This window comes from Toxotes jaculatrix, chromosome 10 (genome assembly GCF_017976425.1).
Source record: "Toxotes jaculatrix isolate fToxJac2 chromosome 10, fToxJac2.pri, whole genome shotgun sequence".
NCBI lineage: Eukaryota > Metazoa > Chordata > Actinopteri > Toxotidae > Toxotes > Toxotes jaculatrix.
The window spans coordinates 1,925,621-1,997,709 of record NC_054403.1 but is presented as its reverse complement, the minus strand read 5'-3'; the positions used below and the strand labels follow the sequence as shown (position 1 = coordinate 1,997,709).

The window sequence follows — 72,089 nt, the reverse complement described above, 5'->3', positions numbered from 1 at the left end:
TGAGTGTGAATAATGATGGTGCAGTGATGTGAGTGCTGAGCTCTGACATGGAGAAGAGTCATGAACAGTTAGAGATCCTCATCTCACCTCTGAGCTTTGGTCTGGATCTCATGGTCCCCACACAGACTGCTTTTAGGGGGAGGGGCTCCCTCCTCTCTGTCCTCACACTGATTCATGATGCTGAATTCACATCCACATCAGCTCACACACACTTTCTACCTTCATCTGGAGAGAAAACACAAATCATTCATCTGCACATCAACTGAAATCATCCTCTCCATCATTTGTCCTGTAGAAATATCAGCTGCTCCTTCACTGATTGGCTCTTCTTTCCTCTTTCATATCTTTCACACACGATTCAGAGACGACCATTTCCATTCACTGACACACAGATGGACTGAGATCCACTGATTTTATCTGACAATCTGTTTGTCTGCAGTGTTTCTGTAGAAAATGACTTGATGAAACAAGCTGCAGGTGATTATTCCACACAAAACAACTGAGACTCAGTTCATTTCTCCTCAATATTATTCCAGGGGCCCTTTTAGTTGGGGCCCCTGGCACTTTCCTGCCTTTTCTAATAGCAAAGTCTGAACTATGTGAAGCAGCAACAACAAACCAAAACCAAACCAAACAGCAGAGACACAGATAGACATCAATAAAAACAGCAAATATGTCCTGACAGACAGTTTTTCTGTTTGTACTGTGACCAGCCACAGAGATATAATCACCTATCAGAGCTGCTGAGATGCTTTATTGTGAGAGTATTTATGGTTTGGGTCTTTATCATCTAATTCATCAGGTAGAGTTTGTCCTGATAGGACCAGGAGGCCTCTGACTCTGTGGATGGAGTGTTAACTGTCTCTGTGAAAATCACATAGAGCCTGAAAAACCCTGTCAGTCCCTCTGAGCTCAGTCCCATAGAGTTCATCTAATGACAGAGAAAGTCAGAGCTGTTCTCCAGCCGCTGCCCGGCCGAGCTCAGACCGCATTTAGCGGCTCAGACTGCGGGAGAGCAGCGGCTCAGGTCCGCCTCCTCCACAGGCTGATTCAGGCAGGAAAAGCTGCCTTCAGTCAGCAGTAAGTGGAGCCACAGACTAACAAAGGCTCCGTGTTCAGCTACTGACCATCAGCTCACTCTGCTTCTACTCTGACTCCACCGCTTCTACTGCAAATATCCACACAACATGGCGGATAATGAATAAACGAAGAGACACAAACCGCTGCGTCTCTTCGCGCCGCCATGTCTGAATGACGGTCCTCCTCCTGCCTCATCCCGAGTTTACAGTGACAACTCAGAGTCTACTAAACTAAACACCATAACGCAATATATATTTAAAAAAAAGTACAACATCCAAAAAAACTCGACCATCAGATAATTCAGGTAACAACAGTAAGTGTTGACAAGTAAAACGTCGGACATTTACCTTCAGACAGAGAAAATCATCTGCGCCACAAACGTCGGTCAAAGTGAAAGTAAAATTTCAGCAACCGTGGGATGGTGTGATGGGGATTCCAACTCTTTTATGAGAGCCGGTTCTCATGGCTCGGCTCACTAAAAAGAGCTCTTTCGGCTCCCAAATGGCGCCTCAGATTTTTTTTTTTTTTTTTTTTTTTTTTGCTGCTTAAATTAATTTATTACCAAAATAATGTAAAATTATGTGTAAAATGAATTACTAATGTACAAAACATATATTTATATGGCTTATTATGCTCAACATGGAACAGGGCTCAAAGTACAAAAACAAATATCGGTCAATTTGACAAAAAGATCCCATTTCTGATTTTATGTACAATATTTGTAAATTTTCAACTATTTACAGTGAAACAGTTCAGCATCCAGGTAACAGTTTTAGCTAGCACATGAAGAAAAACCGAATGCCTCAGATTTGGGGGACTGAACCTGTTTCTCTTTTTGTGTGCTTTTCTGTAACTTTTCTGTTACTTTTCACATGTGACTTGAACAGAAAACCGGCTCCCTGGCAGGAGTCGGCTCCGATCGTTCACTTTAAATAGCTGGCTCTAAGAGCCGTTTCATTCGAGACCGACACATCACTAGTACCAGTACTGGTAACTCTCTACGGAAAGTCCCTGGGTGTGTTTTTGAGAAAGAGTCACTGACTGGTCTGAAAGGTCCCTGAGCTGGCGGCAGTGGGCAAAGCGCTTGTCTGAGGCGCTTTGGCTTTGTTAGGCACCACCTCTTCATTCACTATTTCTGTGTTTTCTTTGTTTTTTTCTGTTAGTTTTTGTGTGACCTAGCTCTGTCGTGTTTTTCCATTTTTTTGTGACCGAAGTGAAATTGGTTTTATATTCGACATTCGCGTCTTTATTGCCGTTTCTAACCTTAATAGCGTCATGAAAACTGCACCATTTTCTTCCAGCTTGGCATTATTTTGTAGAAATAAGTAAGCCAGACATTTCACAGCTCACATCAAGTCAGTATCCTCAGTGGTTGGGGCGAAAACTCAAAGAGACAACGTTGAATGTCCTTCCGAGTGCCGTATCGCATACGGAGCGTTTAGGGACCATCGCCAAATTTCAACTTCGGATTTTTCACTTCGAAAAATAATAATAATAATAATAAATAGATAAATTAATAATGGCAACAACACACAAATAGTCAAAACTCACTCAGAATGTTTTTATTCATATAATAAAAAATAATTTGAACATATTACAGACATAATGAGTGTTCATTGGGAATGTTTTATGCATATTACTTACTGGAATTCCAACCTATCGACACCAATCTACTTCCTATCTGTCCTTAGAGTCAGTTTTGATATTTCACAACCATTAACTCCCAGAAAAATGCAGTTTAAAACATCCCAGAAACAATGACGTGCATTGGGCATGTTTTATGCATATTACTTGATTTTATTTTGAAATAGCTCACTGGAATTTAAACCTACCAACACCAATCCACTTCCTATCTGTTCTTAGGGTCAGTTTTGATATTTCACAACCATTAACTCCCAGAAAAATGCAGTCTAATTCATCCCAGAAACAATGACTGTTCATTGGGCATGTGTATGCATATTACTTGATTTTATTTTGAAATAGCTCACTGGAATTTCAACGTATCCACACCAATCTACTTCCTATCTGTTCTTAAGGTCAGTTTTGATCTTTCACAACCATTATCTTCCAGAAAAATACACTTTAATACATCCCAGAAACAATGACTGTTCATTGGACATGCTGTATGCATATCTCTTGATATTATTTTGAAATACCTCACTGGAATTGAAACTTATCAACAACAATCTACTTCTTATCTGTTCTTAAGCTCATTATAGATATTCCACAACCATTATCTCCTAGAAAAATACACTTTAATACATCCCAGAAACAATTGACTTGCATTGGGCATGCTTTATGCATATTTCTTCATTTTATTTTGAAATAGCTCACTGGAATTTCAACCTACCAACACCAATCCACTTCCTATCTGTTCTTGGGGTCAGTTTTGATATTTCACAACCATTAACTCCCAGAAAAATGCAGTCTAATTCATCCCAGAAACAATGAGTGATCATTGGGCATGTTTTATGAATATTACTTGATTTTATTTTGAAATAGCTCACTGGAATTTCAACCTATCCACACCAATCTACTTCCTATCTGTTCTTAAGGTCAGTTTTGATCTTTCACAACCATTATCTCCTAGAAAAATACAGTTTAATACATCCCAGAAACAATTGACTTGCATTGGACATGCTTTATGCTTATTTCTTCATTTTATTTTGAAATAGCTCACTGGAATTTCAACCTACCAACACCAATCCACTTCCTATCTGTTCTTAGGGTCAGTTTTGATATTTCACAACCATTAACTCCCAGAAAAATGCAGTCTAATTCATCCCAGAAACAATGACTGTTCATTGGGCATGTGTATGCATATTACTTGATTTTATTTTGAAATAGCTCACTGGAATTTCAACCTATCCACACCAATCTACTTCCTATCTGTTCTTAAGGTCAGTTTTGATCTTTCACAACCATTATCTCCTAGAAAAATACAGTTTAATACATCCCAGATGTACTTGTAATGTATGTTGTAATATCTATGTTGCAAGAGTTGCTGACAGTGTACTTTAGTCACATATAAAACAAAATTTATTCTACCAAAAAATTTTGCGTGTGTGAAAATGTTTGATGTTTATTTCTTGAATGATGTTTTGCTGTTTGCACTTAAAAAATAAATGACAAGATCATACACATATTGTACTGTTTTTCAACAAAGAAATATGCTTAAAACATGCACAACTGTATTTTTCTGGGAGATAATGGTTGTGAAATATCTGTAAAGAGCTTAAGAACAGATATGAGGTAGATTGGTGTTGATAAATTTAAATTCCAGTGAGCTATTTCAAAATAAAATCAAAAAATATGCATAAAACATGTCCAATGCAAGTCAATTGTTTCTGGGATGTTTTAAACTGCATTTTTCTGGAAGATAATGGTTGTGAAACATCTGTAAAGAGCTTAAGAACAGATAAGAAGTAGATTGGTGTTGATAAGTTTAAATTCCAGTGAGCTATTTCAAAATAATATCAAAAAATATGCATAACGCATGTCCAATGCAAGTCAGTTGTTTCTGGGATGTATTAAACTGCATTTTTCTGGGAGATAATGATTGTGAAATATCAAAACTGACCTTAAGAACAGATAAGAAGCAGATTGGTGTTGATAAGTTTAAATTCCAGTGAGCTATTTCAAAATAAAATCAAGAAACATGCCCAACAAACAGTTAATATGTCTGGGATGTATTAAAGTGTATTTTTTCTAGGAGATAATGGTTGTGAAATATCTATAATGAGCTTAAAGACAGATAAGAAGTAGATTGGTGTGGATAGGTTGAAATTCCAGTGAGCTATTTCAAAATAAAATCAAGTAATATGCATAAAACATGTCCAATGCACGTTATTATTTCTGGGATGAATTAGACAGCATTTTTCTGGGAGTTAATGGTTGTGAAATATCTATAATGAGCTCAAGAACAGATAAGAAGTAGATTGGTGTTGATAAGTTTAAATTCCAGTGAGCTATTTCAAAATAATATCAAAAAATATGCATAACGCATGTCCAATGCAAGTCAGTTGTTTCTGGGATGTATTAAACTGCATTTTTCTGGGAGATAATGATTGTGAAATATCAAAACTGACCTTAAGAACAGATAAGAAGCAGATTGGTGTTGATAAGTTTAAATTCCAGTGAGCTATTTCAAAATAAAATCAAGAAACATGCCCAACGAACAGTTAATATGTCTGGGATGTATTAAAGTGTATTTTTCTAGGAGATAATGGTTGTGAAATATCTATAATGAGCTTAAAGACAGATAAGAAGTAGATTGGTGTGGATAAGTTTCAATTCCAGTGAGCTATTTCAAAATAAAATGAAGAAATATGCATACAGCATGTCCAATGATCAGTCATTGTTTCTGGGATGTATTAAACTCTATTTTTCTAGGAGATAATGGTTGTGAAAGATCAAAACTGACCTTAAGAACAGATAGGAAGTAGATTGATGTGGATAGGTTGAAATTCCAGTGAGCTATTTCAAAATAAAATCATGTAATATGCATAAAACATGCCCAATGCAAGTCAATTGTTTCTGGGATGAATTAGACTGCATTTTTCTAGGAGATAATGGTTGTGAAAGATCAAAACTGACCCTAAGAACAGATAGGAAGTGGATTGGTGTTGATAGGTTGAAATTCCAGTGAGCTATTTCAAAATAAAATCAAGTAATATGCATAAACATGCCCAATGCAAGTCAATTGTTTCTGGGATGTATTAAAGTGTATTTTTCTAGGAGATAATGGTTGTGAAAGATCAAAACTGACCCTAAGAACAGATAGGAAGTGGATTGGTGTTGATAGGTTGAAATTCCAGTGAGCTATTTCAAAATAAAATCATGTAATATGCATAAAACATGCCCAATGCAAGTCAGTTGTTTCTGGGATGAATTAGACTGCATTTTTCTAGGAGATAATGGTTGTGAAAGAACAAAACTGACCCTAAGAACAGATAGGAAGTGGATTGGTGTTGGTAGGTTGAAATTCCAGTGAGCTATTTCAAAATAAAATCATGTAATATGCATAAAACATGCCCAATGCAAGTCAATTGTTTCTGGGATGAATTAGACTGCATTTTTCTAGGAGATAATGGTTGTGAAAGATCAAAACTGACCCTAAGAACAGATAGGAAGTGGATTGGTGTTGATAGGTTGAAATTCCAGTGAGCTATTTCAAAATAAAATCAAGTAATATGCATAAACATGCCCAATGCAAGTCAATTGTTTCTGGGATGTATTAAAGTGTATTTTTCTAGGAGATAATGGTTGTGAAAGATCAAAACTGACCCTAAGAACAGATAGGAAGTGGATTGGTGTTGATAGGTTGAAATTCCAGTGAGCTATTTCAAAATAAAATCATGTAATATGCATAAAACATGCCCAATGCAAGTCAATTGTTTCTGGGATGAATTAGACTGCATTTTTCTAGGAGATAATGGTTGTGAAAGATCAAAACTGACCCTAAGAACAGATAGGAAGTGGATTGGTGTTGGTAGGTTGAAATTCCAGTGAGCTATTTCAAAATAAAATGAAGAAATATGCATAAAGCATGCCCAATGCAAGTCAATTGTTTCTGGGATGTATTAAAGTGTATTTTTCTAGGAGATAATGGTTGTGAAAGATCAAAACTGACCCTAAGAACAGATAGGAAGTGGATTGGTGTTGGTAGGTTGAAATTCCAGTGAGCTATTTCAAAATAAAATGAAGAAATATGCATAAAGCATGCCCAATGCAAGTCAATTGTTTCTGGGATGTATTAAAGTGTATTTTTCTAGGAGATAATGGTTGTGAAATATCTGTAAAGAGCTTAAGAACAGATAGGAGGTAGATTGGTGTTGATAAATTTAAATTCCAGTGAGCTATTTCAAAATAAAATCAAAAAATATGCATAAAACATGTCCAATGCAAGTCAATTGTTTCTGGGATGTTTTAAACTGCATTTTTCTGGAAGATAATGGTTGTGAAACATCTGTAAAGAGCTTAAGAACAGATAAGAAGTAGATTGGTGTTGATAAGTTTAAATTCCAGTGAGCTATTTCAAAATAAAATGAAGAAATATGCATAAAGCATGTCCAATGCAAGTCAATTGTTTCTGGGATGTATTAAAGTGTATTTTTCTAGGAGATAATGGTTGTGGAATATCTATAATGAGCTTAAGAACAGATAAGAAGTAGATTGTTGTTGATAAGTTTCAATTCCAGTGAGCTATTTCAAAATAATATCAAGAAATATGCATACAGCATGTCCAATGAACAGTCATTGTTTCTGGGATGTATTAAAGTGTATTTTTCTAGGAGATAATGGTTGTGGAATATCTATAATGAGCTTAAGAACAGATAAGAAGTAAATTGTTGTTGATAAGTTTCAATTCCAGTGAGCTATTTCAAAATAAAATCAAAAAATATGCATAACGCATGTCCAATGCAAGTCAGTTGTTTCTGGGATGTATTAAACTGCATTTTTCTGGGAGATAATGATTGTGAAATATCAAAACTGACCTTAAGAACAGATAAGAAGCAGATTGGTGTTGATAAGTTTAAATTCCAGTGAGCTATTTCAAAATAAAATCAAGAAACATGCCCAACGAACAGTTAATATGTCTGGGATGTATTAAAGTGTATTTTTCTAGGAGATAATGGTTGTGAAATATCTATAATGAGCTTAAAGACAGATAAGAAGTAGATTGGTGTGGATAAGTTTCAATTCCAGTGAGCTATTTCAAAATAAAATGAAGAAATATGCATACAGCATGTCCAATGATCAGTCATTGTTTCTGGGATGTATTAAACTCTATTTTTCTAGGAGATAATGGTTGTGAAAGATCAAAACTGACCTTAAGAACAGATAGGAAGTAGATTGATGTGGATAGGTTGAAATTCCAGTGAGCTATTTCAAAATAAAATCATGTAATATGCATAAAACATGCCCAATGCAAGTCAATTGTTTCTGGGATGAATTAGACTGCATTTTTCTAGGAGATAATGGTTGTGAAAGATCAAAACTGACCCTAAGAACAGATAGGAAGTGGATTGGTGTTGATAGGTTGAAATTCCAGTGAGCTATTTCAAAATAAAATCAAGTAATATGCATAAACATGCCCAATGCAAGTCAATTGTTTCTGGGATGTATTAAAGTGTATTTTTCTAGGAGATAATGGTTGTGAAAGATCAAAACTGACCCTAAGAACAGATAGGAAGTGGATTGGTGTTGATAGGTTGAAATTCCAGTGAGCTATTTCAAAATAAAATCATGTAATATGCATAAAACATGCCCAATGCAAGTCAGTTGTTTCTGGGATGAATTAGACTGCATTTTTCTAGGAGATAATGGTTGTGAAAGAACAAAACTGACCCTAAGAACAGATAGGAAGTGGATTGGTGTTGGTAGGTTGAAATTCCAGTGAGCTATTTCAAAATAAAATCATGTAATATGCATAAAACATGCCCAATGCAAGTCAATTGTTTCTGGGATGAATTAGACTGCATTTTTCTAGGAGATAATGGTTGTGAAAGATCAAAACTGACCCTAAGAACAGATAGGAAGTGGATTGGTGTTGATAGGTTGAAATTCCAGTGAGCTATTTCAAAATAAAATCAAGTAATATGCATAAACATGCCCAATGCAAGTCAATTGTTTCTGGGATGTATTAAAGTGTATTTTTCTAGGAGATAATGGTTGTGAAAGATCAAAACTGACCCTAAGAACAGATAGGAAGTGGATTGGTGTTGATAGGTTGAAATTCCAGTGAGCTATTTCAAAATAAAATCATGTAATATGCATAAAACATGCCCAATGCAAGTCAATTGTTTCTGGGATGAATTAGACTGCATTTTTCTAGGAGATAATGGTTGTGAAAGATCAAAACTGACCCTAAGAACAGATAGGAAGTGGATTGGTGTTGGTAGGTTGAAATTCCAGTGAGCTATTTCAAAATAAAATGAAGAAATATGCATAAAGCATGCCCAATGCAAGTCAATTGTTTCTGGGATGTATTAAAGTGTATTTTTCTAGGAGATAATGGTTGTGAAAGATCAAAACTGACCCTAAGAACAGATAGGAAGTGGATTGGTGTTGGTAGGTTGAAATTCCAGTGAGCTATTTCAAAATAAAATGAAGAAATATGCATAAAGCATGCCCAATGCAAGTCAATTGTTTCTGGGATGTATTAAAGTGTATTTTTCTAGGAGATAATGGTTGTGAAATATCTGTAAAGAGCTTAAGAACAGATAGGAGGTAGATTGGTGTTGATAAATTTAAATTCCAGTGAGCTATTTCAAAATAAAATCAAAAAATATGCATAAAACATGTCCAATGCAAGTCAATTGTTTCTGGGATGTTTTAAACTGCATTTTTCTGGAAGATAATGGTTGTGAAACATCTGTAAAGAGCTTAAGAACAGATAAGAAGTAGATTGGTGTTGATAAGTTTAAATTCCAGTGAGCTATTTCAAAATAAAATGAAGAAATATGCATAAAGCATGTCCAATGCAAGTCAATTGTTTCTGGGATGTATTAAAGTGTATTTTTCTAGGAGATAATGGTTGTGGAATATCTATAATGAGCTTAAGAACAGATAAGAAGTAGATTGTTGTTGATAAGTTTCAATTCCAGTGAGCTATTTCAAAATAATATCAAGAAATATGCATACAGCATGTCCAATGAACAGTCATTGTTTCTGGGATGTATTAAAGTGTATTTTTCTAGGAGATAATGGTTGTGGAATATCTATAATGAGCTTAAGAACAGATAAGAAGTAAATTGTTGTTGATAAGTTTCAATTCCAGTGAGCTATTTCAAAATAAAATCAAGAAATATGCATACAGCATGTCCAATGATCAGTCATTGTTTCTGGGATGTATTAAACTCTATTTTTCTAGGAGATAATGGTTGTGAAAGATCAAAACTGACCTTAAGAACAGATAGGAAGTAGATTGATGTGGATAGGTTGAAATTCCAGTGAGCTATTTCAAAATAAAATCAAGTAATATGCATAAACATGCCCAATGCAAGTCAATTGTTTCTGGGATGTATTAAAGTGTATTTTTCTAGGAGATAATGGTTGTGAAAGATCAAAACTGACCCTAAGAACAGATAGGAAGTGGATTGGTGTTGATTGGTTGAAATTCCAGTGAACTATTTCAAAAATAAAATCATGTAATATGCATAAAACATGCCCAATGCAAGTCAATTGTTTCTGGGATGAATTAGACTGCATTTTTCTAGGAGATAATGGTTGTGAAAGATCAAAACTGACCCTAAGAACAGATAGGAAGTGGATTGGTGTTGGTAGGTTGAAATTCCAGTGAGCTATTTCAAAATAAAATGAAGAAATATGCATAAAGCATGCCCAATGCAAGTCAATTGTTTCTGGGATGTATTAAAGTGTATTTTTCTAGGAGATAATGGTTGTGAAATATCTATAATGAGCTTAAAGACAGATAAGAAGTAGATTGGTGTCGATAGGTTTAAATTACAGTGAGCTATTTCAAAATAATATCAAGTAATATGCATAAACATGCCCAATGCAAGTCAATTGTTTCTGGGATGCATTAGACAGCATTTTTCTGGAAGATAATGGTTGTGAAATATCAAAACTGACTCTAAGAACAGATATGAAGTAGATTGGTGTCGATAGGTTGGAATTCCAGTAAGTAATGTGCATAAAACATGCCCAATGAACACTCATTATAAGATAAGATAAAAATACTTTATTGATCCCAAACTGGGAAATTCAACTGTTATTATGTCTGTAATATGTTCAAATTATTTTAATTATATGAATAAAAACCTTCTGAGTGAGTCTTGACTATATGTGTGTTGTTGCCATTATTAATTATTTTTTTTATTATTCTTATTATTATTTGTCCGAAGTGAAAAATCCGAAGTTGAAATTTGGCGATGGTCCCTAAACGCTCCGTATGCGATACGGCACTCGGAAGGACTTTCAACGTTGTTTCTTTGAGTTTTCGCCCCAACCACTGAGGATAGTGACTTGATGTGAGCTGTGAAATGTCTGGCTTACTTATTTCTACAAAATAATGCCAAGCTTGAAGAAAATGGTGCAGTTTTCATGACGCTATTAAGGTTAGAAAAGACAATAAACGCGCGAATATCGAATATAAAACCAATTTTACCGCGCCTTTTTTGTGTATGTGTTCCTTCATATGAACGTTCTTAGGCAGATGGATTAGACCGATTATCGGCGCCCATATTCGGCACTTTGACGCATATCGGCATCTGCTTTTTTTTTAATCCGACGGCCGATGAAAGATCAATTTAAAACTGGTGTTATTCTGGCTCTGATGCAGTTGCACCTCTGCACTCACTACTCTGTCTCCAGCATTGTCCCACCCACAGCACCATCTGATTGGGTACAAGCAGAGCTGATTGGCACGGGTAACAGCCAATCAATAGTGAACACTGCCTGCACAGTGCTCTCACACACACGGCGGAGAGGAGAAAAAAGTATTACCGAGAAGCTCCGGAGCGCAGGTTTAGAAGGTAAGTTAAGGCAGCAGACTCTCCCGAAATTGTAATAAACGCCCCAGTTCTCTGCAACTCACAACTAATATTAACGTTACTGTGAGGCCCAATAACGTTATATAAACAGAGCAGCAGCTCTGCTCGCTCGCAGTCAGTCCAGACGTGTCTTTTAATCACTGGAAACAAGGTTGATGATAATATCGATATGGAAATAGTCCGTGATAGTAGAAGTATGTGTCTGTGTGTGTATGAGTGAGAGAGAGAGAGTAAAATTTCGTTAGTTTTATTGCAGGGAAGCATGTTGAGGGGATGGCTGGAGAATAGTGTGTGTGTGTGTGTGTGCCACTGCAGAAACTGACAGCAAAGCACCGTCTGTCTGAGAGAAAACTGTAGGACAATAATGTCTGTTTAACTACCAAGATATTTTACTTGACCTCTTTCTGTGCTGATTGATCCCAAGCAGCAGAACATGACATATTGTTAGATGAAGTGTGTCCTGTCTGTGATAGTTTCTGTGATAGATTCTGTGATAGTTTCTGTGATAGACTCTGTGATAGTGTCTGTGATAGATTCTGTGATAGTTTCTGTGATAGTTTCTTTGATAGTGTCTTTGATAGTTTCTGTGATAGTTTCTGTGATAGTTTCTTTGATAGTGTCTTTGATAGTTTCTGTGATAGTTTCTTTGATAGTGCCTTTGATAGTTTCTGTGATAGATTCTGTGATAGTTTCTTTGATAGTGTCTTTGATAGTTTCTGTGATAGTTTCTTTTATAGTTTCTTGTAGAGAGGAGCAGGATGTTGCTGTTCAAGATTTAAGACATAATGTAACTGCATCATAAAGCCTACATGAACTGCATGGTGTTCAGGGATGAATGGTCTCTCCTATTGCTATTGTACTATGTTTTCAGATATAGTAACATTAATCATTAGTAATGTAGCAGCCTAGTTCTGAATGACAGGGTCCCTGCTATCACATGTTGTTACAATATAACATTTACATAATAAAATCAACTACAGGCTTCACACATGCTGTAATAAATGAAGCATGATGAGTTGAGCATATGTCAGCATGTGGCCCCACTTTCTCTCTCTTTTTTTCAAACCTTTATTGCAGATGGACAGACTTGAAAAACAAGCAAGAAAGTTTCTATGTGCACCACCTTCATCAGTCCCAAGTGAGCACGTCTTCAGTGAAGTCTCTGCAATTTATGAGAGCAAGAGAAGCCATCTCACTGGAGAGCACGCTGAACAACTCTTTTAACTCTGCTTTTAACACCACAGTCTGGTGCTGCTCAGTTAGGACTACTAATTGATTTGAGAGTCACATTTCCATGCAAATTTTATTTAACTTTGTTTTATTTACTTTAAAAAATTTCAGGAAGCTATTTATTTATTTATTTAGTTTATTTAAATCTTTTTAATCTTTTATAAAGTTAATATTCAGTTAACTTTATAAGAGATGCTGCTGACCCTGGGAACTCCCTGCACTTTTTGTTAGAATTTTAAAACAAAGATGTCTGTTGTCTGAGAAAAAAAAAAAAAAAAACCTTTAATGTGTTGCAAATCTGAAAAGCTGTTTAATAAACATATGCTTAAAGCCATTTAAACAAAGTTAAGTGTTGGAGTTATTCAAAATATTATATTTTCACTTTTACTGCAAATGAATACCGGCTCCAAATATTGGTTATCAGCCTCCTTGACTACTAATGATCTGAAAAATCGGTCTATCTCTAGTACTGAGTAAAGCTGATCATTTTGAATGTGATTTCCAGAAATGTCATCTCTATATTGTTTCCAAACCTCTTTGCACTCACCCCACCAGGGATGGCAGCTGAGATGTTCAGATAAACAGAAGTGAACCATGAAGCACGTGCTGGGTTAAACATCATCACTGGCTGACAGATGAAGTCCAGGGTAAGAAAGCTGAGAGCAGAAGAGGAACACATTCACAAAGTGTGATATTAAAGAGAGTCAACAATGAAATCTGCTCTTCACCTGAGCTTCTTTCCACTAACTGCCTCTAGAAGGTGCCAAAGCTCCTGAAGTGCTGATTTGGAAATGTTTCATATTATCTCAGGAATAATATGATGGAAACTTGAAATGATTGTGATGATTGTTTACTGTATACACTGCAAAAATGATCTAACTAAGAGTTACAATCTTATATCTAGCCAAAAAGTGTTTTTGATCTTGTTTTGTGAATTATATACTATGCAAGAGTAAAATGTGTAAGATAATATTGTTTTGAGAGTATTCTTCTTCTTTTTCCTTACAAAGTAAACAAAGCCTAAAATGAGTTAACATGTAAATTAAGTGGTGGTGTTGTTCCACATAAACACATTTATTTACAAAGCTGTACTTGTGTAACATTACATGTAGTATCAATACATTATTACAACAAAGACAATAACAAATCACAGCCATCACAGCTATCTCATCACATCTTCCCCTTTTAAAGTATGGTTATTCATTTCAATTTTTAAATGCAATGACATCATTGTTGTATTTTGTTAAAACATACACAGCTTTTTAAACTGGGTAATATGTATGATCAAGTCGCTTTTCAGCATCTATCAACTCAGTTGCCTGGGCAAGATTAGGTACAGCAACTTCATATGCTAAAAGATCTCTGTTCCAACCCACAGCCACATAAAGCTGGTATTCAAAATATAAGGAACTGTCCACCGCATAAATGTTTTTTTATAAGTTCAAAGACAGGCACTGTCTCATTTGCATTGGTGATAATTAGAGACCTGTCACTGATGTACTTGTTCCCATTGAGAATAAGCCACTTTACTTTGACAGCATGTTGTTTGCCATAAATTCCCAATCACCGGTTTTATTTTGACAACATTCAAAAAGCTGATTATGGTTCACAAGTGACTTACAAACATTTTTGAAAATCAATTTAGGTGACCACTGAAAAAAGAGTGCTTTGATTCAAATCTCATGCACATATGCCTTATCAAAGGGCCCAGAGAAAGAATTTGTGCAGGGAGATGCAGCATGCTGCAAAAAAGGGGTGTCTGAAAACAAGGTAAAAGCACTAAATCTGAGGGAAAAGGTACTCAAAACAAGTGAAATTATCTTTCCATGCAGGAAGATCATTTCACTTGACAGCATTTCTTGAATTAAGATTGTTAAATCTAGAAATAAGCATGTCTAAAGATGGATTCAGGCTTCAAGGCTTCAAATAAGCAGAAAATGCTGGTTTTAAGATGAGATTACTTAAAATGTAACCCAAAATATGTGAAATATACTAAATATAAGCAAATTCAATCAATCTTTACAATAAAGACATTTGAATATCATTTTTCCATAATCCACAAAAAAAGAAAAACTAATTCTCAGCCCTCTCAGTTATGTATCAGCCTTTTTCAATGAAAGTATACTTTGAAATACAGATCTCGGTGATTGTGTAATTTAAGCAAATAACCAAGTGACACTGTAATAAGCAGAATACACAAAACTATTGTAAGGCAGCGCGAACAGTAACAAGAACAACTGACCTGACAAAATACTGCTTGACAGCTACTTCTCAATGAAGATTGCTTTCTTGTGTGCACTAGTGGCATCTTGATTGTGGATGGTGTCGCCAATTACCTCTGAATAACAGAGAGGAGCTCTGTAACTCATTTTGGGTATGTTAAGTGCAAAGTGTAGTAGTATGCCATTAACAGCAGCATCCCTTCTGAGAAATGTTCCTGCAGGAGGATGGTCGCAGATACGTTACCCACAGCCACGATGGTGGTTGATCCATCATAAAGCAGCACTGGGGAGGAGAGAGGACGCTTCTCCAGGTACAGGACAGGGTCTTCACCTGACTGGAACAGAATAAAAAGAACAATGTAAAGAATGTGAAGACATAAAAATGTATTAAAAGTGTATGATCATTATAAAAATCATTTTTAGATTAAATGATCAGGTTGCAACCAATGACTCAGGCACTCTTAAATTCAGGTTTAAAAACTCATACTGATTTATTATCAGATTGGAAGAAACGAGATGGCGGCACGGACACGCAGCGGCTGCCCTCCGTCCCAACGAGACAGTGTTTTCATGTTTTTTGTCGTGTCGAAGATCGTGCTTTTGTTCGTCTGCGTCTTCGTTATGTCCACCTCCACCAAGGCGCACATTCAGCCGGGAGTTACTGCTCAGCATCAGCAGAAATAATCCTACAACCAACTCACACCTGAATGAGCTACGGGACATACTGCGGGACTGCGGCCTGCTCCGGAGGCATTCACCGTCACCGACCCCAACTCCCAGATCTCGCCCACAGTGGAGGCGTCACAGGCGGAGCGAGAGAAAACAGAAGAGGGGCAAGCGCGGAGGAATAGGCTAGCGGCTAACCCACACAAGCCTGTCATCTCCACCATCATACGGTCCAATGTACGCTCGCTGGACAACAAGCTAGATGACATATGTTTACTCCGGTCCACTATGAAGTCTGTGAGGGAATGCTGTGTCTTTGTGTTTGTGGAAACATGGCTCAACAACAGCATTCCCGGCAGCGCCATTCATCTGGATCGGCTAACATGCTATCGGGCAGACAGAGCTCTCGTCGAAGGAGGAAAGACTCGCGGCGGGGGACTCTGTGTTTAATCAATGACGCCTGGTGTCGTGATGCCGTTGTGATCAGCAAACACTGTTCACCACTGCTGGAGATCGTCATCATCAAATGCAGACCGTTCTACCTTCCGAGGGAATTCACAGCCATATTGCTTGCTGCTGTTTACATCCCTCCCAGCTCCAACAACAACAACAGGAGTGAGGCACTGAACGAACTGTACCAGCAGGTCAGTGAGCAGCAGACAGCCCACCCGGATGCTTTTCTTGTTCTGGCGGGCGATTTCAATCATGCAGACCCAAAGTCTGTGCTTCCCAAACTTCACAGCCACATTAATTTTCCCTCTCGGGGAAGCAATACTTTGGACAATGTTTTCACCATCCAGAGAGGAGACTACAAAGCACTCCCCCTCCCCCACCTCAGTGCCTCTGACCACATCACTGTTATGCTGATGCCAGCATACAGACCGCTGGTCAAAGTCACCAAAGCAGTTCTCAGGCAGATACATGTGTGGTCAGAAGGGTCCTCAGAGGCACTGCAAGACTGCTTCTCCACCACAGACTGGGAGATTTTCAAACAGGCTGCCACCTACAACAACTCCACAGACCTACAGGAATACACAGAGACCGTCACTGCCTACATCTCTAAGTGCATTGATGATGTCACAGACACCAAGACCATCACTGTTCGGGCCAACCAGAAGCCATGGCTCACAGGGCAGGTCTACAGGCTCCTGAGGGTGAGGAATGCTGCCTTCAGAGCTGGGGACAACGTGGGCCTAAGGACAGCAAGGGCAAACCTGTCACGTGGCATCAGAGAAGCAAAGAGACAGTATTCCAGGAAGATCGCGCAGCGCTTCAGGGACAGCAGAGACACCCGGAGTCTGTGGCAGGGGACACAGTCCATCACGGACTACATATCGGTCCAACCGCTCGACCGATGATGCAATCTCAACAGCCCTCCACTCAGCCCTCACACACCTGGACACTAAAAACTCATATGTCAGAATGCTGTTTATAGACTTCAGTTCAGCATTCAACACAATCATCCCTCAGCAACTTATTCATAAACTGGACCAACTGGGGATCAACACCTCGATGTGCAACTAGCTGCTGGACTTCCTGACAGGAAGACCACAGGCAGTACGGGTCGGCAGCAACATTTCTAGCACCATCACACTGAACACGGGGGCCCCCCAAGGATGCGTGCTGAGCCCCCTCCTCTTCACCCTGCTGACCCATGACTGCACACCGTCACACAGCTCCAACCTCTTCATCAAGTTTGCAGATGACACAACTGTGGTAGGTCACATCAACAACGACGATGAGACATACTACAGGAGTGAGGTGAGCCGCCTGGCCGAGTGGTGCAGTGTCAACAACAAGACAAAGGAGATTGTCATAGACTTCAGGAGAGCGCACGCCCAGCATACCCCAATAACCATCAATGGTGCTGTTGTGGAGAGAGTGAGCAGCACCAAGTTCCTGAGTGTGCACATCTCAGAAGACCTCTCCTGGTCAAAAAACACTGCATCACTGACCAGCAAAGCCCAACAGTGACTCTACTTCCTCCGTAAACTGAGGAGAGCCAGAGCCCCAGCCCCCATCATGTGCAGTTTCTACAGGGGCACCATAGAAAGCATCCTGACCAGCTGCATCACTGTGTGGTATGGCACCTGCACCGTGTCCTGCCGGAAGAAGCTACATCGCATAGTGAGAGCAGCTGAGAAGGTCATGGGTGTCTCTCTCCCCTCCCTTCAGGACATCTACCACACTCGTCTCATCCGCAAAGCCCTCTGCATTGCAGGTGATCCCACCCACCCGTCCAACCGCTACTTCAGTCTGCTGCCATCCGGAAGGAGACTGAAGAGTCTCTCCGGGCCAGAACCAGCAGACTGAGAGACAGTTTTGTCCACCAAGCTGTCAGGATGCTGAACTCTCTCCCTGTCTTGCCGTCCTTCCCCCTGAGGACCCCCGCACACACGAACCCTAGACCCTCACCCCTCACCCCCCCCCCAAACCAAGGACTCACTCCCACACACACACACACCACTGGGCTGAAAGAGACTTGCACCAGCACTTACATTCAGCTGCTGCAATATAACCCTGTTACTGCTTAAATTACATAGTTTGAGCTAAAAATTACACACAAATTCTTTTGTGTCATTGATTTTTGTATTATATACAAGTACTTCTCTTCTCAAGTAGGTCTTTTCTCTCAACTATTGAGATATGTTTATACTGTTGTTTTTGTATTGTTGATGGAACTGTGTGTTTATACTGTTTATGTTTATACTGTCTTTAATTATCTACCTACTGAAACAATGTGGGCCAAGGGAGCACTGAAATTTCAAAACCTGTGTATGACCTGTACATATGGTTTTGACAATAAAGCTGACTTTGACTTTGATACAATTATCCCCCTGCTTTGTAGACAAGGTAAAACGCCTACTGGTCACCTTTGTGTACTGTAAGGCAACACTGAAATGCTGTGGAAGAGGACCATCTGTATGGATTTTCTGTAACACTGGTTTATCTGATGGTAATGGAACCTCCACATGTGACATTTCTGACAACCTTTTAACTAACTGCTGGAGAGGTTGGTGTGGCTTGCGTAAAACATGTTTAATTTGGCCAAGATAATTCTCAAAAGGGAATCCTGAAATATTATCTAAAGATCCGAACTGTTTGTATTCATCAGACAAATGAATAAGCTGGTGTATGCTGAACACAATCTCATCCCTGCCATACAGTTGTCCATAGTGCTCCACAAAGGATTTCATCAACTTATGTGCAAATTCAACCATTTTCCCAGAAATTCCAGGAGACAAAAACAAATACATGGCCACTGAAAACAACATAAAGTTGTCATACAACTCACTTGGAAGGCAGTCCTTCAGAACTACAGGACCCCAGTACAACATGAAGGATTGGAGCTCAGTAGCTTTCCAACGATCCAGCTCCTTCAAACCCCTTGGTTTGCGATTAAATTCACATGGGGTATGGGAAGGTAACTCCAGTAGTTTTCTTTATATACTGTTAACACTTTGTGAAGAAAGCCTAGTCGCTAGATTGCCCTTTAACCACACATTCAATAGTTTTCTTGTCACCCCAAGACAACAAAGGTGCATGTAATCGATCGGGAACATAGAAACCATCTTTACTATTCCTGTTAGAGGACTGAGTTTCTGTCTCAAGTGATGCTCCTCATCAATCATATCACAATAACTCGAGTCTGTCCTGAACCTGACATTTGTTTCAGGATATGTCAATTTGTTCCTCCACACCCCCTCTTGATCACACTTGTCACATCCTGAATACCCATTATGTGGCTTTATATTCTTAACGAAGGCTCTAGCTGGAGCATCACACACAAATGAGGAAATGCCTACATCCAAATGCTTACCATTATGAACAATACCATTAGCCAGTACATTTTTAACGTCACTAACAAATTGCTGCAGATACTCAAAAACACACTTTGGCTTGCTTAAACCACAAAAGATACCAACAATAAATGGTGACTTAGTGTAATCACATTTCAGAATTGCAAGTATAGGCCAGAACTGAAGTTTTGAACTTTTAAAAAGGGGGAGACCATCAATGTTGAATTGTAAAGTTAGACTCTTAAGGTTCACTGGTAAACTCAAACATTTCAATCTTGAAAGTATTCCTTGCATCAACCCAAAATGATAGTACTCGCCACCTTGCATTTTATTGGTTGCAACATGAGATTGTGTTCTAAGCAGAGTTCTTCCATCTTTCGGCAGCCTAGGGTGAAACAGCCTCAAGATGGACAGCAGAGCATAAAGCAACCACACTGACTGAGTAGGATGTTGCCCAATATCTTAGGCTCCTTACTAGCAAATCCAGATTAGGCCCATGCTCATCATCAATGTCAGAGTCAGAGGAAGAATCTAATCCAACTTCATCAATCCCAGCTACACTACTATCCACATAATCATTTTCCATTTGTATGTGATCTGATTCAACTTCATCTTTCCTACCTACACTACAATCCATACGATCACTTTCTATTTGTACATGGGAAGATGGTGTATCTAGTTGGCACACAGGAGAGGTTCTGACGAGTGGTTCCCTATTGACACAAGTGTGTAAATTTCCCCTTTGATTATGAAGGGTTTCCTCATATTCATTAAGGATATCTTTCTCTGTGTCCCTTACATATCTGCTGACTCTACGTCTTTTAGCCCAATAAGAGCACATCTTAAGTGAGTGAGGTGGTGCCGTTATAATTGCAATATTACTTAGCAGTGTATCCTCTTGACTCCTGTTGTAGGAAAAACTGTAAAATAGAGGAAGAGAAAGCAAAATAAAAATGCAGAAACTATTAGTGAGAAAAAGAAAAAAGAAAATGCAAATATGACTGCACTGATGAAAGTGCCCAATCTTGCCCGTAAAATATTTTACTGTCTCTAAAACATTTTCACCTTTAAATGACAACACAAATGGTCAATAATATGACATTTCAACGCCATTTCCCAGGGCTTAAGTCATGACACTAATATTATATATACATTTTCATTTCATTTACATAAGCCAACTACATACATAACATACATAACACAGGATACATAACATTACTGAACGGACTTTAGCTTTATGCTAACATATAATGGGAAACGCCACAGACACGCTAACGGAATTAGCATATATGCCGCGACCACATTATAACAAGAAATAAATAGATTTAACGTTACCCACTTCGCTTCTCATGCTGAAACATAACTCTTAATGTGTAAATACTCACAAGCATATGAGTCCCTTGCTCTGAAAAATGTGTGCCGTGCTGTGCACTGCTGTAAGTCTGAACTGACTGACTGCATATTAGGAACTTAAACTCAAAACTCCACCTAGTGGTGTGGCTGTGGCACTGCACACAAACTCAAGAAGAAGAGAATATATACGCACTTAACGTGTTTATTAAATACCTTTAACAGTTTATGTTAACAAAATACTTGTCTCTTTTCCTAAACAAACATTTATCCACATTAATTTCTACTCAACTTATTATAAACGTCTCTCTGTCTCTCTCTCTTTCTCTGGCCTTGTTAAGACCTGGTATTAACATGTGACTGTTACAGATATAAGTGCATTTACACCTGGCCCATTAACAATGTGTCTTTACTGATACATACACCTCTGAGGACGCATCTATACAGACTGTTATTAATCCATTCCAAATATCCTGCAAATAACGGGAAAATGGAATAAATGCCACAACACATCTGAATATTTTACATTTATGATAAACAGATCTGATGTTTATTCACAGTAAATAAAAACCCACTGATGCTGAAAACTCACGATGTATGAGAACCGCTGTGTAACACATGATCTAACAGCAGCTGATCTGGGTGACAGCTTAGCTGTCTGAGGTGAAGATTTGTCAAACTAGATCCTGATCGCTCCATGAGGCGATCATTTATAATTATACTGATGAGTAGGGCTGTCAAAATTAGCGCGTTATCGCGGATTCGAAAAACTAGGCTAATTATTATATTGTCAATGTTAAGTTGGATGGTCATGACAACTAATAACTGAATACTGATGACTAATGTTAGCTAGCATGCTAGGTATTAGCAAGGCACAACCTACTGACTAACTTGCCAGGCCAATAATTCCTAAAGTTAACTAATAATAATAAGTAATTTAGTGAAAGTGTGACAGCCAGACAATGGTATCTCAAGATGATCAACAAATTATATTCTTACCAGTTTGTCTTCTCTCCTCTTTCTCTCTTGTCAGCGGGACTGAGTGAAAGGATTAAGAAATGCGGGCCAATTCACCAAAAGTTAAATTGAAGTCCCGTGAGACCTCATGATCTTGCGAGATGGTGGTGCCTAGTGCAATATCAGCACCATGCACGTTGAAACAATATTGATTCACAGTTCGTATTTCAACCTTGAAAAAACAACATTTATACAACGTTGATTCAATAACATTTTTTCAGCCATTGAAGTGGTAACTGTAATTAAACGTTGAATCAACATAGACTTTTCAACCTCAACCAAAAATAACCAATCTGACCATAACTCAACGTTGAATTAACATCTTTTGCTATCTGGGACCTCATACAACTTGGTTTTCAGTCACACCACACCGTCATCACGGATAACTTCCCAGAGGAAATTCTCCGTGCAGACTCCTCCAACCAACACAACTCCACTCGCAGCAGAAAAAAGGTAACCAGAAGGGGAAGAAAGAAGGGTGGTATTAGGCTCAAACGGGAGATATGTAAACAACAAGCGCTCCCGTCCATCATCTTGTCGAACGTGCGCTCTCTGCGTAACAAAATTGATGAGCTGCAAGCCAGCATCAACCACATGCATGAATACAGAACTGCTTCCATTCTTCCACTAACTGAAATGTGGTTGAACAAGAACGACGACGATGGCATGCTGCACATAGACAGCTTCTCCCCACCACTACGACTGGATCGGGACAGTGAACTCACTGGGAAACAACATGGTGGCGGTGTTTGTCTGTATGTAAACACAAGCTGGTGCTCCACGGAGCACCAGCTTGAGGTTTCTCCACTCCACGTAGTGAGGGAGAAACCTCCCCAGATAATTTCAGCTCTTTCTCATTCTGGTTTATATCCACCACAGAGCCAGCGCAGCCATCACCAGCACTCTAAACAAATATTAGAACAGATATCACCAGACCATACTGCTTGCTCCAGATTACACACCAGTCATCAGGAGGGCTAAGAAGGTTATTAAAAACATCAAAGAGTGGACAGTGGAAAGTATCCAAACCCTACAAGGATGCTTTGAATCCACAGACTGGGACAGCCTTCTTTCCTCCTCCAATAACATCAACGAGCAGGTTGACACAGTTTCATCATACATCTCCTTCTTTGTCGACAACATCATCCCATCCAAAACAATCACCATCTACCCCAACAATAAACCCTGGATCACCAAAGAACACAAGGAGATCCTGAACAAGAAGAAGAGGATTTTCTTCACAGGTTCTGCACTGGAAAAAAAGGAAGTCAACAGGGAAGTCAAGCGAGCCATAAATCAGAATCAGAATCAGCTTTATTCGCCAAGTACGCAAACACGAATTTTTTGCTGGCAGTTGTTGTCTCTCTAGTGGTAGAAAACAAAACAAAAAAAACAAACAAATCTATATACAATATTTTCAAATATAAAAATATGTAATATACATGAAACATGAAATGGGTACCAGTCCAGTAGTGAGTGGATTGCAATAAAGGGGTTGGAAGATAAATAAAATAAATAAAAGAATAAAATAAGATAAAAGATAAGATAAAATTAAATTAAATATGCAATATGTAAGTTAGCTGTTAACTGTACTGTTCAGTATAGTGACTGCTGTGGGGAAGAAGCTGTCCAACTCTTAGTACACCATCCCCTCATTCTCTCGCTCTGTATCTTCACACACCCCCACACCCCACACACTCTCTCTTTCCCCCTCTCTCCCTGTCTATACTGTACTTTTTTTAATGTACCTGTCACAGGGTGACTAAGTGTGAGCGTGTGTGTGTGTCCCTAAGTGTGTCTATGTGTGTTTGAGAGGGTGCGTGCGCAGCCACCGGAAGTAATTGGGAACGGGATAAGAGACAGGTGTGTGTGTGGCGCGACAGGGAGTTTGTTCTCTTGTTACAGAGACGCAGACAGCAGGGAACGCGGGCAGCAGGCGGAAGAAGCAGCTGAGGACACTGCGTACAAGCGCTGGGCAGATTGTCGCCACGCCATCTTGGCCTAAGAGTCCGGCGAACAGCGCGAGAGGAGCGTCCCGGTCGAGTCGTGTGCGCCGCTGCAGAGTGGGGATCCAGGCCGCCATCACGCCACAGACGCACGTTGCGAGAGGGGGAAGCCTCCGGTGAAAGTGGAGGGGTGGGGACGCGTTCCACCCCTCCTGCGGTTAAGTACCTCGTACCGACTTAAGTAGCAGCGTGTGACGCTGTGTTGTCGACGATAATTGTTTTCTTTCGTTCTTGGGGGGGGTAACTTGGGACATTTTGAGACAGCTTCGACGTGTCAGGGTTAAGGCCTTTTTCCCTGAACTATTTTAGAAATCTTGTGGATCGGGCCTTATTGAGTTGGAGTGGGTTTATTTGCAGTGTAACAGTACTTTAAAGGCTTGAGTTGTTTTGTGTTGGTTTTTCTTGGGTTTGGTTGTTATCCTTATTCCCTATATTTTATTAGGGCCCGAGCACCGAGTGGTGCGAAGGCCCTATTGTTTTTGTAATGTTTATTATTATTATTATTAGGGCCCGAGCACCGAGTGGTGCGAAGGCCCTATTGTAATTCTAATGTTTATTAGGGCCCGAGCACCGAGTGGTGCGAAGGCCCTATTGTTTTTGTAATGTTTATTATTATTATTAGGGCCCGAGCACCGAGTGGTGCGAAGGCCCTATTGTAATTCTAATGTTTATTATTATTATTATTATTATTATTTGTCCTCCCAAACAACTGCATTTTTCAACCCCTTCCCATGCTCTAAAACGCCTGAAATTTTGCACACTCATCAGGTCTGGTGAAAAATTTGATATTTTGTGGTCGTTGTAAATGGGGGGGGCAAAATGGCTCCGCAGCGCCCCCTTGAAATTTTCAAAACCCCCCTCCCATTGGGCTTAGTTTGTCATAGGTGCATGAAAATTGGTACACATGTTGATCATACCGAGACACACCAAAAAGTCTCTTGACACCATGACCTCAACCCAACAGGAAGACCGCCATTGTGGTCGGAAGTTGGCGATTTTGGCGAATTACACCATTGGTATGCGGACGAACTCGTGCTAGGGATTTCACCTGATCCACTTCATATTTGGTGGACCTCACCTCAAGACCATGATGATCAAAAGTTATCACAGAGTTTTCTCTAAGTTAAAGGGCGTGGCCTCTGTGGCCCGCCAAAGTTTGGTGGCGTTTGGTGAATTTGCCATGACATTTTGAATGGCTCTCACGTCCACATACTTTATCCAAACATCTTCAAACTTTATGAGCATGATCAGGGCTCTGCCCTGAACGCCTCCATATGTCAAACTCCCGCCTTACTCGTGGCGTCCCCTGCTGGTAACAGGAAATGACCTATTTTTACTCTGAAGTGTACTGCTCCTTAATAGTTGACACCATCGGCTTGGTTTCTGCTCTACAACCTTCCCAACTACTTGGTGAAGCTACATTATAAAGGCCGTGAAGCTGGGTGCAATGGCATCTGTGTGGCGGCGCGGCAACTGACGATCCCTCGCCGTGAAATTACGTTTGGATTTGTAATGACCTTAACCACCTCCTATGATCATAAAAATTCATACACACGTTCTTGGGGGCTGGTCCTAGACTTTGATGGGGTTTTTGTAATTGGGCGGGGCAAAATGGCTCAACGGCGCCCCCTTGAAGATTTAAAATACCCCTCTCCATATGGGTTTTTTTGGAATACGAAGATGAAAATCGGTACACATAAAGAACACTTCCAGACGCACAAAAAAGTCTCTTGCCACCATGACCTCAACACAGCAGGAAGTCGGCCATTTTGTTTTTGGCTGCCAAATTTGAGTGCTTTCCACCATTGGTATGTGGACGAACTCGTGCTAGGGATTTCACCCGATCAACTTCATATCTGGTGGACCTCACCTCAAGACCATGATGATCAAAAGTTATAAGAGACTTTTCTCTAAGTTAAAGGGCGTGGCCTCTGTGGCTCGCCAAAGTTCGATGGCGTTTGGTGAATTTGCCATGACATTTTGAATGGCTCTCACATCCACATACTTTATCCAAACATCGTCAAACTTCATGAGCATGATGAGGGCTCTGCCCTGAACGCCTCCATATGTCAAACTCCCGCCTTACTCGTGGCGCCCCCTGCTGGTAACAGGAAATAACCTGTTTGTACTATGACGTGTACTGGGGAGAAGAGGAGAGGACATAGGAGGACTCTGGTACTCTTAGCTGCGCCGGCTGCGACTCCCGCGGGTCGCAAGGGGTGCGAGGGCCCGTCATCGCTGCTTGCAGCTTTAATTATTATTATTATTATTATTATTATTATTATTATTATTCCTCCCAAACAACTGCATTTTTCAACCCCTTCCCATGCTCTAAAACGCCTGAAATTTTGCACACTCATCAGGTCTGGTGAAAAATTTGATATTTTGTGGTCGTTGTAAATGGGGGGGGCAAAATGGCTCTGCAGCGCCCCCTTGAAATTTTCAAAACCCCCCTCCCATTGGGCTTAGTTTGTCATAGGTGCATGAAAATTGGTACACATGTTGATCATACCGAGACACACCAAAAAGTCTCTTGACACCATGACCTCAACCCAACAGGAAGTCCGCCATTGTGGTCGGAAGTTGGCCATTTTGGCGAATTACACCATTGGTATGCGGACGAACTCGTGCTAGGGATTTCACCCGATCCACTTCATATTTGGTGGACCTCACCTCAAGACCATGATGATCAAAAGTTATCACAGAGTTTTCTCTAAGTTAAAGGGCGTGGCCTCTGTGGCCCGCCAAAGTTTGGTGGCGTTTGGTGAATTTGCCATGAAATTTTGAATGGCTCTCACGTCCACATACTTTATCCAAACATCTTCAAACTTTATGAGCATGATCAGGGCTCTGCCCTGAACGCCTCCATATGTCAAACTCCCGCCTTACTCGTGGCGTCCCCTGCTGGTAACAGGAAATGACCTATTTTTACTCTGAAGTGTACTGCTCCTTAATAGTTGACACCATCGGCTTGGTTTCTGCTCTACAACCTTCCCAACTACTTGGTGAAGCTACATTATAAAGGCCGTGAAGCTGGGTGCAATGGCATCTGTATGGCGGCGCGGCAACTGACGATCCCTCGCCCTGAAATTACGTTTGGATTTGTAATGACCTTAACCACCTCCTATGATCCTAAAAATTCATACACACGTTCTTGGGGGCTGGTCCTAGACTCTGATGGGGTTTTTGTAATTGGGCGGGGCAAAATGGCTCAACGGCGCCCCCTTGAAGATTTAAAATACCCCTCTCCATATGGGTTTTTTTGGAATACAAAGATGAAAATCGGTACACATAAAGAACACTTCGGAACGCACAAAAAAGTCTCTTGACACCATGACCTCAACCCAGCAGGAAGTCAGCCATTTTGTTTTTGGCGGCCAAATTTGAGTGCTTTCCACCATTGGTATGCGGATGAACTCGTGCTAGGGATTTCACCCGATCAACTTCATATCTGGTGGACCTCACCTCAAGACCATGATGATCAAAAGTTATAAGAGACTTTTCTCTAAGTTAAAGGGCGTGGCCTCTGTGGCTCGCCAAAGTTCGGTGGCGTTTGGTGAATTTGCCATGACATTTTGAATGGCTCTCACGTCCACATACTTTATCCAAACATCTTCAAACTTTATGAGCATGATGAGGGCTCTGCCCTGAACGGCTCCATATGTCAAACTCCCGCCTTACTCGTGGCGCCCCCTGCTGGTAACAGGAAATAACCTGTTTGTACTATGACGTGTACTGGGGAGAAGAGGAGAGGACATAGGATGACTCTGGTACTTGGCTGCGCTGGCTGCGACTCCCGCGGGTCGCAAGGGGTGCGAGGGCCCGTCATCGCTGCTTGCAGCTTTAATTATTATTATTATTTGTCCTCCCAAACAACTGCATTTTTCAACCCCTTCCCATGCTCTAAAACGCCTGAAATTTTGCACACTCATCAGGTCTGGTGAAAAATTTGATATTTTGCGGTCGTTGTAAATGGGGGGGGCCAAATGGCTCCGCAGCGCCCCCTTGAAATTTTCAAAACCCCCCTCCCATTGGGCTTAGTTTGTCATAGGTGCATGAAAATTGGTACACATGTTGATCATACCGAGACACACCAAAAAGTCTCTTGACACCATGACCTCAACCCAACAGGAAGTCCGCCATTGTGGTCGGAAGTTGGCGATTTTGGCGAATTACACCATTGGTATGCGGACGAACTCGTGCTAGGGGTTTCACCCGATCCACTTCATATTTGGTGGACCTCACCTCAAGACCATGATGATCAAAAGTTATCAAAGGCTTTTCTCTAAGTTAAAGGGCGCGGCCTCTGTGGCCCGCCAAAGTTTGGTGGCGTTTGGTGAATTTTCCATGACATTTTGAATGGCTCTCACGTCCACATACTTTATCCAAACATCTTCAAACTTCATGAGCATGATCAGGGCTCTGCCCTGAACACCTCCATATGTCAAACTCCCGCCTTACTCGTGGCGTCCCCTGCTGGTAACAGGAAATGACCTATTTTTACTCTGAAGTGTACTGCTCCTTAATAGTTGACACCATCGGCTTGGTTTCTGCTCTACAACCTTCCCAACTACTTGGTGAAGCTACATTATAAAGGCCGTGAAGCTGGGTGCAATGGCTTCTGTGTGGCGGCGCGGCAACTGACGATCCCTCGCCGTGAAATTACGTTTGGATTTGTAATGACCTTAACCACCTCCTATGATCATAAAAATTCATACACACGTTCTTGGGGGCTGGTCCTAGACTCTGATGGGGTTTTTGTAATTGGGCGGGGCAAAATGGCTCAACGGCGCCCCCTTGAACATTTAAAATACCCCTCTCCATATGGGTTTTTTTGGAGTACGAAGATGAAAATTGGTACACATAAAGAACACTTCCTGACGCACAAAAAAGTCTCTTGACACCATGACCTCAACCTAGCAGGAAGTCGGCCATGTTGTTTTTGGCGGCCAAATTTCACTGCTTTCCACCATTGGTATGCGGACGAACTCGTGCTAGGGATTTCACCCGATCAACTTCATATCTGGTGGACCTCACCTCAAGACCATGATGATCAAAAGTTATCAAAGGCTTTTCTCTAAGTTAAAGGGCGTGGCCTCTGTGGCCCGCCAAAGTTCGGTGGCGTTTGGTTAATTTTCCATGACATTTTGAATGGCTCTCACGTCCACATACTTTATCCAAACATCTTCAAACTTTATGAGCATGATGACGGCTCTGCCCGGAACGCCTCCATATGTCAAACTCCCGCCTTACTCGTGGCGCCCCCTGCTGGTAACAGGAAATAACCTGTTTGTACTATGACGTGTACTGGGGAGAAGAGGAGAGGACATAGGAGGACTCTGGTACTCTTGGCTGCGCCGGCTGCGACTCCCGCGGGTCGCAAGGGGTGCGAGGGCCCGTCATCGCTGCTTGCAGCTTTAATTATTATTATTATTATTATTATTATTATTATTATTCCTCCCAAACAACTGCATTTTTCAACCCCTTCCCATGCTCTAAAACGCCTGAAATTTGGCACACTCATCAGGTCTGGTGAAAAATTTGATATTTTGTGGTCGTTGTAAATGGGTGGGGCAAAATGGCTCCACAGCGCCCCCTTGAAATTTTCAAAACCCCCCTCCCATTGGGCTTAGTTTGTCATAGGTGCATGAAAATTGGTACACATGTTGATCATACCGAGACACACCAAAAAGTCTCTTGACACCATGACCTCAACCCAACAGGAAGTCCGCCATTGTGGTCGGAAGTTGGCGATTTTGGCGAATTACACCATTGGTATGCGGACGAACTCGTGCTAGGGATTTCACCTGATCCACTTCATATTTGGTGGACCTCATCTCAAGACCATGATGATCAAAAGTTATCAAAGGCTTTTCTCTAAGTTAAAGGGCGTGGCCTCTGTGGCCCGCCAAAGTTTGGTGGCGTTTGGTGAATTTTCCATGACATTTTGAATGGCTCTCACGTCCACATACTTTATCCAAACATCTTCAAACTTCATGAGCATGATCAGGGCTCTGCTCTGAACACCTCCATATTTCAAACTCCCGCCTTACTCGTGGCGTCCCCTGCTGGTAACAGGAAATGACCTATTTTTACTCTGAAGTGTACTGCTCCTTAATAGTTGACACCATCGGCTTCGTTTCTGCTCTACAACCTTCCCAACTACTTGGTGAAGCTACATTATAAAGGCCGTGAAGCTGGGTGCAATGGCATCTGTGTGGCGGCGCGGCAACTGACGATCCCTCGCCGTGAAATTACGTTTGGGTTTGTAATGACCTTAACCACCTCCTATGATCCTAAAAATTCATACACACGTTCTTGGGGGCTGGTACTAGACTCTGATGGGGTTTTTGTAATTGGGCGGGGCAAAATGGCTCAACGGCGCCCCCTTGAAGATTTAAAATACCCCTCTCCATATGGGTTTTTTTGGAGTACGAAGATGAAAATCGGTACACATAAAGAACACTTCCTGATGCACAAAAACGTCTCTTGACACCATGACCTCAACCTAGCAGGAAGTCGGCCATTTTGTTTTTGGCGGCCAAATTTCACTGCTTTCCACCATTGGTATGCGGACGAACTCGTGCTAGGGATTTCACCCGATCAACTTCATATCTGGTGGACCTCACCTCAAGACCATGATGATCAAAAGTTATCAAAGGCTTTTCTCTAAGTTAAAGGGCGTGGCCTCTGTGGCTCGCCAAAGTTCGGTGGCGTTTGGTGAATTTGCCATGACATTTTGAATGGCTCTCACGTCCACATACTTTATCCAAACATCTTCAAACTTTATGAGCATGATCAGGGCTCTGCCCGGAACGCCTCCATATGTCAAACTCCCGCCTTACTCGTGGCGCCCCCTGCTGGTAACAGGAAATAACCTGTTTGTACTATGACGTGTACTGGGGAGAAGAGGAGAGGACATAGGAGGACTCTGGTACTCTTGGCTGCGCCGGCTGCGACTCCCGCGGGTCGCAAGGGGTGCGAGGGCCCGTCATCGCTGCTTGCAGCTTTAATTTTTATTAGTATTCGCCCTCACCCCACAGAAGATTTCGTAATTTTGTTTCTGGGACTAAGATACCTCATATAAAGATCGATGGACCGCTGACCACCCTGGTAGTTGCCCTGTTTTTTGTTTGTTTCCCCTTTCCCCCAAGCTACCACCCAACGGCCACGCAGGGACCTGTTGCTCCGGGGACTCTCTACACCCCCATCTGGTCAGGTGGACAACCTGCAATACTTTTTTACATTCAAGTATCTGGAGTACTCTGGTTTTACCCACTGTGTTTTAACTACATTTGTAATAAAAGTATTTATATATTTTTTAACTGAACCTTCCCCTGAGTGTTGTTGTTTTGATGTGCCTGCTCCCCACAGAGACAAAAAAGTGTTATATTACCACGGTCCCTCTACTCGGTGACATACCCTTTTTTTAAATGCACCCTTTTCAACTGCGCCATATTAACCATACTACCTCTGTAATAAACTAGTAAATACATAATCCCTGTAATTTCCATTTTACTTTGACACACTCTGCACTTTATTCACACTGGTATTGTACATATCTGTATATATATTGTATGTTTCTTGTTGTGTCTTGTTTGAAATGTCTTTTTCACCTCATGCTGCTCAGTGTGCCTTAAATTGCCCCCCGGGGACAAATAAAGTTCTCAGAATCTGAATCACAGTAATGTTTGAGTCTGCTGTGTGCTAATGAATGAGGAAAATCCTCTCACAATCAGCTTCAGAGTCACTTCTCTGAATGACGCCTCAATTACACTGAGGAACAATCTAGAAAGTAAATCAACTGACCTGTAGATGTTTCTTTAATTGAAGGAACTATGACAACGTGTGTCCTCTGTCCTACACTGACACTGACCGCTCTTAAGAAGGTGAGTGTTAGGAAGGTCCTCCAATTTGTAGATGGAGATTCCTCCTACTCCAGTGAGCTGCTCTCTCATGGGGTCCTGCAGAAATCCATCCTGGGTCTTTGTGGTCTATGTTTATATGCTTGTTCTCCACAGGTTGTGAAGTAGGCTGCTAAATGTTAAACGCAGCCAGTAGAGGAGATGAAAAAGGATTAACTATATCCACTGACCCTGACATGTACATTGTGGTCAGAGGGTAGTTGTGTAACTACTGCTAACTGGTAAAATGATGTATCATCTCGTGCTCGTTGTCCCCTCTGTCCAGTGGAGAGGACAGATTAAGGAGTTCTGTCCCAACACCAAAATGCTGCTGGTGGCTGCAAGTCAGACCTCTGAGCAGGAATCTTCAGCAGGTCCCAGCACAGACACACTCCAGTATCATATGATCAGATGGGTGAATACCTCTCATACTCCTGATGGAACAGAGTCATCTGTAGGTTCATGAAGTGTTTGGATAATATCAGTCCAGTTTTTCAATCTGATTCTACTTAATGGAACGTGCTTCATAACAAACTGTAGAGCTGATTATTGTTTCTGAGAAATAAACTCTTCATCAAGATCATCATCGTACACGTGTGAGGAAGCTACACACATCAGTTCGTGCAGCATATCACAACCTGATGTGTTGTGTTGGGCTACACTGTGCTATACTATACATCACAACTGTGCTGTGTTGTGCTATTATGTGTGTCGACAAGTTCTTGACACGTCACAACAAACACAAGGCAGTGCAACAATAAACAACAGCACAGCGTAGCACAACACTATACATCAGGTTGTTATGTGTTGCATGGCACAGCATAGTACGGCACAACACATCACAACATGACAAAACTCAATGCAGTGCAGCACAGAGCAGCACAACGCAACATAACACAACACAACACATTATGGCACAACATGACATGGCACATCACAACGCAATGTCAAGGAGGGTCACAACTGAGGCAACCAAGAACACAAGGGAAGACAGGACCCAAATGTAATAACCTCCAAGACAGGCTATGAGTAACTAAAAGTCTTTTAATCATCCACAAAGGAGTAAAAGACTCAGGAATAAAACTAAGCAAAAATACAAAAGTTCTTACTTGAAACAAAGGAGACCAAGGTAAGTCCATGAGGGGGGAAAACACAAAGCACAGGAACATGAACAAACAAGGGGACTTGATGAGGCAGAGGAGGCAAGGCAGAGGCACACACAGGGAACCAACACAGGTTAAGAAGTACAGACTCAGGCAAAGACAAAGGTGCAGACTCTGGTATGGACACTGATGAACTGACAAGAACACATGGAAACAATGAGACTTAAATAAGGCAATGGGCAACAGGTGAAATCAATTAGGGCGGGGAAGACAATCACATATGGCGGGAAACAAGACAAAGACTGGAAGTAGAACAAGACAAGATACACAAGGGCTATGATTTCAAAATAAAACAGGAACTATTAACAAAACTTAAACTAGAGTTCTAAAAGGTCCAAAAGTCCACAAAGGAGTTCTAAATATAACAAAAAGGGTTCAGAAAACAGTCCCCTTAGGGGCTAGTCATGACACACAACATATCAGGCCAAAAAACAACACAACACATCAAGTCCCAACATAAAACTTCACAACTGTTTTGCTCTGTTTTGTGGTTTGCTGCAAAACACATCACAACACAATACATTACAACACATAACGTTAAACAACACAGTGCAGTACAGCACAGCACAACACAACACGGCATGTAACAACACATCAACACATCACATCAGGGCAATAGGACACATTAGGCTGGAATGTGCTGCACAGCAAGTCACAACAAGACACAGCACAACACATCACAGCACACGTCCATTTCCTTGTTAGAGGAGTGCTTCCTCAGGGGTTGACCTTCAGCCTGTTCAGCAGCTCACTTCCATCGCGTAACGCCATGCTGCATATTTCTCTCTCTGATAATCTCCTTCACATTTTTCACCCACTTCTCTTGGGACAAGATTGTGCTCAGTCGGGACTTGGTGTGTGGTTGTTTTCTTGCTGGGGGACACACTGTGACAGGCTTCTTGGGTGGCTCTGCTTTCTGAGGGCAGCTTGAGGAGGAGCCAGGGGGGAATGTGGGTCGGCTGCAGGGTAAGCTGGAGGAGGAACCAGAAGAGAAGGTTAGAGATGAGTTCAGGGCTGAATTTGAGGAGGAGCTTGGGGGAGAAGCAGGAGGTGGGTCAGGTGCTGACATGGGTGTGGAGCTTTGGGAGGAGCTGCTGGAGGGGGGTGGAACCGGCACCTTCTGGAGAATTAGCCTTGGCTGGTCGGGCTGCTCGGGGTTTGGTAGGAGGAAAGCCTTGAAGTGAAAATCAGAAACTAACTCAAGCTGTAAACTTCTGCTGCATGTCACATGAACATTCACAGTCAAACATGAAGTATGACAGTAAAGTTCTGCTGTTGGAGCAGGTCTGATGTTGAAGGCAGCTGCTCAGATATCAGTATGTTAGTGCTGTAATGTCAATGGAAACTGACACTGCTTCTCTTTTTGCCACCAAATCACAGAGCACACTGATATAGGCTTAGTGTACAGAATGCAGATTTGAATTACAGACTGCCTGTCGCACTCATACTACTGGAAGTCAAAAATTTATTTATTTTTTTTAAAATATAAATTCCTTTAGACTGTAGTGGCCACAGGCTAAAGAGTGTGCAGGCTAAAGAGTGTGCTTACTGCAGCCTGATGTCACAGGTTGCAGTAAGTGGACACACAGCCAGAGACAAGTTCAGAAGTCAAACAGGAGCAGAAACAGTTGGACTGGACAGGACTTGCTCATGATTTAGGAAGAAAGAAGCACTCAGATATTTCTGCACAGTTATTGACAAGGAAGGGAGGAGCTACTGCTGTTACAAGGACAAGAGGAAACCACAGGAAAGTGCAGATCAGCTCCAAGGTTTTCAGTAAGTCAGTACATGTTAGTAGTTCATGTCAGTGTTTAGTTCATTTAGTGAAATGTTTTGTTCAGATGATTTGTTTGTTAACTTGATGTGATATTTAAGCACACAAGAACATGATGTTCAGCCAAAATGTGTTTGGGCACACACACAAAAAGTAGCTGTTTTAAATATTTCCATCTTACATCTTACATCTTACTCAATGTTGGACAGGAATGGATCTATAAGTGATCAGACTCAGTAACAGCCTTTATCAGATGATGGATAGTCAGAGAATTCTTGTCAGGTGGATAAGGTGATTTTTGATTGCTTCTTGTGCTTGGATTTGTAGAGAAATCCAGATGATTATTGTCTCTATTAAACATTGGATTTGAGACTTTTTATATGGGTTGGTGTTGCTCACGGCTATACCACCCTTGGCACGCCCGATCTTGCCTGATCTCGAAAGATAAGTAGAGTAGGGCCTGGTTAGAACTTGGATGGGACACCACCTGGGAATACTAGGTGCTATAAGCCTTTTATCTCCAGTTTTGATTCACAATAAACAAAAAAATATCATCACTAAACTAGTGTGGTTCATCTCCATCTTGTGACGTGGCTTTGTTGATTTAGAGTTATATGTCAACTTATTAAACCCATTTTTAGGAGAGGGAGCTGAAAAGGGAGCTTGCTCCGCTCACTCCACGCATCGACCTGGCATTGCAGTGCCGCCGGGAACGGTGCACCTTTCTCTTGCTTTGTAGAAAATCAAGCTCTGACACACATGTTTAGTTAGGAGTCAAACTTTTACAGTGGCTGAAGGAAAATGCGGCTAAGTTTTTATCAAGTGAATTGTGCACAACCAGTCAGTTGATTTACTGATATCACCCAGGGAACCCAGCTCAACAACACAGTGCACCTCAGCTACGATGATTGGTCGCGGACTCCCTGAAGACGCCTGATGGTTTCCCAGACTTTGTAGTCTCCATGTAAAAGCCAGGCCTGGATTTTTCAGGCTGGAGGTGGTGGGGAGGCTGGGATTTAGCACGCGGCAAGCCAAGGGAGGCGCACCGCGACGGTGGTAGCCGGGATGACTAGGGTCCTCAGCTGCTCTCTGAGACAGGCCTGTTCTGACTCTTGTTTCTCTTCATAACGCACAAGTCTTTCGCCTTTTACTAAAGACTTCCGTGGAGAGGAACACCAATGAGTTGAAGTTATTTTTGGCTGGCTTGGCCTTATGGCTGAGCCTTTTGAGTTGGTGAAAAGTCAAACATCTTTATAGAGCGCCACAAGTGTGAGCTCCCCTGTCCGACTTTGCTCTTCCTTTGCGGAAGAAATGCGTGTTAGATGTTGTCATTTCGTTGGTATACTTTATTTTTAGGATTTGGTGGGGATGCTGGCGTCTTTGAGACAAGAAAAGTGTACATGATGACAATAAAAAAAGAAATAACGCTACTGAATGAACCTATTTCTTCAATATGACAGATGATGCTTGAAAAATATACAGTTGTAAGAAGCAAAGGAAACAAGAGAAGCTTTTACAAAAACAAGGTTCATGCAGCATTTTCACTTTGCACTCATCAAACACACATTCACAGATGAATACATGACTTTATGTGTGTACAGGTCTAGTGTTTTTTTTTTTTTTTGTATTCTTTGACAGAGGCACAGGTACTGACATAGGTCTGAGATGCTAAAAGAGAGAGAGGTTAGGGCGAGGGAATGCATTATGCCAGAGAGTGTCCTCACCAAGATATAAGTACCAGTATGTGTGAGTGTGTGTGTGTGTTTGTCCTTTGATGTATCAACATTCTACAGTCTGATGTCAGAGGCTGCAGTAAGTGGACACACAGCCAGAGACAAGTTCAGAAGTCAAACAGGAGCAGAAACAGTTGGACTGGACAGGACTTGCTCATGATTTAGGAAGAAAGAAGCACTCAGATGTTTCTGCACAATTATTGACAAGGAAGGGAGGAGCTACTGCTGTTACAAGGACAAGAGGAAACCACAGGAAAGTCCAGATCACCTCCAAGGTTTTCAGTAAGTCCATACATGTTAGTAGTTCATGTCAGTGTTTAGTTCATTTAGTCAAATGTTTTGAAAAGTGTCCCACGTGGGCCTTTGCTTTCTTTCCCAAGAGACAGCTTGACTAGTGGCATTTCACACAGTGTTCCTTTGTTTTTGGCAGAGCAGTGCATGATGGGTAGATCCAACAAAGCGCGTTTGCCGCACGCCGCAGCCTATTTGCAGCAGTGTTTGTGTCTTTTCAGCCATAAACGTAACAGACAAAGGGGAGCTGATGCTCAAGGCACTGAAATGTGGGATTATGCATTGTGGGCACCGTCAGCCAGAGTGCTGTGCCTGGTGACCACCACCCGCTCTCTTCCAACTGCAGCTCATACTTACCTGGCAGGGGAGATACCATGATCAACAAGGTGGTTCACCCAGGGTGAGGCTCAGCCATTGCACTCCGGCTGTGCTGACCCCTGCGAATTCCCCAAATGTGGGAATCTAGACTGCATAATTTCTGGTAGTGGGGGACTGCGTTCGCGCTCTCCCCTGTTGCGTGCGTGTAGAAGAAAAGCAGCGCAATGTGTCAGGAATGCCCATGTGCTAACCTGTTGAAGGTGGCTTTGTTGATTAGGAGTTACATGTCAGCTTTTGCAGTCTGTCCACAAAGCGGCAGTGTTGCTCTGCAGAAGCTCTCTGGCGTACGCTACAGAGTGGCGTGTTTAGTCATGACAATTCCCCGTGTTCCCATTGGAATTGGGGAAGTGGGCGTGGCCTTTCCATGACAAAATGAAGTGTGAGCTCTCCTGTCCCACTTTGCTGCTTGTTTGTGGAAGAAATGTGTGCTAGATGTTGTTCTAATATGTTTTATTTCTAGGCTTTGGTGTGGAACAGCAATGAGTTGAAGCTATTTTTGGCCGGCTTTGCCGTATGGCTGAGCCTTTTGAGTTGGTGAAAAGTCAAACATCTCTATGGAGCACCACAAGTGTGAGCTCCCCTGTCAGACTTTGCTCTTTCTTTGCGGAAGAAATGTGTGCTAGATGTTGTCATTTCGCTGGTATACTTTATTTTTAGGCTTTGGTGGGGATGCTGGCGTCTTTGAATGTGAATGTGGCCTGTTAAAAGCTCCAGCTTCAGTAAATAGATTTTTAACTTCCAACAATTTGCTCTGAAGAGTCAGTGACAGGCAGCTGAGTGGAACCAAGCAGAGAGGAGAAGTCAGTCATTGTGACGTTCGCCTCCACACTTCACACACTCCTCACACAACCACAAAGGAGGTGGAGAATGTGTAACAGTGTGTGTATATGTGTCCTTTCACAGACACAAATATTATCACTGTTATATTTGGAGGAACAAAGTGGTGACGAGTGATCTCACAGACACAGAGAGCAGCAGTGTGGACAGTCTGTAGGAGGGTGTGCATGTGTTTGCCTGTTTGAGTGTGTTTCTGACTTTAGGAGCATGTAGAAAGTTTGTGTTTTATCTTTGATGTGTTCGTCTTTGCTAAATGACCCATTTGCTTCTATAGTCTCTGTATGTGGATGATACTGACATGAAAAGTAAAGCTGAAGGTGAAATGAAGGAGATGCAGAGAGACAGTACAGGAAGGAGTGAGTCTACATAGAGACAGATGAAAGGAGGGAGAGAAACAGGTGGAGGAAGGAGAAGCTTGAAGTGGTGAGTTTTCAATACACTGAATAAAAACACAGCTTTCCCTCATAATTAATATTTTTAAATGCACATCAAAACATTTGAGATTTTTAAATCAGCTCATGAGTCATTTTAAAATTCATTCCTGATGTCAGGAGTACTAGCTTTTTCTGGGGCTTTTATTTTCCATGGTCCAGAATAAACTTTAAAGATTAAACTAAGATGCATGAATGAAAGTTCACTCCATCTCTGTGTTTCTCTGTTAGTGTTGATGAAATCAGTACAGCAGGTGTCTCTGCCTGTTTCTAGTTCTGCTTCCTTCATTGGAGCAGAGCTGTTTTCATCCTTCATGTCTCCACCTGTCTGATCCTATTAGATCACAACACGTCTGCTGAGCTGATCAGCTCTGTAGCCCAGCAGATGGTGAGCTGATGATCCTTCATGATGGAGAAAATGAACATTTAATCAGCTGATAATAGAAATGAGATTGGTTTTTACTTCTGTCGAGGGAATTTATAGAATCTGTTTTGTTTGTGATCAAACTGAGATTTTATTTATTTTAAAATTCCAATAACTGGAAACAGCTTCTGAACAAATGAAGCTTATACTTTTCCTGTAGTCCTCAGTTTAAATGAAGGACACATCCTCACCTGATATGAAGTCATGGTTTGTTCTATGGGACAGCCAGAGGGATGGTGTGTGTCCCGTCAGTGTCCAGTAGCTGATCCACAGCTGGACAGCTGTCCTCCCTCCCAGCCTGTCTTCTGTCAGAGGGCTGGAGCTGCTCTCTTGTGTCCTGTCAGAGTTTGGACCTCAGTCTCTTCTCCACCAGTCTCCCCAGACAGAGCAGCCACACACAGACTGTCCTCCGTCTTCTGTCCTTCAAACCAGGACAAAGCTCCATGTCTCCTTCAGTCTTCTCACTGTCATTGTCCTGCTGTCTGCTGTGACAGAGTAACAGAGCTTTAAATAAGATCTGTGATATTTTACAGAAACCATTCTGAACCTTCACTGATTTATTACATTTATTTCATGCATCCAGGTAAAGAGATATGTTTTCTTCATCTTGAGTCAAATCATGAATGATTTATTTCCATCTGGTTTATTTTACTTTTCAAAAACTGTGTGAGCATCTGGAACATGAAGATGAGGCTAGTTGCTTTAATCTCTGCCTTTCTTGATAAGAATCATTTCTTTGGCACTGACAGGCGTCTGTTGATGTTGCAGCTTCAGTAATTATTCATCTTTTTCTCACCCTCCTCCGTTTCCTCCTCTCATCAGTTTTTCTTCTACCACCTGCTTCTTCTTTGCTCGTTATTCTCTCAGGTGTGAACCAGTGTGCAGCTGCTTGTGCAGTGAATAATGTAGTGATAAGTCTGATTATGCAGCAGGTAGTCGTTCATTCATCAGCCCAAAGGTTAAATTAGCTGAAACCAGACATTTACTGGTTTGATTCACATGAACAGAGTTTTGCTTTGGGAAATTTCCAAAAGTCACAAGTTTGTAGTGGATGAAGATTCTCTCCATATTCTGATACATCCACTGATTCATTTTATCTATTTTTCAAAAACCTCTGAAAAGAAGAAAACAAAGGAAAATGTTCTTCACAGCTGATTTTAGTCTTCAAATATACAAACATTGTTTCTCCTCTTTCAAACAGTAAAACAACAGAAACATTAAACTTCATAAATCATGATGAATTATCATTGATGTTTATTCCTCAGTGCTGGTGCAGATGTTTGAGAAAATGATTTACATTCTGCATCTACATGCTGCATGACAGTGTTTGAACTGGTTTGAAGTCCAGACTTAACTGGCTGTGTCATAAACCACAGTGTTTGAAGAAGGATGTGTGCAGAGCTACAAAGCTAAATGACTTTATTTTGTTGGGTATTTGGTTGATTGTCGACTGTCGGACATGACACAAACCTAACATTTCCTTCAGCATATGAAATGTATTCATTTTTTTCTGAAGCTTATGTTTTAGACTGTGTGATCAGTGCCTTCATTTCTATAAGTATAGTTGTTTTGAACACACTGCAGTGACTCAGTAACTCAAAGAACTTACTGCTTTTCTCAGATGAATAATCAAGTGATCAAAAAAAGTCCCTTAGTCATTCATGATAAATGTAAAATGAAGAATCAGCTTTGTTTTCATGGTTTCTTTCACTGACTGAACACTCAGGACAAGTATCAGGTAGTTTTCACAAACTATGATGAATCACTGTTGGACTTTAAAGTTTCTCTCCTCCATTGCTCTCTCTCAGCTCCATCCTGAACCAACTCGTTGATCTTGAATTGCAGGTAGAACATGATGCTAATGAGCTGTGACAGTGTTTAACAGTGTGTGCAGCTCGGCAGTGTGAGAGCACATATCTGTCCATGTCCATTAATGCTGTCAGGAGGTCCTCTGTCTCTTATTGCTGTTATATTATTTAATCCACTTTCACCATCAGAACAACTTGTTATCACATTAAACAGCAACAACTTGACATTATGTCCAGATCTCACTGAGGTTCATGGTGTCACACAGACTGTTTTTACAGTGAAAGCACTGAGGGACAATCATTTATGATGGTTGGATTATTGACAAGCAGAAAGTCTTACAGGATGTAGATGAGACAGACAGGATGGATCAGGGAAGATGATTCCACTGTCCTCTGCTGCTGAGTGTGTCTGAATCCGTCCTGTTACACGACTGAATAATGAGATTCTATACTGATGGAGTTCAATAACGAGCATTGTTGACACACGAACTTGATTACAATTCCATGCAACTATCAGTTTAAGATCAATGTGAAATAATTCAATTATTAGTGCAATATCAATGTGCAATATTTATATTTATTGTGTACTATAGTTACACTACTCAGCAATTTCCATCTCATATTTATGTATGTGTATACAGCAGCTATCTTTCTTAATTTAGTTTCTTAGTTATTCTACTATTGGAATAGTGTTTTAATCTTGTTCTGGCCATATTGGCCTCTTACTTATATTTACTTACTGTACTGTACACCCTGCTGTTGCTGCAATTTCACCAATGAGGGACTAATAAAGGATTTTCTTATCTTATCAATTCAGTTCAGTTCAATTCAATTCAATTTTATTTTATTCTTTACAGAGACCCAGACGTGGCTCATATGAGGGACCCTCCTGCTGATGGCCGGGCTGGGTGAAAGGAGGAAAAGGAGGAAGATAGGACAGCTAGGAATAGAGGAGAGGAGGAGAAGGACATGCAGCATATGAAACATGATACAAACAGGGTTGGCAGTGGACAATGTTAGAGGGCCAGCATTCAGATTACAGAACAGTTAGTGGATACTGTGTGCTCAGCAGATTACAGTTATGATAGGAAACAGAGCACAGAAGCAAAAAGCTGTCATGACTGGTAATTATTTACATTACAGTCTGTATAGAATATTAATCCAACATGTATCTGTAGCAGAGTGGAACCCTTATCTTCATATTTACTGCTTATTAATTGTTTAGTTTTCTCAGCTGTCCATTTATTTATAACTAAGTAGTGTGGCCCAATATAAAGAGTTGTAGTTTCACCACAAGAGGGAGTTGGTGGTTTGGAGTCGCTCCTGGTCAGTGGACGTCGACACGTGATTGTGTTGCTCCAATGACGCATAGACAGGAGCGCGTCATGACACGACGGTTGCTGAAAGTTTACTTTCACTTTTACCGAAGTTTGTGGTGCAGATGATTTTCTCTATCTGAAGGTAAATGTCACTTCTAATGTTTTTCTCGTCAACACTTCTTGTAGTTACCTGGATTATCTGATGTACGGATTTGGATGTTGTGTTTTTTTTATACTGCGTTGTGGTGTTTAGTTGTGTAGACTCTGAGTTGTCACTGTAAAGTCGGGATGAGGCAGGAAGAGGACCGTTATTATCCGCCATGTTGTGTGGATATCTGCAGTAGAAGCGGTGCAGTCAGAGTAGAAGCAGAGTGAGCTGATGGTCAGTAGCTGAACACGGAGCCTTTGTTAGTCTGTGGCTCCACTTACTGCTGACCAGGGGCGTCGCACCCGTGGGGGATGTGGGTGTTTTAACACCCACACCTTTTCCAGCAAGAGGGTTCAACACCCAGAGTTTTTTTTCTGCAGTTTTGCATAAACGCCTCATAACCTTCACTCCGTTTCTCCGGCCGCTGTGTGCTCACGCTCACTGCGGCTGCCTCCTCTCCCCTCCCTCTCCTGTACCTGCTTCAAACGGCTTCAGACACCGCCGTTGAGTGTGACCGGCTGATGATTGGTTGTTCTGCCTTAGGTCCCGCCTCTCTTGCTGTTAGATTTATCGATCGGCTCGTCCTGAGGAGGAGGCGGGAACTAGCTAAGTTCATAGTTCACGCCGGCACCGGCACCTTTTTCCTGGTACTGTGAATGGGTGTTTATGCTTTCGAGGCTTTTGAATAAGTTGTCAATATTGATAATAAAATATAAGACATTATTTAATTATCATATCAGCAAGCTGTGTTTAATATCTATTTGAAATAATTGAGAAAATTGTTCAATTAGAATCAAGAATCAAGAATCTTTATTGTCATTATGCAAGGCACAATGAAATTTTGTACAGCAGCTCTTTGGCACAAATAGTAACATAAAAGGCATATTTAAAATATATCTAAATAAGTATAAAATAGGATAAAATATAAAATAAAATAGGGATAAAGAATATGGTGAACAGTGCAACAATATATAAAGTGACTGGTATGAATATGGATATATGGGTCAGAGTACAGCTTATTTCTGACTTATTTCTGACTAAAGTGCAGTGCAGCATGAGTGTCTTTTTGCAGGCGTCTAGTGATCAGCCTTTGGATTGGTGGAGGGTGGATGTGTGAGGAGATGGGGTGATGGATTTCACAGCTCTGGGGAAAAAGCTGTGGCTTTTTTGAATTAGGCATTAATTTTCACAGATACAATTTTTATTTTATTAGTCATGTTTGTTCCAACTTTTTTAAAGTCAATTTTTTTATTTCCTTTTTGTAGATGTGTGTAGATGTGATTTTTTAATTTCATACTGAGTGTGTTTTTGTACGTTTCTAGTATCACTCTTTTAAAAGAGTATTGTATACCCTTCTGTCATTCATCGTTTTTATTGTTTGGTCAAAACATATGAAAACATATGTGAAGCAAACTTTATTGGTATCCATCCCCCACACTTCTGAAACACTTGCTACACCTCTGCTGCTGACTGAAGGCAGCTTTTCCTGCCTGAATCAGCCTGTGGAGGAGGCGGACCTGAGCCGCTGCTCTCCCGCAGTCTGAGCCGCTAAATGCGGTCTGAGCTCGGCCGGACAGCGGCTGGAGAACAGCTCTGACTTTCTCTGTCATTAGATGAACTCTACGGGACTGAGCTCAGAGGGACTGACAGGGTTTTTCAGAGAGACAGTTAACACTCCATCCACAGAGTCAGAGGCCTCCTGGTCCTATCAGGACAAACTCTACCTGATCAATTAGATGATAAAGACCCAAATCCATAAATACTCTCACAATAAAGCATCTCAGCGGCTCTGATAGGTGATTATATCTCTGTGGCTGGTCACAGTACAAACAGAAAAACTGTCTGTCAGGACATATTTGCTGTTTTTATTGATGTCTATCTGTGTCTCTGCTGTTTGGTTTGGTTTTGGTTTGTTGTTGCTGCTTCATATATTTCAGACTTTACTATTAGAAAAGGCAGGAAAGTGCCAGGAGCCCCAACTAAAAGGGCCCCTGGAATAATATTGAGGAGAAATGAACTGAGTCTCAGTTGTTTTGTGTGGAATAATCACCTGCAGCTTGTTTCATCAAGTCATTTTCTACAGAAACACTGCAGACAAACAGATTGTCAGATAAAATCAGTGGATCTCAGTCCATCTGTGTGTCAGTGAATGGAAATGGTCGTCTCTGAATCGTGTGTGAAAGATATGAAAGAGGAAAGAAGAGCCAATCAGTGGAGGAGCAGCTGATATTTCTACAGGACAAGTGATGGAGAAAAGATCAGGGACATAAAGGTCTGGACAGATGAGTCGATGCTCTGTCTCCAGGGATGTTTAACTGCACAGACTGGGATGTTTTCACACAGTCCTGTGGGGATGATTTGGACTCATTGGTGGACATAACATGCTCATACATGGTCTTTTGCAGGGACATGATCATTCCCTGTAAGTGTGTTAAAATATTTCCCAAGAGTGGAGGATGCTACAGTGACTCTGCTCAACATGCTTTTTAAACATCTGGATTTTAATGGGACACACACCAGGCTTTTATTTGTGGACTTCTCTTCTGCTTTTAATACAATCCAACCTCACATTTGAATTGAAAGGCTCCTACAACAGTTTGATTTAAATAATAATCTGGTGGGTTGGATTCTGGATGTTTTAACCAACAGGACACAGAGAGTGAGGGTCAACAGTACATTGTCTGACCAAAGGTGTTCTTCCACTGTTTCTCCTCAAGGGTGTGTGTTGTCACCACTATTGTTGATTTTATACACAAACATGTGTCAGAGCAGACATGACAGCAGAAGCATCATAAAGTGCTGATGACTCAGTTATTGTTAGTCTTACAAATATCTTGGGACAACAAATTAACTTTTGAAGAAAATTGTGAAGTGGTTTGTAAAAAGGCTCAGAAACATTTACACTGTACACTGGAAACTTGCACATTTTCACATTGACTGAACCATAATGAGCATGTTCTCTCTCTTTTATAGAATCCATTTGATCATTTTCTTTAGTGTCATGGTTCAGTCAGACAACTTTAAAACAGAGGAAGTCCTCAGACTAAATAGTTAAGTGGTCTAGTCGTCTGCTTGGTGAGTCCCAGCCAAGTCCAGTGTCCCTGTACAGCAGACAGGTACAGAGGACAGCTACCTCCATTTTAAATGATGACTCCACCCTTTGCACTGCCACTTTTAGCTTCTTCCCTCCGGGCGGAGGTTTATCGTCCCAAGATGTAAAACCCAGTGATATAAAAACAGCTTTGTTCCTGCTGCTGTCACAGAGTTGAACAAGCTGCAGTGATACTTACTTATGGATTTATCTCATATTTATTTATTATGTGGGTTTTTATTATTTTACATTGGACTGAACCACCAGGAAGTGGATGTACATCAGAGTTATTCTGTATTGACCCTTCTCTCTCTTTGATCCTGATTGGTGGAGCCTTGAGCACTTTTACTTTTATCATCATGTTTATAGTCAGCTGTGTTGGTTTTGTGTAACATTTTTTTGTGTTCTGTGTATATTTGTCAAAAGGGCGTCATCATCTGATCATCTGACTGCAAAACAAATCTACCTACAGGTACAAATAAAGTAACATGAACCTGAGGATGATTTCAGTTGATGTGCAGATGAATGATTTGTGTTTTCTCTCCAGATGAAGGTAGAAAGTGTGTGTGAGCTGATGTGGATGTGAATTCAGCATCATGAATCAGTGTGAGGACAGAGAGGAGGGAGCCCCTCCCCCTAAAAAGGTCTGTGGGGGGACCATGAGATCCAGACCAAAAGCTCAGAGGTGAGATGAGGATCTCTAACTGTCCATGACTCTTCTCCATGTCAGAGCTCAGCACTCACATCACTGCACCATCATTATTCACACTCAAAGCTCTGTGTGTGTTGTGTTGAAGGCCAGAGCAGCAGCACACACCAGACTCTGCTGGACCTGGACCTGAACATGGACCTGAGCCCAGCTGTGTGTCCATGAAGAGTGACAGGTCAATGGGTCGCCTCATTGGTTTCAAAGGACAGCCTCCCTCTGCTGCAAAGAAGTGAGCTGCAGCTGACTACATGTTTTCTCCTTTACTATGAGAACACTGTATGAATAATAGAAATGTTGTCCCTGTCCCCATGTCCCTGATGGTCTTAATCTGTGTGTCCACCAGGATCAATCAGAGACCAGACTTCCCTGTACCTGAGCCCAGCTGTGTGTCCATAAGAAGTGACAGGTCAAAGGATCACCTCATTGATTTCAAAGGACAGCCTCCCTCTGCTGCAAAGAAGTGAGCTGCAGCTGAGTTTAAAATGTATCAGGCAGCTGTCCTGTATAACTGGTCTTCTATGAAAGATGAAGTGATTGTGTTTTGTCTCCAGGCTTCATGAATGACACAGTATATGAACATGATCAGGCTGAAACACAGGCTTTAGTGGCAAAGTTGATGTTTCTCTTTTCAAGAAAAGCACTTCTTATGTTCTTATATGTGTCATTCAGATCAGAACTAAAACTCCCTGTAACTCAGCACCTATCCAGTTCCAGTGTTTGTGTTAGTGTCCTGTAGCAGAGGTGAGACTTCTGTCAAACCCAGTGTGAGTCCTTAAAACTCATCATTTAAAAGGTGGACTTGTTGTGATGACTCTAGGTCATGAGGTACAGAACTGATTGCTTGTTTCCTCTCATTGAGAATGTCACAGCACAGTAGTGTTTGCTTTAATCAGGACAGTCACCACAGAACATAAAAGCAGCTGTTGTTTGTGTACAAAGCATAAAACACTCACAGATGCTGCAAACATGATGTGAGCTAATTCTTCATGATTCCTCCACAGAGTGGACCAGGAGAGCTCAGAGGTTCCCAGTGCTCAGTCTGCCCAGCAGCATCAAACACACCTGGACTCCATATTTATGGTCTGTACATGGACAACAACTACTTTGACATCTGTTGTGTTGACAATAATCTCCATGCTGCACTTTTTAGAGCAGTGGATTGTCAGTGTGTCCAATATGGATCTGATGTTTGGCTCCATGGTTTTACTTTGATTGTGTCATTCATATAGTTTTCTGTTCCAGCTGCTGGAGGAGAACATTGTGACTTTTGTGAAGAAGGAGCTGAAGAAGATCCAGAAGGTTGTGAGTCCAGATTACCCAGAATGCTCAGAGAGTCAGAGGGAGGATGAGGAGGTGTTGGACGGTGAGGATGAAGAGCAGAGGAGGAGCAGCAGAGAGGCTTTTGTGAAGATCACAGTGAACTTCCTGAGGAGAATGAAGCAGGAGGAGCTGGCTGACTGTCTGCACAGCAGTAAGAGGATTTCTCTGAAGATTCAACATGATGGACAAATGGGACATTTACTAACGTCTCAAGACATGGAGGGAAATATGTTCATGTGTGTTCTTTAGGGGGATGAACATGTCATGTTTTCTTTATGAATCAGTCATTGATGTTGTTTCTTGTTTGTTCATTCAGGACATGTTGCCGCAGTTTGTCAACGTAAACTTAAATCTGCTCTGAAGAAGAAGTTCCGGTGTGTGTTTGAGGGGATCTCTAAAGCAGGAAACCCAACCCTTCTGAATCAGATCTACACAGAGCTCTACATCACAGAGGGAGGGACTGGAGAGGTCAATGATGAACATGAGGTCAGACAGATTGAAACAGCATCCAGGAAACCAGCCAGACCAGAAACAAGCATCAGACAAGAAGACATCTTTAAAGCCTCACCTGAAAGAGATGGACCAATCAGAACAGTGATGACAAAGGGAGTGGCTGGCATTGGGAAAACAGTCTTAACACAGAAGTTGACTCTGGACTGGGCTGAAGACAAAGCCAACCAGGACATACACTTCACATTTCCATTCACGTTCAGAGAGCTGAATGTGCTGAAAGAGAAAAAGTTCAGCTTGGTGGAACTTGTTCATCACTTCTTTACTGAAACCAAAGAAGCAGGACTCTGCAGGTTTGAAGAGGTCCAGGTTCTGTTCATCTTTGACGGTCTGGATGAGTGTCGACTTCCTCTGGACTTCCACAACACTGAGATCCTGACTGATGTTACAGAGTCCACCTCAGTGGATGTGCTGCTGACAAACCTCATCAGGGGGAAACTGCTTCCCTCTGCTCGCCTCTGGATAACCACACGACCTGCAGCAGCCAATCAGATCCCTCCTGAGTGTGTTGACATGGTGACAGAGGTCAGAGGGTTCACTGACCCACAGAAGGAGGAGTACTTCAGGAAGAGGTTCAGAGAGAAGGAGCAGGCCAGAAGGATCATCTCCCACATCAAGACTTCACGAAGCCTCCACATCATGTGCCACATCCCGGTCTTCTGCTGGATCACTGCTACAGTTCTGGAGGATGTGTTAAAAACCAGAGAGGGAGGAGGGCTGCCCAAGACCCTGACTGAGATGTACATCCACTTCCTGGTGGTTCAGTCCAAACTGAAGAATGTTAAGTATGATGGAGGAGCTGAGACAGATCCACACTGGAGTCCAGAGACCAGGAAGATGATTGAGTCTCTGGGAAAACTGGCTTTTGAGCAGCTGCAGAAAGGAAATCTGATCTTCTATGAATCAGACCTGACAGAGTGTGGCATCGATATCAGAGCAGCCTCAGTGTACTCAGGAGTGTTCACACAGGTCTTTAAAGAGGAGAGAGGACTGTACCAGGACAAGGTGTTCTGCTTCGTCCATCTGAGTCTTCAGGAGTTTCTGGCTGCTCTTCATGTCCATCTGACCTTCATCAAGTCTGGAGTCAATCTGCTGTCAGAAGAACAATCAACCTCCAACTGGTCTAAACTGTCCAGAGACAAACCTGATCCAACACAGCTCTACCAGAGGGCTGTGGACAAGGCCTTACAGAGTCCAAATGGACACCTGGACTTGTTCCTCCGCTTCCTCCTGGGTCTTTCACTGCTGACCAATCAGACTCTCCTACGAGGTCTGCTGAGACCGACAGGAAGTGGTTCACAGACCAATCAGCAAACAGTCCAGTACATCAAGAAGAAGATTGAAGAGACTCCCTCTGCAGAGCAAAGCATCAACCTGTTCCACTGTCTGAATGAACTGAATGATCGTTCTCTAGTGGAGCAGATCCAACAGTCCCTGAGTTCAGGACGTCTCTCCACAGATAAACTGTCTCCTGCTCAATGGTCAGCTCTGGTCTTCATCTTACTGTCATCAGAAAAAGATCTGGACGTGTTTGAGCTGAAGAAATACTCTGCTTCAGAGGAGGCTCTTCTGAAGCTGCTGCCAGTTGTCAAAGCCTCTAACAAAGCTCTGTAAGTGTAAAGATAGTTGGATTTATTCATCATTATATAAAGACTCTGCTATTTTATTCAGCAGGAGGGAAAATAAATTCCTCTCGTCTTTAATTCCTTATCATCATCTCTGAGCTCTGAGCTTCATCACATTGAATCTGAATTAAAATAATGGATCCTACATTAAAGAGCCAAGTCTCAGCTTTAATTTGAGCAGGTTGACATCAGTATAGAAAGAACTGTGTGGGAGATTCAGCCCTTTTAGTGGTTCAGAAGTAACAGGACAAATACACATGAAGTGAAACAAACTCATCAGATTTAATATTTAGTGCAAAATCCTTTGCAGTCATTGACTGTAGTATCCATTATTATATTGTAAAGTCAATGTGCTGAGAGCCTGAAGAACAAAACATGTCTAACTGTCCAAATACTTACGGACTTGACTGTACATGTCTGTTTATTACTGATTGTGTCATATTTAACTCTCATGTCTCCAACTTGTTGAGAATAAAACAGGAAGGATTTGAATCAGAGCCAGTGAAAGATGATCATCAATGTAGAAACTCCTCATTGGTTAGCAGGTGGATAAAGAGCTGATATTTCTGCTTCACTCAACAAATCTGTGTTTGATGTTTGGCCCAGTTTTCAAATGCAGGTCTGTTAGTTTGCTGTGAGCTGCAGAGCAAACTGAGAGTTTTGTTCCTTTGATTGTTCTTTCAACACAAATGTTATTTGACTTTTTCTTCATTGTTTCCTCTTCAGACTGAGGAGATGTAACCTCTCAGAGAGAAGCTGTGAAGCTCTGTCCTCAGTTCTCAGCTCCCAGTCCTCTAGACTGAGACACCTGGACCTGAGTAACAATGACCTGCGGGACTCAGGAGTGAAGCTGCTGTGTGGTTTTCTGGAGAGTCCACACTGTAGACTGGAGACTCTGAGGTCAGTTCACTGTCTGTTACTGTTGTAGATCTTAGATCTTTAATCCACAACTGAACCTGGTTTATCTTCATCCAGAACTTAAATCTATTCATCTTGAATAAATGAACGAATGAATGAATGAGATTGTATTGTATTGTAAAATGTAGCTGGGTGTTTGGAAAGACACCAGCAAATAAAATGTATTATTACTATTATCATTATTATTAGTTATTATTTATAGAAGTAGTATTACATTTACATGTGACTTGGCTGCTGAGCATTTTCCAAAGTTTTCCATTAAATCCATCTTTAATTTGGGATCAAATACTTGTTGTTCAGTTGAATATGTGTTTAGTTGTGGATTTCCTGAGCTGATCTGCAGGATAGAGACCAGGACCAAGCAAGACATTTTGATTAGGACATATCTGATTGGATTAGAAATGATTTTTATCCACATGATTTTTTCTTTATTCAGACTGAGTTTCTGCAGGTTGTCAAAGATCAGCTGTGCTTCTCTGGCCTCAGCTCTGAAGTCCAACCCCTCCCATTTGAGACACCTGGACCTGAGCTACAACAAGCTGCAGGATTCAGGAGTGAAGCTGCTGTGTGGTTTTCTGCAGAGTCCACACTGTAGACTGGAGACTCTGAGGTCAGTTCACTGTCTGTTACTGTTGTAGATCTTAGATCTTTAATCCACAACTGAACCTGGTTTATCTTCATCCAGAACTTGAATCCATTCATCTTGAATGAATGAATGAATGAGATTTGAAATAGTTGTTGTTCCATGTTGTGACTTTTTCTTATCTCAGACTAAGAATTATTCCTTCAGTTTCATTTCATTTCACTTTACTTTATGTGACCCAACTCTGTGTAGAGAGGTCTGAGGAGTTAAAATGATAAAGCTCAAAGTAATATAACTTACTGATACTGAGTGGTGACACAAATAACTAAAAAGTTCAAAAAGGAAGAGCAGTAGAAATTCATTCAAACAAATATTAACTTTATTTAAACCTAGATAATTAATACAGGAATTGTTGAAAACTAACAGGCCTGAAAGAACAAAAGCACTCAGGTAAGTACAAATGATAGCCTTTATTCTACAATACTGAAATAACCTAAATAGCACCAACTGAATACAACAATAAAAGTTTAAAGCAAGGGTAGAGTCCTCACTGTGGGGAGGTTCTATCACAACCTGCTTATACTCACACCATGTGCTCACCTGGTGCTGGTCCCACTAGAAGACACTTCAAACACAAGTCACAACAGCAAGTCTACAAACACTGCACTGCACATGAGAAAATTCAAGACACGACTATGTGGCCGCCACCATTTATATTACCATACAGCATGCAGAGTGTGTACCCTGCAAACTACTCCCCACAGGCTGGACCTCTACCTAAAAATAAAAACAATTACAATCAGTTGGTTCAGATAAAATGAACAAGAAAGGACATATATGGACAGATAATTAAAAACTCAATAATGAGTTCACAGGAACTTATGTCAGTGCAGCAGAATCATTACATCAGTCCCTGTAAAAACAACATGTGAAGTAAATAAAGCCAATAAAAGAACCACTCAGGCAAAGCAGCAGCTGGATCTGGGCCTGAAAGAGGTGTCAACAACTATTAAAAATGTGTATTAGTACTTTAGGGGACATAGCCCCACTATACTGCCTTTAAATAGGTTTCATACTTAAGGACATGTGGGGGCTACTACAGAATCCCCTGGCTCTGTCTGGTTCAGTAGATAAGACTCAACAAGGTGCAACCCTCAGTCTTCCTGTCAGATGGAAACACACATTGCTATAGAACACAGGGAAAGAGCTGAGTTTAATTCAACCACAGCCGACCTCTTGAGCATGGCATCAACAGCCTACAGGCTCACAGGGCTGCACAGATCTGTGGAATCAGAAAATTCCTCTATTAACAAAACAAATAACCTTTTCCCTTTTTCTCTCTCTCCAAATCCAACTTTCCCTCACCTGCACACACCAAAGCACTGCTCACAGGAGGCCTCAGACAAAGAGGAAGTGCTGCACCCTCACCTGGGCTTTTAAAGACGGGCATATCTATTCCTACCCATTAGTGGGTGGAGTTACAAACCTAAACCAGCCAGGCCTCTAAGCCTAACTCAACCCTCACATTTAATTACAAAAACCTATTCAGCTACAAAGTTCATAAAGCAGAAGGTCATGGAAAAACTTCAACAATGAAGAGGATTTTATTCGTTCTCATCTGAGTTGATATTTATCATCTAAGTACAGACTTTATTAAAATACTTTATCTTCACTTTAACATGGGTTTAGTTCTAGATTTCCTGAGCTGATCAGAGACCTGTAGGCTACTGTGAATCAGGATTTGGGATTAGCTCGGTAACTTCAGGTTTAACTCTGGGTTTTCAGAATTACCAAGGTGGTTCACTCTTGAACAGGTTATATCGCCATGGTAACTTATGCTGCACAGCTAACCTGCTCTGGAGCAGGTAAACTTCAGAGGATCAGATCAAAACCTGTCAACAGCCCAAATATTGACCAATCAGATCACTGGAAAAATGGAATCATCATTCCTACAGGATCCCAAATGGGACAAAAGTGTTTATAACAAAGTGGCAAAAAAATAAAGAGCAACAGATTTTTTTTTTTCTAGATGAGTTGAATCATTTTTCTGTTGGAGGTTTTCCATGTGTTCACTCTGGTTTTAAAACAAACAGAAGGAGAGTTTATCACTAAATAACAACATAATAAATATTCTAGTTTCATTTGAAGTGAACAAAGATTCTTTAATCTGACAGAATTCCTGACACTGTTGATGCTTTTACTCTTATTGCATCACTGCAGCTCAGAATAACATGAGGAGACTTTGTGATGAGAATTGTTGATTAAAACTAAACCCTCTGATGTCTGTTAGAAAAACTGTCCACACACTTAAAGATTTCATATGATTAGAAATGAACATCTCAGTCAGACTGAGCCTTTAAGTAGTGAACTGCTTTTCTCCTTCCTGCTTTGGAAGCTGAAAGAGTTAATTCACTGTTACTTTACCATGCATCACACTCTCATAATAATTTGTTGCTAATTAAGTAAGAAACTTAAAAATAATTATTGTACTTATCTACATTATATCCTTGGTCTGACATTATCAATTGTAAATTAATTCTAGCTTTTCTTTTCTATTTGGGTCATGTGGTCACCAAGCAAGACATTTTTCCTGGATCAGGACTGAACATTTGAAGTTTGATCCATTTCAGTGGTGAATCAAAGTCAGTTTTTAGTCCAACATGTCTGATTTGATCTTTATCTTCTAATTCCAGACTTGACTGAGGTCAGCAGCATGTTATGAATCTCTGTTGACGTGAATAGTTGTATGAATGTTGTGGTGACATTTGGATGATGTGTGTAGAAGGCTGACATTATGATGATCCACAATAAGAGAAGGACAAAGTCCCTCTACTCATGTTAGTGAAAGCTCATTGATTAGGACATATCTGATTGGATTAGAAATGATTTTTATCCACATGATTTATTCTTTATTCAGATTGAGTTACTGCAGTTTGTCAGAGATCAGCTGTGCTTCTCTGGCCTCAGCTCTGAAGTCCAACCCCTCCCATCTGAGACACCTGGACCTGTGGGGAAACAAGCTGCAGGATTCAGGAGTGAAGCTGCTGTGTGGTTTTCTGGAGAGTCCACACTGTAGACTGGAGACTCTGAGGTCAGTTCACTGTCTGTTACTTCTTTAATCCACAACTGAACCTGGTTTATCTTCATCCAGAACTTGAATCCATTCATCTTGAATGAATGGATGAATGAGTTTCAGTTCCACTTCATTTCAGTCAGTGCAATCAGATGTTATTTTTATAGCACTTTTCATACAAATACATAGTAGCACAAAGTTCTGTACACAGTGTTAGTCCCTCCACCCCACACAGACACACACCCAGAATCCATCAATAACCACAGTTCAGTAAAGGTTTCAATATAAACAGGAACTGAGGAAACATTTCATAAATCTCAAGGCTTTGCAATGAGAAAACACTGGAGGCTATATAGAAAAATAATATAAAATATGTAAATAACAGGAACAATCAAAATGATAATAAAGTGAATAATTTGAGTGAAAAGTGAAGATTGAAAAATGTTAAAAGGGAAAATCTGATGGAGTAAAACCAGAAATCCCAGAAAACAAACAGACAGACAGACAGACAGACAGACAGACAGACAATCAATAAATCAATCAATAAATAAAGAGTAATAAAAAAAGACTAAAATGTGTGGATAAACAGACAAATAAATAAACAAATAAACTTAAATTAAAAGCCAGATTAAAGAGGTAGGTCTTGAGTTTGCTTCTAAAAGTATCAGAGTTCTCTGCTTCCCTCAGGTCTTCAGGGAGGCTGTTCCAGAGACTTGGACTATAGTAATAAAAGGAGGCTTCTGTTCTGACCTTAGGTTTAATTAAAAGGCCACTACCAGAAGACCAGAGGGTTCTAGAGGGCTCATAGGTTAAAAGCAAATCTGATAAATTGTTTGGACCAAGACCATTAAGACCTTTATAAACCAATAAAGGGATATTAAAATCAGTTCTGAAGCAGACAGGAAGCCAGTGCAGAGACTTTAAAATCGGTGTAATGTGTGCTCTCTGTCTGGTCTTTGTCAGTACACGTGCTGCTGAATTTTGAAGCAGCTGAAGCTGAGATATGTTCTTCTTAGGGAGACCAGAAAGCAGAGTGTTGCAGTAACCAATTCTGCAGGTGATAAGAGGCTGCAGCAATGTCTCTGCATTGGCTTGAGAGTTGCACTCTGGCAATGTTCTTCAGATGATAAAAAGCAGTTTCAATTACATTTTTAATGTGAGGCTCAAAACTAAGATCTGAGTTGAAGATGACTCCTTGGTTTTTCACTTGTTTACAGGCTTTTAGTGTCAGAGTTTGTTTGTCCTGATTGAGTTGTAGAAAATTTTCTGCCATCCACAACTTGATATCTAAAATGCAGTTAAAAAGAGCCTGGATTGGCCCTGGGTCATCAGGAGACACAGTGATGTAAAGCTGTGTATCATCAACATAGCTATGGAAGCTGATGCAGTGCCTGCTGATGACATTTCCAAGTGGCAGCATGTAAAGGTTAAAAAGTGTAGGACCTAAAATTGAACCTTGGGGAACACCACACTTTAATTTATAGCTTTTAGAAGAACATACGCCCATGCTAACATAAAATTCTTTGTCAGTAAGATAAGACTTGAACCAAATAAATACAGTACCAGAGAGGCCAGTCAGGATGTGAAGTCTGTCTAAAAGAATGGTGTGGCCTTAAGTCAAAAGCTGCACTCAAGTGATACTAATACAGGTGTTTTTTTTTTGTTTTTTTTGTTTTTTTTTTCAAATCCATATATCACCTGAGGTCATTTCCAATCTTGACTAGTACAGTCTCAGTACTATGACTGGTCCGAAAGACAAATTGGTATATTTCAAAAATACTGTGAGAGTTTAAAAAACCATTGAGCTGATTAAAAACAAGTTTTTCTAAAATGTTACTTTAAAATGGTAGATTGGATTCTGGTCTGTAGTTTTTAAGTGTGGAGGGATCTTAATTGTTTCTCTTCAGAAGGGATTTGACTATAGCCGTCTTAAGAGCAGAAGGGAAGACACCCATCTGAAGAGAATCATTTGCTATGTTAAGTAAGTCTTCATTAAAAAGCTATGAAAGGCTCTAAAAAGGGATGTAGCTATGGGATCTAAGAGCAGGTTGATGGTTTTCATTGAGAAATGACTTTACCAAGCATCTCAGCATCAACCAGGATGAATTTGTCCAGTGTTTCCTCATACAAAGGTTCTGTGGTGATTGAATTTGTATGCTTACACTGAGATCATTTTCATCTGATAGAGTCTATTTTATTTTTGAAGGGGACTCTAAAGTCTTCACATTTGAAGCTGTTAGACAGACTGCCAGCCTTCATAAAGGCAGGATTAATTAGGTTGAGATGAGGATTTTGGGGTTGTTCCGGTTTTCAATTATCAATTAGGAACAGTAAAAAAGGCCATGGGTAATACATAGATCTAAAATGTGGCCTTTGTTATGGGCAGGCTGTGTAACATGTTGAATAAAATTCATACAGTAAAGCAAGTTTGAAAATGAAAAAGCAGCTGATCAAAATCTTTTGACCTAATTTAAACAGATTTGTAAAACCACCAGAGTCTAAAACCTGAGGAATAAAAAGTGGTTTAAAACTGGATAAAAATATTGATTAGTGGCAGAACTCCTTCTAAAGACTCAAAACCACCAGATCCAGTTGTCATGAATAATGTCTGTTGACTTCAATGAAACCTTCAGAACTCACACTCGTATTTGTCACAGTCAGCAGACTAATGTTTTCTAAATGAAGTGTAGAAAATGTCCAGTGTGAGTTGTTCAAAGTCCATTTTTATCACAACAATATACAGAAGATCCTCAGAACTAATATTTGTATAAATCAATTGTAAAAACATGTATTATTATTATTATTATTGTTGACATGAATAGTTGTATGAATGTTGTGGTGACATTTGGATGATGTGTGTAGAAGGCTGACATTATGATGATCCACAATAAGAGAAGGACAAAGTCCCTCTACTCATGTTAGTGAAAGCTCATTGATTAGGATTTTTATCCACATGATTTATTCTTTATTCAGATTGTGTTCCTGCAGTTTGACAGAGATCAGCTGTGCTTCTCTGGCCTCAGCTCTGAAGTCCAACCCCTCCCATCTGAGACACCTGGACCTGAGGAACAACAAGCTGCAGGATTCAGGAGTGAAGCTGCTGTGTGGTTTTCTGGAGAGTCCACACTGTAGACTGGAGACTCTGAGGTCAGTTCACTGTCTGTTACTGTTGTAGATCTTATATCTTTAATCCACAACTGAACCTGGTTTATCTTCATTCAGAACTTGAATCCATTCATCTTGAATGAATAAATGAATGAATGGGATTTCAAATAGTTGTTGTTCCATATTGTGACTTTTTCTTATCTCAGACTAAGAATTATTCCTTCATTTCAGTCAGTTGTCATGAATAATATTTCTTGACTTCAATTAAACCTTCAGAACTCACACACTCGAAAATGTTGCTGTCAGTTGTATGAATGTTGTGGTGACATTTGGATGATGTGTGTAGAAGGCTGACATTATGATGATCCACAATAAGAGAAGGACAAAGTCCCTCTACTCATGTTAGTGAAAGCTCATTGATTAGGACATATCTGATTGGATTAGAAATGATTTTTATCCACATGATTTATTCTTTATTCAGATTGAGTTACTGCAGTTTGTCAGAGATCAGCTGTGCTTCTCTGGCCTCAGTTCTGAAGTCCAACCCCTCCCATCTGAGACACCTGGACCTGAGGACAAACAAGCTGCAGGATTCAGGAGTGAAGCTGCTGTGTGGTTTTCTGGAGAGTCCACACTGGAGACTGGAGACTCTGAGGTCAGTAGAGGGTTGGAGTCAGTCCATGCTGCTTTCATCAGTATTGTCCTAAACACAGTTCGTATCAAAGCAAAGATCCAGTGTCTCCTGTAAACCTCCAACTTTCTCAGTGGCTGTTTTCAGAAGCAGATCAGATGTTCATCAACACACAGAGACTCTTTCTTTAAATGGAACATGAGTTGACATGTAACAGCAGTGAATCCATCACTAAACTGTTTGTGCAGTAATGAAGCTTGATGACTCAGCAGTTTATTTCCACTGTGGACTTGAGTGAAATGTTCAGAGTAAACAGACTTGATGCTAAAAGTCTCTGCAGGTGTGTGAGCTTCCAGCTCAGTGTCTTCACTCCAATACGTTAACATGAGAGCTGAGAGGAAGCTGCTACACTACACAGCTGCTCCACTTCTGCTCTGAACAGGACTGAAGTCCCTGCTGCTCTTTATACTGGATGTGCTGCATCAGTGACTGACAGCTGATGAAGTGAGTCTCTGTAAACACTGATTTATCACCTCTGTTGTCTGTCTTTGTCTCTCAACAGCTGGAGGTAGTGATCTTTCTAAAGGACAGAGTGAAGAGGACGGTGTGTGTGTTGAGAGAGGACGAGCTGTGTCCTGATGATCCAGAGAGGTTGAAGCAGCAGCAGCTTGTGTGTAGAGAGGCTCTGATTGGTCCATGTTACTGGGAGGTAGAGTGGAGAGGAGTGTTTCATCCAGCAGTGACTGACAGAGGAACCAGAAGAAGTGGAGAAGACTCTCAGTGCTGCAGTCTGAACTGCTCTGAGTCCACCATCATCCCTGTGTGTTCCTCTGGATCTGAAAGAGAATCATCAGTGTATCTGGACTGCTCTGCTGCTGCTCTGTCCTTCTACACAGTCTCTGCAGACACACTGAGACTCCTCCACCTCCTCCACCCTCCACTTGGACTTTGTCTTTTTTTATTCATTCACAGATGCTGAACCCAAAGTGATAAATCAGATTAATCAGTTCCATCATGTGGTGTAATGGAGCAGGTCTTGCAGGTTCAGAGTTATGCAGTAAGTTGAGGCATCATTATGTGTCTGCTGTACAAAGTACACAAGACATATATTAATATTCACCATGTCTTCTTCTTTAGTCCCAATGAACGATCTGTATATGTTTCAGAAGATGTCCACATTAGTAAACACAGAGCTGTGTGTGTCAGCCAGTGCTCTAGAGTTCCCCCTATTGAACACACTCTGGTACTGCAGATAACATTTAATCCAATTTTCTGATTGGCTGAGGCTGGTGAATTTTGTGATTGGCCATTTCATTCATGTGAGAACATGACTGGAACTACAGGTTTAGGCTGTAAAGTTGGCTATTTTAACATGGGGGTCAATAGAGAACTTCTCACTTCTGGAGCCAGCCCCCAGTGGCAGCCGAGGAACTGCAGCTTTTTGAAAGAGGAAGTGATCTTCACTGCTGAAACCTACAACTCCCCCTTTGTAAAATGCAGAGAGTACACTCAAAAAAATAATTATGCCAAAAACGTAGACTTTAAGTATTTTAATTACATGTAATTTTTCCATGCAAATTTATTACATAAGTTCAATGTGAAGGTCCAATTTACTTCAATGTGTTTCTATCATACCAAGACAATGTGAATAAATTAAATAACTTATCCAGATCTGATTAAAGTTAATGCAAACTTATGCATAAACTTTATGTTTATTCAGTTATCATATATACAGTTAAGGGGAACTTTCACATAAACTCTATGTATTTATTAAAGTATCATATATACAATAGTAATGCATTTCTAATTGGCTATTCTGTCTTCTGTCATAAATCACAAAGCAAAATACAGCATATAGTTGTGACAACTTTATTGCCAGAAACAAGTTCAAAAGTACAGCAACGTTTAAATGTGTCTGCACTGTTTAGATGCCATTGTACACCTATATCCAATGTGTTGGAATTTAAACGTTCTAAAAAAGGCGTCACAGCTGGCACATATACCAGATGCCCCACTCAATTCACGCGTGCATGCCTACCTCAACATATGGCCCACACAAACACAAATTAGTAAAAGAAGATCAGTAAACAGAAATGATGAATGCCATTCAGTCTTACACTGAATCATATTGTGATATATCACTGTCCATGCTGGCAATCATTTTTAAACTTTGAAAACTACCATGGCTTTTGGCCTGTAAGCCAACCCCTTTCCATCATGTAAGAAGCAGCGCACGGGCACAATATAGCACAGTATAACACTAACAATGCTACAAAAATGTTTAAAATACAGCACCTTTGAACAATTAGGAACATTAATTACATTTGACATTTTGCAATTAGAAAAGTGAAACGGTTTTCCAGTAGATTATACCAATATGGAATACAGGCACAGGGCTAAGTTATGTATTGTACCCAAAACAATATTACATAAAAGATGAAAGGCTCTACAATGTTACCACAACAGATAAGAATGAAAGTACAAGATTTGAACCGTATCTAATATTCTGCCTCGCTCATGAGTGTAAATAGAAAGAGCAAATCAGAAACCATCACTAACTCACATCATAAAATGGCCCGAGTGTATTTCACATAAAGGGTTCAACCAAAAAATACAAACAATCACAAATACAAACACCACCATTTGGATGTTCACTGCAGTTATCCTCAACTAATTTGAAAAATGTAAAACCAAATAAGAAAACACAAACATTAGAAATTTTTTTTAGAAATTATTCAAGGTTAAAAAGTGAACTTAAGTCATAATTCCAAGGAGAGAGCCCCAAGCAAGCTCTGCTAATTGGCAGAAATGCTAAAAGTTTAGTGTTTAGCATGTGAAATAACAGCAGTGATGATGTAATGAGGATGTATGATACAATCATCTGGATTACACTGGAAATGATGCAGGTTCCTCCAACAAATGCTCCATCCCTTCCAACAGCACATTATAAGAAAGACCTGCAAGTTCAAATAAAGTCAAAGTGGCAATAGAAGATCCAAACGTCAAACAAGCCAAACTGTGGCAGGCTCAAATGTCCATCACGTTAACTTATGAGCTTATTGAAGCATCTTTATTTTAAGTGTTTGGACCTTTGGGGACAATCTGTGACCATCCAAGTTCATCAACACTTTCTGGAAGAACTCGAATGTGAACTTGTGTTCCTGGGGATAGCTCAAGTTGAGAGTGTAGATTAATCCAAAAAGTATGACACATCCAAAGGAAATACTTCCCAGGTTGCATAGCAGTTCCACACCCTCAATCACCACTCCAACATCCTCTGGATTTTCCTCATCATCAGCACCATCTTTTCGGATCACATAAAGCCCCATGGTGGTCTGCGTGATCTCTCGCTCAGCTTCTTCACTGTTGACGTTCTAATAGTGAAAACCAATTTGACAATTTTGAAATAAACTGATAAAACATTGCAAGTTTAAGACTGAAAGGTCACAGTAAAATAAAATTACTGACCAAGTACTCCTTGATGAGAGTATTCCTGTCCTCATTGAGATAGACAGACTTCGAAGTACACAGTCCCTCTTGACTACAATGTCTTCACTCTGCAAAAGAATTTATATTAAATTAATTTAATCAATTAATTAATCAATTAATTTAATCAATTAAATCAATTTTTCAAGACTCCTTCGACACCTTTTAAGAGGAAAGGTGTAAAGTTGATGATGTAAGAAGAAAAGGAAAACCTATAGGAGGTAAGAGGAAGAGTGGAAAAGAGTAGTAGAAAGATGAAAGACAAAAGAGGGGGATGATTAAGGTCAGATGAAGGAAAGGTTAAGTATAGAAGTTGAAGACACTAAAAAATGGGAAAGGGGTCCTACATCACTCATGCATGAAGGAAAGAAAGAATGGAGGCAAAGGAATGAAAAATTAAGGAGTCAGAGAGGGTGGATAGAGGAAAACAAAAGACAAATGAGGAAAAAAATTAAACAGAAGGTTGATGGGAAAAGGAGATTTTTCATGGGGAAAAAAACATATTTGGCTAAATAATGCACAGTTTAATGCACTTGCCTTAGCTGTTGGAGCCATGAGGAGTTTGATCTTCCTTCCAGCAGCTCCTCCTCTACTGCTGAAGACCTTCATCAAATTAGCTGTGTCTTTGTCAAGTTCTGCCAAGAACTTGGCTTGAAGTGGCATCGTTGTTATACGCATGAATTCTGCATTTATCTATAAGAGAAACAGTGATGGAGAAGAAATGTAAATGGGAGATCCAAAGAAGTTATAACTTTCATGCTTAAAAAAGCAGGGGCTGAATAAGGACAGACAATTTGGACTATAAAAGGAGACTTGGCACTTGGGCAGAATCTTTTAGGTGTCCTTGGGCAGATGAATCATATCACAATCTTCTTGAATGATGAGTGGTCTGTACTCAACATTCTAATGTGAATCATCATTTGCTTTATATATTTCAGGACTATGTCAAGCTGTAAACAACAAAGAATCATAAAAGGACCTTCCCCAATTCATGTCAGGCTCATTGTCAAGCTATAGAGAGCAGTTGTGCAAGCCATCAATACCAAAGTTGTGCAGCTACACAAAATCTGAATAGTGACAGCTGATTGTTCGTCAATACGCTGAAATGTCACCACTCCGCATTTCAAAACTTTCCACTGGAAAAGTGAGTGCACAGGAAATTATTATCAGCACATAATTTTGGAAAGCAGTTCTACATCAGCAGAGCAGTGTGCAAAATATCAACAGTAATACTCACCTCACTCACTGTGAACAAGGCAGGCCATCTGCTCACAAATTCAGAGATTAAAGGTGAGTCCTGGACAACCTCCTGACGTCTGTAGGAGAAGGTCTTCTGCATTTTCGCCTTGACCACAGCCTCATTGTTTTTCTTTTTCACCTCCGACAAGAGAGCTACTTTTTCATTCTCAAGACTCTCTCCTGTTTCACCGTTAGGGAAGGATGGGAGAAAGTTAACCTCTGCTTTTCTTGGTTTTTTGATATTTGCGGCCGCTTTTTCTTGACCTTTGCGCTTGTTCTTGAGGGAGTTTACACTGACTTCAGGGTGTCCAATCTTGCTCAGTTTTGTGCGAAAATTGGCAACTTTTGTCTTTAGATACTGTTTCCATCCTTCATAGCCAGCACGAGTTCCTCTTTCCCTCAAACATGGATGGGTATGCACTAAGACCTCAGCAGCCTCTTCAATTTGGGAATCAGTGGGGTATGCTGTATATTTGAAGATCTGTTCAGCCATACCTTCAAGGATATCCATTCTTAGCTTTGGGGGATGAGTAAGAAGAGTCCCATTTGCTCTGAATTCTGCATTTGCTCTTTGGAGTTGAATTTCAGCAAAATATGAAAAATAGGGAACAGTGAAGAGTGGAGGCCAAGAAGTTCTTGACTCTGGAGCTGGATCCAAAATGCTGGTGTCTGAAAAACTGTCCCTGTCCAAGGATGGAGAGCTGAGGGGGTTCACAGAGCTGTGGGATGTAGTGGGAGAAGTCACTGGGGTGCTTCTGCTGCAAGGTGGTTGAGTCCCTGGAATGCTGGAGCTAGTTTCTTCACATGCAAAAAATACCACTTTAAGAGTATCCCTGTCTCTTATCTCACTGGTTGAAGTAAGATTGACATATTAATTTCCAAAGTCTGCATCTTTATACTGAAGCCTGAACTGCTTTTCAAGTCCAAAAACAGTCTATCTCAAGAACAAGCTGATCAACTGATATATATATCTGATATTATCAACTGTCAAAAAAACTCCACAACTGGACACCATTTAACTCTGAATGCGTTGAAATTACACTTTAGGAGTTAAAATCAACTCCAATGTTTAACCCTGAAATTTTAACTCTCCAATTTTTGCTGTGTGAGCTGCATGGAGCAGAAAACAAGAATCAGAGCTGAGAGTCTAAAGTGGCAGAGTTAAACTTCCAAACTTATTCTGTCCTCACAGTCATCAACAGTTTTCCTCCTACACTCAAAACACCACAAATGAACACTCATCCAAATGCATCACATGCCACCTCACACACATCAACATATTTTAGATTCCAGTTTCAGGACTAAGGTTTTCAGGGCAGGAAGAATTCTCAGCAGCCTAAATTTACTCCACAGTGAGGAAATCACTGATTGTTTTACTGTCCCTTAACCAAAGAGGGTGAACATGAACACAGCCTGAAACGCTTCATGCAACAGCTGATCCAGCTTTAAGTCCTACGACTCATTCTGCAGATTTACTACAGGACATAATTGTATTGCACTGGAAATGAACTAAAAATCAAGGCTCAAAGCCAAAAGGAGATTTGAACCTAGTGTCCAGTATAAGACACAAGTGGACTCAGTGATAGGTAAATGTAAGAAGGCTGAAACTTTAAAGCACAATAATAAGTAGATGATTGTAGAAGTGGAAACAGTGTGTGCTGGTTAGTTTGCATTGGACTGGGAGATTATTTCTCCTGAGTCTTAAACTCTGCTTCTTTGTTTTTGGGCCAAATCTTGAGAGATGATGAAAGTGATTCACACATTGGAAATAAGAAGATTTTACCAACACATCAAACTGTTTCCTGTTCACAGCATTTAAAATACTTTGTCTGTGAGAAGCAATGAATATTGTGTTTTCTATATGGAGCTAAATGTATAAACATTTCACCCACTGCTGATTGTCTGTGGAAATGAAGTGAGATGTGTTTGTGCTGTGTATAAATTTCACACCCTGTTGAAGCTGGTGGAGAAGAGCTGCATCTCTCTGTGTCTTATCTGGATTCTACTCTTGACTTTTTCACTGAGGCGATGCTTCTCCTCTCTCCATCTTTAATTCAAACTCAGGTAATGAGCTCACAGCTTCACCTTCACATGGACAAAAGTTTGTCTTTAGGTTATTGTTTAGTGATGCAGTGAGGTTTGGACTCTGTATTTAACATGGATTATATGTGACTTAATATGAAAACAAAACTGTTCCAAAGATCAGTGTCTTCTTAACAGGCCTGAGTCTGACAGCTGAACAATGAGGCTGAAATCCAAACAGCTGCTTTGAAGTCCTCCATCAAGTATCATCATACATCACAGACCTGAGCTACAGTACATTGATGGAACTTCCTAAAATAACACACAGCACTCTCCACTTTGTGCTGTGACGTCCACAGCTGGAATATTTACAGTAAAGTCTCAGATACTATTACACTCTGATCTTAATGACTCCTGGAGCTCCAGGTTCTCCTGTTGTTGGTCTGTGTCTGTGACTCCACCAACAGTGGACTGACACTGGACCTCTTGCTGATTGTGTGAAACCTGATGGGAGAAAACCTGGACAAGAAAAGAAAAAGAAAAGAAAAAGGAGAAAAAGAAAACTCCACAAAGCAAGGACCAAATCTCAATCCTCTAACCTTACTCCTGTGAGAAATAATGCTCCATGTTTAAGGAATTGGAGCCCTGCCTCAGTGCCACAGTTGGCACACACACAACTGGCCTAAGTGTAAGGCCCCTTGAGTGATAAGATCATTTTGTGTAAATGGACTGAAAAAGAAATGAAATAAATATTAATGGTTAAATGAAATAAATGATTAACCATTAATTATAAAATGACAAACACCAAAACTTCATCTACATCAGACAGGAAGGGTAACAGACATCTATCCATGGTAGCAAATTCAAACAGGGCCTAAAAATTCTGCTTAGACATGAACCAAGTTTATGTATCGAGTTCATTTACCTATAGTGTCGCTACTGACTTCCTTCACTGACACTTGCAGTCAGTTTGAATATCTTTATTGAAACCTGAGGCCTGATTTCTTGCTGTTCTCTGGTTCTTTGTTTATAAGCTCCTCAAGCACTACCTGTCTGCAGAACTGTTAAAGTATGGAATGCAGAAACAGAGCAGATGCTTCAGGACTGATTTAACAACACAGACTGGGAGGTGTTCAAAGAGAGGAGTCTACTGTGGACTTAGAGGAGAATGCTGCAGCAGTTACTGGTTACATCAGCACATGCACGGACAATATCATTCCCACAAAACAGATTAAAACCCCAATAACAAACCCTGGATAAACTGTGAAGTGTGGTCCATGCTACGTGCTCGCTCTGCTGCTTATGTCTCAGGCAATGCTGAGGAATACAAAAAGACAGGCCAAGAGACAGTACAGACTGAAGCTGGAGGATTACTACAACACCTCAGACCCACGGCGCATGTGGCAAGCACTCAAGGATGTAGAGAACTTGACTGGGGCCACAAGAGACAAGGAGGAGTGCAAGCTTTCCAAACAAATACACCAGCTTCCTTATACTAAACTGGGAAGGTGAGTGGGCTGGAAATGTGACATCTAAAATCAATATACTCCTTGTTCTAACAAATAGTGTTTTCCATTGTGGAGGTGTACTCACATTAAGCCATGCTGTGAACAGCCACTATCACTAAAGCTGTGCTGGAACGCTGCAAGTGTTTCTTCCACTTTACTGCACAGCAAACTGATTTGTTCATCTGAACCACTAATAAAGTGATGCTAACTCACTGAGAAACACATTTCATTTTCTTACAACCTTTTCATAGTTTAAAAGAAACAGCAAAAAGTTTGCTCTGCATTAGTAGTAACATAACAGCTGTGATGTGGCTGAAAATGATCAGTAAACAGTGAAATAAGGCTGATATCTGAAAGTCCAAACTGGAACAGAGGAGTGAAAGTAAACCCCAGATCACAGAGGTTCAGGTAGAAGCTGCAAAAGTCTTGAGAGCTGAAAACAGAGAGAATTAAGAATAGAGCTTTCTCTCTAGTCTACAGCATAGACACACAGGAGTGTAGCAACTGCAGACACAGCTAAAGGGAGGAGAATGTCATAGGTTGGCAATGGTCAGCTCTGCTACCAAGCAGGACCAACACAATGCAATGTGGCACAGCTACCCTGCTAACTCCTGTGAGGCTGTAATGGAAATGCATGCCATCACAGCTTATGTGCTAATGGAAAAACCCCATAATATGCTACTTTTCAGGGCACCTCTGTAACAACCTTAAGCTTCTGAACATCTACCACAACATCCCTAATTCAGTTTCCACTGGAAACATTGATGCCTCTGCCTCCACCTGATTTCCTGTCATCTCCCTACTGTCCATAATAAAGGCATAAAAAACCCAAATCACTTAAAGATATACTCACATTCCCATTTCCACATTCAAAGCACTGGTGTTTGATCTAATTCTTCCTGCTGTCCATACTGGCTGCAGGGAGATCCCTTCTTTAAACAATTTCTGTGGAAATGATTTTTGACTAAAAATACCTGGAAGATAGAAACTTGATCTACTCAGACTGTTGAAGCCTCATGTTTGCTTCTTTTCAACTCTGGAAGTCAACTTTTCCACAGGACAGGGACTGTGGATTTTATGCTCCATCATTTCCATTAGAATTTCTTTAGAAAGGATCTTGTTGCAGACAGTACAGACTTCCTAGAAATCCTTTCCTTTAACACAAACTACAGTGTATCACACCAAAACAAAGTTAAGAAGTTGAGCAACCATGAGAATATCTCACAGTCATGATCAGCATTAAAAAAAAAACTCTATATTGTCCATGAATAATAAGCACACAATCAAACCGCTGGGCTAATGAGTATGATTACTTGTCATCCCAGTTTCACAAACATATCATTTGGACAAAACATTTCAAAAAATTAACTTCTAAACTAAACACTGACATGAACTACTAACATGTACTGACTTACTGAAAACCTTGGAGCTGATCTGCACTTTCCTGTGGTTTCCTCTTGTCCTTGTAACAGCAGTAGCTCCTCCCTTCCTTGTCAATAATTGTGCAGAAATATCTGAGTGCTTCTTTCTTCCTAAATCATGAGCAAGTCCTGTCCAGTCCAACTATTTCTGCTCCTGTTTGACTTCTGAACTTGTCTCTGGCTGTGTGTCCACTTACTGCAGCCTCTGACATCAGACTGTAGAATGTTGATACATCAAAGGCATCAAAGGACAAACACACACACACACACACACACACACACACATACTGGTACTTATGTCTTTGTGAGGACACTTGCTGACATAATGCATTCCCTAGCCCTTACCCTAACTCTAACCAAAACCCAATTCTAACCCTGAAACCAAGTCTTAACCCTCAAACAGCAACATGAACACAGATGGAAACACTGCAGAGCTGCTTTGGATGGTTTAACAGGTAGAGATCATCAGATAATGGAATGACCTGATACCTTCATCTGTATCCATAAACACATGGAGGAAATCTCCCAAACACAAACTTAACCACAATGTGATTCACAGGTAACAAACACACTTGCATGTAAACTCTCACACCAACATAAAAATAAGTCATTGTTTTAGGATGTGAAGAAGAAGATCCAGGATGAAGGAGATCAGGAGACAGGAGCCCCACAACTGAAGAGAGAGAAATAAAAGAAATACAATTAAAACACAAACTTACAAACAGATGAAGAATCACCTTAAAGTCATTGTAGTAAACAAAGAAAGTTTTGTTTCTGGACCCAGACTGAGAAAATACCAGTAACTGAAAATAATGATGAAATAATGTTGGAGGAAAAAAATGCTTCCTCCTTCCATCCAGCCTGGTTATTTTACAGCTTCTACTCCCAGAACATGATGATATAGTGTCAGCTTTAACTTTCACCATCAGCTTCCTACTTGATTCAGGTGACAGGTGTAACTGTTATCTCAGTGTGATGCAGAGAAGAGACCAACATACAGCAGGACTCTGTGGATTTAAGGTCTAACAGCACAAGATAAGTTGATCTAAAAGAAACATGAGTCAAAATGATTCTCTGTGCAGCAGCTGATCTGTTGCAGAAACAACAACTAAAACTGTCTGTGGCAATGGAGAGATAGTGAATATCACTCCTCACTTTCAATAAAGAGGTGAAGACAGAAAATAATGTCTACTGCAAAGTCACAGGAAAACCAGAGTGTGAGGAAAGAGCACATTACTGTATTGATGAAAAAACAAAGATCTGATGGACAAAAACTCTTCTCAAAGTTGGAATGTAGGTGGTGCAAAGCACAGAGAGCAGAGAGAGATGAAGAACCCTCTGAAACCAGTCCTGGAGTCCTTGAAGGAGGACTTATTATGGACTGACAGGAGACAGAAAGACACTTTCCACTCATTTCTACCAGCAGTCAGCAGACAAACACTCATGAGAGCACCTTTACACCTCACTGTGACAAAAGAGACACAGCCCAGTTCAGCCTCTGCACAGCTCTGAAGGACAAACACTGCTGTGACTGTATTTAAGAGGCAACATACTATGATTCACATTAACAACTGAAAATCATATCACTAATAAAACATTTTAAACATTCAAATTCAATAGCTAATTAAAAAGCCAACAGGAGAACACTGTTTCTTTTACAGGCTGTTGGTATAAGATTTGAAGGAGAACAATGATTGAGAACTTAAGTGAGATTAGTTTCATCGTGAGCTCATTATCAAGTCTATCAAGGATGAAGCAGTGTTTTGTATTTTTAGGTAAGAATCCCAGTTGTCATTTAAAGCACAGACTCATCACTCTGGCTCCACAAAGGCTCTAATCTAGTCACACACTGCTTCACAGTCAAAGAGAGAGAAACAAATAAATAAAACAATAAGAAAACCAGATAAAATACAAGAGAGGAGCAGATATAGAAAACAAGTGTAAACATAAAATACTACGTTACCTAAAAACCTGTCTGAACAGATGGATTTGTATCTGCTTTGTGAAAGAGTCCACAGAGTCCACACACCTCAGACTTACTGGGAGATTATTCCAAAGTTTAGAGGCTGCAAACTGGAAAGCACAATCTTCCTGAGTCTTAAAACATGTCCGAGGTACATTTAGAAAGTCCTGACTTAAGAGATCAGCTCATGGTGTGGGGGTCCAGAAAAGTTTGGTTTGCATTATCAGTAACATAACACAGCTCTGATATGGCTGTAATTGATCAGTAAACAGTGACATAAGGCTGATATCCCAAAGTACAAACAAGAGCACAGGAGTGAGACTAAAGTCCAAACTGTAGAGACTGAGGTAGAAGCTGCAAAAGTCCTGAGAGCTGAAAACAGAGAGACGTTTTAGAACAGAGCTTTCTCTCTAATCTTCAGCAGAGATACACAAGTTTAGCTACTGAAGACACAGCTAAGGAGAGGAGAATGTTAAGAGTTGGCAATGGCCGGCTGTGTTACCAAGCCGGGTCACAGCAGCAGTGCAGCCATCCCCTACTACCCTGGAACATTGTGTTCCCAGAATGCAGGTTTACTTGTGGTTCCTAAAGTCTCCAATAGAGAGAATGGGAGGCAGAGCCCTCAGATATCAGGCTCCTCTACTGTGGAACCATCTACTAGTTTGGGTCTTGGAGGCAGACGCCCTCTCCATGTTTAAGAGGAGGCTTCAAACTTTCCCTTTTGATGAACCTTATAGTCAGAGCTGAGTAAGGCTTTCCTGAATGAGCCACTAGTTATGCTGCTATAGGTCTACACTGCTGGAAGACTTCCCATGATGCACTGATTTCCTCTCTCCTCCTCTCCCTCACCATCTGTACACATTCATATCCCATTAATGTATGTTACTAACTTGGCTTCTTCTCTCTCCCATGGTGTTGTGCTTTCTCGTCTCTGCAGTTACTTCCACCTCCAGAGCTGCAGAGTCTGGATCTGTGGCTGCAGGCAAACAACTGCTCCACATGCAAAGCAGTTGGAGGACGCCTGTTTCAATAAGTCAGACTGCTGAAGCCTCATGTTTGCTTCTTTTGAACTTTGGACGTCCCTTTTACACAGGACATGGACTGTGGATTTTATGCTCCATCATTTAGGAGGATCCAAAGCAACAACCACAAATGATTTCAATTTACATAAAAGCATGTGAATGTTTTTGAACAGTTGAAGAAAGACAAACTAGAAAAATAAGCACTTTTCCTTTAACACAAACCATAATGCCCTGAACCCAAAAAGGGAAACCTAAGTTGACAATATGAAAATCTCACAGATACAATCAGCATAAATAAACTGAACATGTACTGAAACCTTTGGGCTGAAGTTCTTGTGTGATTAGACATCATGTCAATTTAACAAACATCCCACTGAACTGAAACACTGACATCAACTGAAAAAGGTTTTGACTTACTGAAAACCTTGGAGCTGATCTGCACTTTCCTGTAGTTTCCTCTTGTCCTTGTAACAGCAGTAGCTCCTCCCTTCCTTGTCAATAATTGTGCAGAAATATCTGAGTGCTTCTTTCTTCCTAAATCATGAGCAAGTCCTGTCCAGTCCAACTGTTTCTGCTCCTGTTTGACTTCTGAACTTGTCTCTGGCTGTGTGTCCACTTACTGCAGCCTGTGACATCAGGCTGTAGAATGTTGATACATCAAAGGCATCAAAGGACACACACACACACACTCTCTCAATCTCTCTCTCTATTTTCTTACAATAGTTGTGAGGACATGTTGCCATAATGCATTCCCTTGCTCCTTAACCTAACCTTAACCATCATAACTGAAAGCCTAACACTAACCAAAACATAACCCATACTAATGATATTCAATCTTCTCAAAAATACCAAATGAATTACAACAATAATCACTCAGGACCATTCAGCTGGGTTGGTGAATTCAGCACCAAGGACAGCAGCAGGTTGTATCACTGTTGTGTTAAGTGTGTAGCAGAACTCTTCTATATCACTGCTGTATCACTGTGTCAGGTACAGTAAGGGACTCTTCTGTATGTGATGAACAACTCAGCAAATAAATAACATGACAGGTTGTGATTTATTACTGGTTCATAATATTCAACTTCTGTGGGACCAGTTATTCCACTCACTCCAACAGCTGTACACTAACATGTCCACACCCTGGAGTCTTCTACACATTTCACATGGACACTGTGTCACCAAACAGACCAACACACAGTAGAGAAGAGAGAAGAGAAAAGAGCTGCAGCAGAGGAAATATTGGTGTGACAGAGTTTGGGACAGAAACAGAGTTCATGCTGCTCTTTGTTGCTCAGAGCAGCTCAGGTGTACATGTCTGTGTGATCATTACAGGGACAGAAGCAAGGAGCTGTTTAACCTCCACATCCCATCATCTCATACACACTGAACATCGGTGGGTGTTTATGGTGACCTTTGACCTCTGTGTATGAAAAGCAATACTAAGCATACAGTGTTGGGACTGATAAACAGAGATGAGTCCGCTTACACAGAAGAGGTGGAGAGACTAACAAACTGGTGCAGTAAGAACCTAACTCGAAACACAAAGAAAACAAAAGAACTAATCATTGATTTCAGGAGGAAGCAGGATGAGCACCACCCACTCTGTTTGAACGGGGAAGTGGTGGAGAGAGTCAGCAGCTTCTCATTTTTAGGCATGCACATCAGTGAGGATCTGACCTGGGCAACAAATACACACTCTCTGGTCAAAGGACACAACAAAGACTCTACTTCCTGAGGACTCTCAGGAAGGTCAAACTACCTCAAC

General features: G+C 40.7%; 2 non-coding genes and 2 pseudogenes across 2 annotated transcripts; all 4 read left to right on the top strand.

The window, feature by feature from the left end:
* Positions 1–35,122: 35,122 nt before the first annotated feature.
* Positions 35,123–35,241, top strand: LOC121189086 (annotated as a pseudogene).
* Positions 35,242–35,277: 36 nt separating this feature from the next.
* LOC121189040 lies at positions 35,278–35,455 on the top strand (annotated as a pseudogene).
* Positions 35,456–35,835: 380 nt separating this feature from the next.
* Positions 35,836–35,950, top strand: LOC121189073. Its single transcript, XR_005894789.1, has one exon. It is a non-coding gene; the product is annotated as a U5 spliceosomal RNA (small nuclear RNA).
* Positions 35,951–37,102: 1,152 nt separating this feature from the next.
* LOC121189106 lies at positions 37,103–37,266 on the top strand. The gene has a single exon (XR_005894816.1). It is a non-coding gene; the product is annotated as a U1 spliceosomal RNA (small nuclear RNA).
* The last annotated feature ends 34,823 nt before the right edge of the window (positions 37,267–72,089 follow it).